This window comes from Phyllobates terribilis, unplaced genomic scaffold (genome assembly GCF_046119375.1).
Source record: "Phyllobates terribilis strain yellow unplaced genomic scaffold, ASM4611937v1 Scaffold_4__5_contigs__length_816908805, whole genome shotgun sequence".
NCBI classification, from domain to species: Eukaryota; Metazoa; Chordata; class Amphibia; order Anura; family Dendrobatidae; genus Phyllobates; species Phyllobates terribilis.
In genome coordinates this window covers 255,252,553-255,324,641 of record NW_027362764.1, presented here as the reverse complement: position 1 = coordinate 255,324,641, position 72,089 = coordinate 255,252,553, and positions in this window count along the sequence as shown.

Here is a 72,089-nt window from a genome sequence, read left to right as displayed (position 1 = left end):
GAGGAGGTCGACAGGATGGCGTATGCACAGCTGCAAACCTCTGAAGGACCCTGCATCTTGTTGTTCGGGGGACGTTGGAGGCACCAGCAGCTTCAAAAACTTGTCTGCTGCTATGACAAGGCTTTTCTGCCGCTGCTCTTTTAACCTGACGTAATTGCCTGTAGGAAAGAGTCCTCAATTTGCCCTTATCAGCACGCACACGTGTGTACTGTGAATCATCTACATACTTCTTGATTGCCAAGACACTTCATCCTGATCATCGCACAATGTTGATTGTAGTCATGCCTTGACCTAAACACTCCACAATTTGTTGCTTCTCAGCAGCCGACACATCCTTTTTCTTTCCCATTTTGGCAGAAAATGTAGGCTGCTTAATAATGTGGGACAGCCTTCTTAAGTAGTCTTGACTTTCATTGGACACACCTGCCAAACTAATTAGCACAGGTGTCTGCAATTGCTTACAGTGATATAAAGAGCCCTGACACACATCACCATCAATGAGTTTAACTGACAAACAAACAAATTCTTCCATTATCACTCCTAAACACTTTTTGCATAATAATTTGGAACACAGTGTACATGTGCTTTTCCACAAAACACCAGTGGTTCACGTAGTGAATCTTACAGTTCTAACTTGCCAACCGTGGTCTGTATGGAGTTGTTCAATAAAGGGCCCAAAATTAAGATAACATTGATGGGAGAGATCTCTATGAATAGGAATTCCTAAGTATTTGATACCCTGTGAGGGCCAGGCAAAGGGAAAGTTGGACTGGATGGAATCCTGTATGGATTTGGGGAGAGAGACATCGAGGGCAGACTTCGCTGCATTGATTTTAAAATTTGACCATGTAACAAAGTGATCTATTTCAGCCATAACAGCATGGATGGATATATGTGATTGAGTGATATATACTAGGACATCATCAGCAAATAGAGAGCACTTGTACTCGGTGCCTCCCACCTCAATCCACCTAATATTGGGGTTATGGCGAATTGATGAGAGCAGGTGCTCCGTCACTAGGATGTATAAGAGAGGGGACAGAGGACATCCCTGCCTTGTCCCATTGGTGATTCTGAAAGGTGATGAAAATGTTCTGAAGCACCCCCTGGGCCTTGGGACACCCGGAGCCGGACCCTTTTTGGTGGATGCTGGTGGTTGTAGTCTCCGTGGCGGCGACCCGGTTCCGTGGCTCAGGGCGGTCAAACCAGTGGCGGAACTATTTATGTGTTTTTGATGTTTAAATGTCCGACTACCACCCGTGGATTGCGGTCAGAGTGAACCACCGCTGCAGGGCAGACCGCTGAGGCTGGTGTTGTGGGTGCAGCAGAGCGTAGCATAACTCCCCACGGGAGGAGTATAGCCTCAGGGCAGTGTATGCGGAGGATGGGTGTGATGGTGCAGGGCAGCAGCAGTAACGACACGGAGTCAGTGATGCAGTCCATGGCCTTTTCTCACAGTTCTTATTATTCAGACCACGTCTGCAGGTAACGGCTGCCCACGTTGTACTGTGCTCACCAGGTGAGGGGCTCAGACAACTCCCAGATAACTTTGGAGCGCTTCACAGGACCCCCTTTGTGTGTCCTTTGTCTGGCCTTTCTTACCAACCCTTCTGTCCGGCTGCCTCAGGCCTCCTCTTGGTAAACTTGGCGCCAGTTTCCCTGACCCTATGTGGTGGCTTCCTAGCGGATGTAGCGAGGGGCTGCGCCACATAAAATGTCACAGCCTCCGGTTTCTAGCTGAGGGTCGTTTCCTGCGTCCACTAGTTTCGGGGACCGGTCTCCCCCTTTGGCCTGACCCCTCCATGCAGGTGGATTCGGGCGTGCGGTGGCGACTCGCCCGTCCGCACCCCTGGGATCCCTTTGTTCCTCGTTCCTGGAGCCTTCTCCGCTCCTCTTCCTTCCTTCTCCCTCTTCCAGGACTGGGCCTCTGTTACTAGGCCCGCCTCCGGAGCAGAGCTCATGCAGAGCCCCTGCTCCCTGTCACTTCTGCTCAGACTTCTCTGCACTGAACTAAGATGGTGCCCACCTTTTATACTCCCTTCTCAATGCACCCAGGAACTGCTTCCTCCCTGCTCCTGCACTACAGGGTTCCCCTTCCTCAGTGTTCCCTCCCCCCACTCCAGCCAGGGACAGGGACTGTCGTGCCCATCTCAGGGGCATATTGGTCGCCCTGCCCCATGGCAATGTGGTGTAATGCATGCAGGCGTCGGGTCCTGATCCACACTCCATCCTTACCTGAGAGTGAGATATCACACCTCTGGGTGAGGTGCAATACCTCTGTAGCAACCGAGCCCTCAGGGTGCTACAGTTCCATTTATCTTCAGCCTAGGTGACGTATTGCGATACAGGGCCGTGATTTTGGCTATAAAAGGGTCCCCTAGACCCCTACCCCAAGCTTTTTAAGAGAATCATATATGGCGTGCCAGGAGACTCTATGGAATGCTTTCTCAGCATCCAACGAGAGTATCTAATTACAAATTTTTAACTGCATCTAGCCCAGGAAATACTTTGTGCCTAGTAGCAGTGTCTGCTAGTCAGCGGATTATCCCGGCTGTTAAGCAAGCTACACCACCTGTAGTTTGGACACTTAATTTTTTCAAAGGAAATGCTTCGGGCCCACGGGATACTCAGTGAAGAGCATCAGGAGGCACCCCAAGACATAGGGGCTGGGACTGGCAGTAGGATGCCTTGCGGTGGACAGCCGAGCTCTATCCTTATAAAAGCTTTTTAACTGCAGCAGCTTTAGTGTACGCTACTGGAGCAGGAATTACGCGGCTGCTGGCATGAGACTTGCCCTCCAATAGATCCTTGTAAATGGATTTAAAGTGTATTCATTCAAATTAGAGAGACAATTTAAATTAAAAAGCTTAGAGCTGCCTCCACAACAGTGGGGCTCGCTCGACCCACCAGCGGACAGGCACCAGTATTGGGAGAGGGGGGCTGGCCGTCAGGGTTCACCGCGGCTCTGGCACAAACCCGGCGACACGGAGGTGGCACGGGCAGGAGCGGACTGGCCGTGTCGGATTCTCACTTTTTGGATTTTAGAAGGGCATGACATGCCTATATCTGTGTCTCCCCCTCCTTTTACTCCTCCACTTCTTTTCTTTTCGCATGACTATATGCACTTGTCACTTTTCCATGTGTTAGTTGTGTCTTCTGAGCAGTTTGTCAGCTTTTGGACACCTTTGAAGGTGTTTTCTATGTGTTTCTATGTGTTTTTGTTTGCCTGCCATTGGTTTTAACGGTGTTCGAAGGTGTTCGACGAACAGTTCGGCGAACACACGGGTGTTCGACGAACCGAACCGAACTCGAACACTACACGGGGGTGGCTCAACACTAGTTGGCTCTGAGGACGACGGGTGTGAGAACACACAGGCACAGGGTGATGATGACGAGGTTGGAGATCCCACTTACTGTCAACCCACAGTCAGCCAGTCGATGAGGTCAGCAGAGGAGGTGGAGGAGGATGTGACTAGCCCAGGGGATGGGGATGACTCGGTACCCGGGCCTTTGCCTGGCCTTTGGGATATTGCGGTGGTCGGCTCCCCGGCCCGTACAGTGGGGTCACTCTTTAAAAGGGTGGATAATTGTTAATTTTATAAGAGTTCGTGATGCCACCTGTGGTATCTGGTGAGAAGCACCAGCGCTGCAGCAGTCCACTGAGGCCGGTGATAAGGCAGCTCGATGGTATAGCTCCCCACAGGTGGAGCTAGGCCTCAGGGCAGCATATGCAGGGGGAATGCAGACAGGCGAGACCCAGCTGGGTCAGAGCAAGAATGGGAACGGACACGGTAGTCACTTCAGTACCTTTTACTGGTGGAAATTCAGGCACATCCCGGAGCACTGTAGGATGAAGGGTGCATATCAGGATCCTCCCCAATGAGCGGGTGTAGGGCCTCCTGTTTCTTGCCTCTGCATAGTAAGTTTCTGACCTGCCTGAAGCTAGGCCTAACTTTGTCTCTGTCCTGCGCTGGCTGACCTTGTGGTAGGGCCTTGTCATGGAGTTCACGCTCCCAGTATGCGGGGCCTAAGTGTCTCCTGGCTCTGTTACGTATCAGCACCTTAGAGATACTGGACCTTGTAGTTCTCCAGGGATTCCGGTTATGCCTTACTGGGTCATAGAGATCCCGGTAAGCTCAGATCCGGTGTCCGGTAAATGCTTCGGGGTGAGCTGGTTAAGCTCCTCTGCCCCCTATGTACTAACTCTCCACTCGCCTTCGGCCCTCACTAGGCTATACAAACTAAGGGCAGCTTGCCGCGCTTCACCAATCTTATGGCGCAGGCACACCTTAAGCTCTAACTGGACTCCCTGAATCTAGCTAACAGGAGCCTCGTGCTCCACTGCTGAACTATTAACTGAGTTCTCTAGACTAGACTGAGCTCCACTGCAGACTGACCTCTCTTAGGCTTCTCTACTGCAGGAACTCTTCAGAGGATCTGAACTGCCTAGCTCCACCTTCCCTATTTATATCCCTAACGGGCTCCCTCTGCTGGTCTGAAGTGGAAGGTGGAGATGTGGGAATGTTTATGGGGGCCTCTTGTGGAGGATTCCATCAATGCACTCTTCTAGGATCTGTGATACCAAGCGCAGCTGGGCGTCACAGATGCTATTGACGACGAGGTTAGGTTGCGCCTTCCTGGACAGAGACGGAGTACTGGAAGCACGTCAACCACAACTCTGCCTCTGACCACAAGTCGTAGTGGCTCTTCAGGTCGCATGGGCTCAAAGCCTTGCATAGCCTGGGCATTTTTTCAGATCGATAAGGATGACCCAACTCGTGTTATCTGTAATATTTGTCACCAAAAGCTAAGTAGAGGCCAAAAAATCCATAGTTTGAGTACTTCATGCATGAACCGTCACATGGATATGAAGCATAAGTTGCAGTGGGAAGCTCACTGTGCTACAATGCGGCCTAGCGGGCCGGGCCAACCACCGTCAGCCCCATCTCGTGCATCCGCGGCCTCTTCATCCTCTGTGACTGGGGGGACAGCAGTCACACATGTTTTTGGACGCAGACCTGCCACCTCTTTACCTGCAACAGCCAGTGTGATTGACAGGTCATCATTTCATATGGAAGTGGAAACACCAGCTGGTGTTGAACGCTCTCCGACATCGAGAGCACCACCTTTGGATCAAGGCAACCTAACTTTTCCGCCTGCATCTTCGTCACAGACCGGCAAGTTTGCCGGGGACACCCTACTCAACCCCGTCTAAGCACAACAGCCAGCCCTCGGTCCCTCAGATGTGGACAAGTAAAAGACCATTTCCTCCTAGCCATGACAAAGCTAAGAGGTTGAATTTCACCATCTGCAAGCTGTTGGCTACAGAAATGCTGCCTTTCCGCCTGGTGGACACAGAGGATTTTCGAGACCTTATGTCCATCGCAGTGCCCCAGTACCAGATGCCCAGTCGGCACTACTTCTCAAAGAAAGGTGTGCCTGCGCTCCACCAGCATGTCGCACACAACATCACCGCTTCTTTGAGAAACTCTGTGTGTGACAGGGTGCATTTCACCACAGACACTAGGGCGAGTAGGCATGGACAGGGGCGTTACATGTCGCTGACTGGGCACTGGCTAACTATCGTGACAGCAGGACATGGGGCTGCTGTCCATGTCTTGCCGTCCCCACGAGTTGTACGTCAATCCTCTTTATCTAGAAGTTCCTCCACTGCTTCTGCCTCCTCAACCTCCTCTCGGTTCTCCACCTGCACCCAAAGCCTGTCTGGTAATGCCACCCGCTTTCTAACTGTGCAGAAGGAATCCTGCACACCTCCTTACTATGCTGGCAGCAGGGCTCAACGGCATCAGGCGGTGTTTACTTTGAAATGTCTGGGAAATGTGAGTCACACAGCTGAAAAGTTGTGGTCAGCTCTGGAGACCCAGTTTCATGAATGGTTGCCTCCACTGGACCTGCAACCAGGGAAGGCCGTGTGCGACAATGCTGCAATCCTGGGTGCGGCCCTTAGCCGGGGCAATGTCACACACGTGCCTTGTATGGCTCACGTGTTGAACCTGGTTGTCCAGCAATTTTTAGCCCACTATCCCGGACTAGATGGCCTTCTGCAGAGGGCACGGTCGCTGTGTGCTCACTTCCGCCGTTCGCATCCCGCAGCTCAACGACTTACATCTCTACAGAAGTCGTTGGGCCTGCCAGTTCACCGGCTGAAATGCGATGTGCCGACACGGTGGAATTCAACTCTGCACATGTTGCAGCGACTGTGGCAGCACCAACAAGCCCTGGTGCAATACGTTCTGACGTATAGCCTGGGCCAACGAGATCCAGAGGTGGGGCAAATCACGCTGCAGGAGTGGTCTCAGATCAGGGACCTATGAAGTTGATGTGCCCCCTGGGCCGTGGGGTACCCGGAGCTGGGTCGTTAGACTCGGGGGGTTGTAGTCACTGTGGCGGCGACCCGGTCCGTGACCCAGGGCGGTCAATCCAAGGGTAATTTGTATATATGGGTTTTATAATGTCCGACTACGCCACCTGTGGAGTGCGGCCAAAGGGGCCGCCGCTGCGGGACAGTCCTCTGAAGCTGGTGGTTTTGCAGCAATGGTATTATTACTCCCCACAGGAAGAGTGTAGCTTCAGGGCAGTGTGGGTGGATGATGGTGGTTGTAGTGCAGGGAGTCAGTAATGAACACAGAGTCCGTGTGATGCAGTCCCAAGATCTTTACTCACAGTTGTTGCAGTCCAGATTACAGGTACCAGAGCAATCTCCCCCGTCGTGCTGTGCGTACTCAGTGAGGGGCTCAGTCCACCCCCAGATAGCTCCGGAGTACTTAGCAGGACCCCCTTCCATGTGTCCTTTCTCTGGCCTTCTCCCTGCACCTCACACCCAGTGACACATCAGTCCGGTATCCTCGGGCCTTGGCGGGCGACGTGTGTTCCGTCCCCTGGGTCCTATGTGGCTACCTTCTTAGTGAGACTGGTAAGTACTTTGGCCTGCAGTACATGAAATGCTGCAGCCTCCGGTTTCTAGTTGAGCCTTGCTGTTTCTCCGCTAGTTGAGTGACCGGTTCCCCTTATCTGGCCTGACCGCTTTACCTCCTGGTAGCAGCTGGCGTACGGGTGGCCTTCTGCACGGCCCGTACCCCTAGAGTCCCTTCGGATCCTGGAGCCTTCCTGCTCCCACTCCTCTCTTCTCTCCTTCAGTCCTGGGCCTCCCAGGCTAGGCCCGCCTCCGGAGCAGAGCTCATGCAGAGCCTCTGCTCCTGTCACTTCTCCTCTGACTGGCTTGCTCTTTCTAAGATGGCTTCCTATTTATACTCTCCCTGTCATGTGCTCCCCTAAGCTTCTTTCTCCTCCCACACCCACTACATAGGACCCTCCCACCACCTAGGGACCTGGGACTGTGCTCTCCCTTAGGAGCAATCTCGCCCTACCCCCACTGCGGGTATGTGTTGGATGCAGGTGTTAGGGTCCCAAGCCGTACTCCTTCCTTACCTGAGGGTGAGATACCACACCTCTGGGTGAGCTGCAGTACCTCTGTGGCGACTGAACCCTCAGGGGCGCCATACACCCTTCTGCACAGTTTTGAAATGGCGACGAAGATGTTTAGTGCTGACGACGATGCCATTATCAGCATGACTATTCTGGTGATTTACATGCTGGAGCACACGTTAAACAGAATTCAGAGTCAGGTGGTGGGACAAGAGGAGGTGGAGGAAGTAGGGGAGGAGTCGTATGCGGAAGGGATAACATCTCCAAGGTCCAGACGATCGGCAGCACCAAGGCGGCAGGCATGGGAGGGTGGGGGAGAGGGATTATCCAGGGCGCATGGTAGCAGCCAAACTGTTGAGGAAGGTGCAGGAGCCAAGGAAGAAGTGGAGGACGAACTGGCGATGGGCATGTAAGACTCATCAGATGAGGGAGACCTTGATCACATTTCTGCTGTGCTAGGTTGGGGGGAGAGGGTAGAGGAAGGAAGCATGATTCTTACCTCGCTACCAACACAACAAGGACTTGGTCCTCCTGGATGCGCAAAACACATGAGTGCCTTCTTGCTGCACTACCTGCAACATGACCCTCGGATTGTCAGAATTCTAAGTAATCCCGATTACTGGGTTGCCACACTCTTAGATCCCCGGTACAAAAGTAAATTTGCCAAAATAATTCCTGCCATAGAAAGGGATTCACGCATGCAGGAGTATCAGCAGAGGCTGTTGCAGAATCTTACATGTGCTTTTCCACAAAACATCAGTGGTGCACGTAGTGAATCTCACAGTTCTAACTTGCAAACCGTGGGACTGTCGAATCTTCATCGCTTAAACCGTAACAGTAACACAGTATCTGCTGGTAACAGCAATTTTGCGGAATCATTTCACCACCTTTTTAGACCATCCTTTGCAAGGCCACAGGAGACAAGAAGTCTGACACATAGTCAACGCCTAGAGAGGATGGTACAGGAGTATCTCCAAGTGAACATCGAAGCTATGACTGTGTCACTGGACCCTTGCTCATTTTGGGCTTCCAATCTGGAAAAGATAGCCGGAGCTCGCCACTCACGCCTTGGAGATCTTGTCATGCCCTGCAGCCAGCGTTCTCTCTGAACGTGTGTTCAGCGCTGCTGGTGGTGTGCTGCACGCGGCTGTCCACTGAGAATGTAGACAGACTCACGTTCATAAAGATGAACAAATCATGGATCCGCAAGGACTTTTCTACCCTGTGTCATCCTGGGGAGACTAAAAGCTTGAGGATTTGGTAAAATCACCTCACCAACCGTTTTAAGCAACTCTGGGGCAATTGATGCCACTTAAGTGGTGTCTGTGCCACAATTTTTGGAAAAAATGGAGACTCTTTTTGGCGTCCCCTTGCTGTGTTTTACGTGACGTTGGCATCGTCAATTCCAGGTGGGTTGGGTCGCTCCTCTCCCCTTTTAACTGTAAGAAACTACATACACTATGGCTTGGGGTAACACAGATGGTTGAGTCTGAAGAGCTGTTTACCCAGAGGTCTGCTCCAAAGCTTCAGTGTCTGCTAGTCAGCGTAGAATTTTTAACTGCATCTAGCCTAGGCAATACTTTGGGCGTAGTAGCCCAGCTGCGAAGCAAGCTGCACCACCTGTGTATCTAATAAGAATTTTTAAATACATCTAGCCTAGGCAGACTGTGGGGACCTCGAACCAAACCCAGACGCTCAGCCCCCTACCGCCCCCCTTTCCTTGACAATACAATAATGTAACTCTTACAACTGGATGGGTGAGGATCGGTCACAGCTTTATTAAAACTTTATACTCATTCCATTAGAAAGGCATTTTGTTTCTAAAATAATTCAGCTTGTTGCAGCATGCCCTGGGTCTCCACACCGGCAAATTGGCCAACAAGTGTAACTCTCCAACATGTCCTTTCTATTTCCAGGCCACGGAGGATCCTGCGTACTCCTATGCAGGACTCTGACCTCCATCCTTCACTCTTAACGCTTGTTCCACTCCGTCCTGGAGTCCTGACAGGAATATGTCCAGTCCAATATCCATTAAGTGAACACCGTCGGGCCGTATGAGGCCTGCTTTATCTCCTTCCAGTTGTCGGTGTTGTATCACTACACTGCCTCTGTTTCTTCTAAATTTTGCCATCTGAATATTTATTACCCGCCTTGTCCGTTCAATGGCCGTGATGTCTCGCGCACCTTGCCATACCGCTATCGATACAATCTCTGACCATACTATAGTTAGTTTTGTGAAAAATTCTCTGAAGCGCTCAGTGTCTAGTTTCATTATTGCCATTAGTTATGCGGTCTTGTGATGACCTAGGTCGTTTCCCCCGGCCTGTATAACTAAGATGACCGGACCTCTTGCCTCTCTCCCTACCTTGATTACCTCCATTAGTACCTGTGGCCATAGCAGGCCTCTAATACCTCTCCAGTTGAAATATGTGTTATGAAACTCTAATTTCCTCACGCCTGGGCGGACTTTCGCCCTTTTTTCTGCCCAATATATATACGAGTGGACTATCACCCACACTGTTGGCTTAGCGTCACCTGTAAAAGAAACAAACCACGTTAGGATACCAAGTCCGGTCTTATGTATCTCGCCAAACACGTGGATCACCATCTCCCTATCCTCTGAACTTCCGTTTCTGACAGTTCTGCTCTTGCTGCTTCTGTGGCCGCGCCTATGCGGAATGAGTGTGTCCCGTAATCTTTGGGGTGGTTCCCTGCCAATGTTATGCATTTATTAAATATGGCTTGGAACTGGTATCTTGATAATGGCGTTCCATCAATGTGTGATAGGAATAAATTACTTGGTGATCTGATGGTTATATATGTTTTTACTATTGTTACCCGACTCAGTGTACTGTTTGTGGGTTGTAGAAGTACCCAAGTGCCCCTGCCCGCTGGAACCGTTTTCGATTGGCGTATGCGTAGACGTATTGCATTATTGGCTATGACTACGTCCTGGTGTAATAAGCCTCCACTGGTGGTAATTTTGGATTGAGGGACTAATTCGCTTATGCATAGCGCCCCGAAGAAGGCGATCTCAAATGCAGTAGACAGTAGTGTTGCTTCAAATTGTGAGTGTCATGTTAATGGTGTTAGGGATATGATGTGAGAAATCAGTTTTAGTGACACGGGATGGGACGTCTACACTCCTGACTTGGCTGACCCCTTTTCCACCCTTTTATGGATTGTCTGATGATGAATCTCTTTGTCACATCTCCCCAAACCAGTAGTTGGAAGTGAAATGCTACTCCGTTCAGACACCGCTGCGCTGACGCCCCTGATATGCCCCTTATCATTAGCTGGTGGAGAAATTCTATGGTGACTTGTAATCTGGCTTGTTCACATTGGTCAACCCGTCTGCCTGCTACTAGTCGTGTCCACTCTTCCCATGCCTTACCGTATGCTTGACACGTCAACGGGGCAACTGACACTCTGATTAATGGCATCAACTATTCGCCACTAGATCCCATAGGGAGGGTGGGAAACTGTTGCCCGATGGGTGGGCGTTGGGGAGGAGCTCTGTGAAAATCTGCCAATTGTATTGTGATAAAGCATTAGCAGCAGCTTTAGACCTCTCAGCATCGTGGCTAGCGCGGACCCATACATTGTGTTTTAGGCACAGGAATGCTAGCCGGCGTAGTAGGCCTAGCACTGTTAGAGACGATGATGCCATCTTATTAGTGCAGTGCGCTAGGCTGGTGTTTTTTGTTATGAAGCGTATATTTTTGTTAGCCCCATATTTCTATTGCTACCACTATTGGGAAGGAAAATTATTTTCCGGGCTAGATGCAGCTAAAAATTATTATTAATTTCAAAGCTGGTGGAGCTTAGTATAGATGGCCTAATAGAATGAGTACCACACACTGCTAATATGCCCAAAATTAGTTTACAGGCAAGATGCAGCTAAAAATTATTATTAATTTCAAAGCTGGTGGAGCTTGGTATAGATGGCCTAATACAATGAGTACCACACACTGCTACAAACCCAAATATTTTTTCAGAGCTAGATGCAGATAAAATTATTTTGAATTTGCAACCTGGTGGAGGTTAGTATAGATGGACTAATAGAACAAGTCCCACACACTGCTACAAGCACAAGCCCAAATATTTTTTCAGAGCTAGATGCAGATAAAAATTATTTTGAATTTGCAACCTGGTGGAGGTTAGTATAGATGGACTAATAGAACAAGTCCCACACACTGCTACAAGCACAAGCCCAAATATTTATTCAGAGCTAGATACAGATAAAAATTATTTTGAATTTGCAACCTGGTGGAGGTTAGTATAGATGGACTAATAGAACAAGTCCCACACACTGCTACAAGCCCAAGCCCAAAAAAATTTTCAGAGCTAGATGCAGATAAAAATTATTTTGAATTTGCAACCTGGTGGAGGTTAGTATAGATGGACTAATAGAACAAGTTCCACACACTGCTACAAGCCCAAGCCCAAATATTTTTTCAGAGCTAGATGCAGATAAAAATTATTTTGAGTTTGCAACCTGGTGGAGGTTAGTATAGATGGACTAATAGAACAAGTCCCACACACTGCTACAAGCCCAAGCCCAAATATTTTTTCAGAGCTAGATGCAGATAAAATTATTTTGAATTTGCAACCTGGTGGAGGTTAGTATAGATGGACTAATAGAACAAGTCCCACGCACTGCTACAAGCACAAGCCCAAATATTTTTTCAGAGCTAGATACAGATAAAAATTATTTTGAATTTGCAACCTGGTGGAGGTTAGTATAGATGGACTAATAGAACAAGTCCCACACGCTGCTACAAGCACAAAAAATTTTTCAGAGCTAGATGCAGATAAAAATTATTTTGAATTTGCAACCTGGTGGAGGTTAGTATAGATGGACTAATAGAACAAGTCCCACACACTGCTACAAGCCCAAGCCCAAATATTTTTTCAGAGCTAGATGCAGATAAAAATTATTTTGAATTTGCAACCTGGTGGAGGTTAGTATAGGTGGACTAATAGAACAAGTCCCACACACTGCTACAAGCCCAAGCCCAAATATTTTTTCAGAGCTAGATGCAGATAAAAATTATTTTAAATTTGCAACCTGGTGGAGGTTAGTATAGATGGACTAATAGAACAAGTCCCACACACTGCTACAAGCACAAGCCCAAATATTTTTTCAGAGCTAGATGCAGATAAAAATTATTTTGAATTTGCAACCTGGTGGAGGTTAGTATAGATGGACTAATAGAACAAGTCCCACACACTGCTACAAGCCCAAGCCCAAATATTTTTTCAGAGCTAGATGCAGATAAAAATTATTTTGAATTTGCAACCTGGTGGAGGTTAGTATAGATGTACTAATAGAACAAGTCCCACACACTGCTACAAGCCGAAGTCCAAATATTTTTTCAGAGCTAGATGCAGATAAAAATTATTTTGAGTTTGCAACCTGGTGGAGGTTAGTATAGATGGACTAATAGAACAAGTCCCACACACTGCTACAAGCCCAAGCCCAAATATTTTTTCAGAGCTAGATGCAGATAAAAATTATTTTGAATTTGCAACCTGGTGGAGGTTAGTATAGATGGACTAATAGAACAAGTCCCACACACTGCTACAAGCACAAGCCCAAATATTTTTTCAGAGCTAGATGCAGATAAAAAATATTTTGAATTTGCAACCTGGTGGAGGTTAGTATAGATGGACTAATAGAACAAGTCCCACACACTGCTACAAGCCCAAGCCCAAATATTTTTTCAGAGCTAGATGCAGATAAAAATTATTTTGAATTTGCAACCTGGTGGAGGTTAGTATAGATGGACTAATAGAACAGGTCCCACACACTGCTACAAGCCCAAGCCCAAATATTTTTTCAGAGCTAGATGCAGATAAAAATTATTTTAAATTTGCAACCTGGTGGAGGTTAGTATAGATGGACTAATAGAACAAGTCCCACACACTGCTACAAGCCCAAGCCCAAATATTTTTTCAGAGCTAGATGCAGATAAAAATTATTTTAAATTTGCAACCTGGTGGAGGTTAGTATAGATGGACTAATAGAACAAGTCCCACACACTGCTACAAGCACAAGCCCAAATATTTTTTCAGAGCTAGATGCAGATAAAAATTATTTTGAATTTGCAACCTGGTGGAGGTTAGTATAGATGGACTAATAGAACAAGTCCCACACACTGCTACAAGCCCAAGCCCAAATATTTTTTCAGAGCTAGATGCAGATAAAAATTATTTTGAATTTGCAACCTGGTGGAGGTTAGTATAGATGGACTAATAGAACAAGTCCCACACACTGCTACAAGCCCAAGCCCAAATATTTTTTCAGAGCTAGATGCAGATAAAAATTATTTTGAATTTGCAACCTGGTGGAGGTTAGTATAGATGGACTAATAGAACAAGTCCCACACACTGCTACAAGCCCAAGCCCAAATATTTTTTCAGAGCTAGATGCAGATAAAAATTATTTTAAATTTGCAACCTGGTGGAGGTTAGTATAGATGGACTAATAGAACAAGTCCCACACACTGCTACAAGCCCAAGCCCAAATATTTTTTCAGAGCTAGATGCAGATAAAAATTATTTTGAATTTGCAACCTGGTGGAGGTTAGCATAGATGGACTAATAGAACAAGTCCCACACACTGCTACGAGCCCAAGCCCAAATATTTTTTCAGAGCTAGATGCAGATAAAAATTATTTTGAATTTGCAACCTGGTGGAGGTTAGTATAGATGGACTAATAGAACAAGTCCCACACACTGCTACAAGCCCAAGCCCAAATATTTTTTCAGAGCTAGATGCAGATAAAAATTATTTTGAATTTGCAACCTATTGGAGGTTAGTATAGATGGACTAATAGAATGATGCTTTGCCCAAAAGGTTTTACTTGGCTAAGTGCAGTAAAAAAAATTGTATTCTATACACAGATGGTGTAGCTTGCAACACAGATAGGCTACTCCACTGACTAACACACACTGCAAGAGGCAAAAAAGGATTTGCTTAGCTAGAATTAGCCAAATGCTGTGAAAAAAACTTGCACAGCACTGGCACAGACCTGCCTGGCAAAAAGTGATAGGAACTGATGTAACCTAGCCCTCAAAAGGACTGCAATTGGAATTAGTCCCTTCTCCCAACCTATCTATTTAAGAGCACGGACCTGCCTGATAAAAGTGATAGGAACTGATGTAACCTAGCCCTCAAAAGGACTGCACTTACAATTAGTCTTTACTCCCAACCTATCTATTTAAGAGCACAGACCTGCCTGATAAAAGTGATAGGAACTGATGTAACCTAGCCCTCAAAAAGGACTGCAATTACAATTAGTCTTTACTCCCAACCTATCTATTTAAGAGCACAAACCTGCCTGATAAAAGTCGTAGGAAATTATGTAACCTAGTCCTCAAAAGGACTGTAATCACAACTATTCCCTACTCCCAAGCTATCTGTAGATTTGTGCGAAAATTGGCTTGAAATTAAAACTGAAAGTATAGCGCTCACAGCAACAGTGATGCCGTCTAACACGCAGCTGCAGCAGTGAGAAAATGGTGGCTATGTGGAGAATGGCTGGGTCTTATAGGGCAAGGACATGTGACATACACTGCCAATGACACATGCCCTTGCTTGTGTGAAAAAAAACAGTTTGCTCCGTGTGTGGCTGCTGATAGGCTGACAGATTGCACCCCCCACTGTAAATGCGGGAAAGAGAAAAAAAATGGAGATCTTCATTATTTATGCAGAGATCCATCCCCTGCCCCTCCCCCCGCCCCGCTGTACACTCAAACTGAGTATTAACATTAATTTTCAGCATTACTGAGAAAAAATCCAGTTATGATTTTGGTGCATGAACAGTTATCGAACATAACCTCGAACTGCCGAATTTTTTTCAGATTGTTTGTGTTCGCTGAACGGCTCGAACACCGCCCAAAATAGCTCGAATTTGAGATTGGCGAACAGTTCGAGTCGAAGACCGCTCATCTCTACTCATGAGAGGTCGGCATTCAGGTAAAAGTGGTGGTAAATGATTCTGTAATATGTACTCTCTCATTGAATTGTTGCACCTCAGAATTGATGTAAGCAGTTTCAGTTTTATATAGAATTCCCAATCTGGAAACAACACAAAGTTATATTGTGGTACTGTGTTAGCCAAAAAAATCGATGTAAATACTTTTATGCCCAAAAATGACAAATGTAATCTCAGAGTGATACCTTTATTGGCTAACCAGAAAAAAAAATATATAGAAGCTTTCAGAGCACAGAGGCTCCTTCTTCAGGCATTATTACAAATGAATTCAAAAGATACATGGCACAACATTTGAGAGATGTTACATTTGTTCATGAGGTGTAAGGGGTGATGCCTCCCACTGATAAGTCAAGGAGATCAAATTAGGATTTTTTGTAGCAAATGGAGAAGAGACCATGGGAGATTTTTAATTATCTGGAGATGTGAATTGTGTCCATGTAGTGAGTCATAAACCCAGGTGTTAGACTGAGTCCTGTTGTTAAGGAATTGAACATCCTTATCAATTTGAATTCACAGATTTTTCTTTCCCTGTCGTCCGTGAAATGACCTTTCAGTATTAAGACTTTTAAATCTGTCATACAGTGTCCCATGCTAGAGAAATGTTTTCCCACAGATGTGTCCAGTACATTCTTATTTGTGTGTCTGTGTAAATTCATTCTCATTTGTAGTTTTTGCGTAGTTTCTCCAATATAGACACCTTGTACATTTCTGATATTGGGACATTAACGGAAAATATCTCAGGCTGGGTGGAGAGCATTTTGAATCCCCTGGTGAGACGCACACCCAGCTATATCTAGGGCACCACGGACATTCTCTGCAAATTGTCAGATAGTTCTACTTATGCGGTAAGTTGGTTATTAGAAGGTGTGTGCACTTTTTCAAATTCTAATCCCCGCTTTGTTTCTGTCATCGATGACTGCTTTCTAGTGTTGAGTGAGCATGCTCGACACTGCTCGGTACTCGCCCGAGCATCTCACTACTCGGGATATTCGGCGAGCACCGAGCATTTCTGGGTTACTCGGGCGGGAGCTCGGGTCTGCGCCCTGCATGTTTGGCACACTTTACAGACCAATGAACATGCAGGGATTGCCAGCCAGTCACTCTAATGCCGCAGCCATGTTGGTTGTGGGCATTACAGTGATCGGCTGGCCACACAGCGTCACCTCGAGTATTTAAAACCGGGCGCCGCCATCTTGGACACAGTCGCTCCGGATTAGACGGTGTATGGAGAGTGTTGCTGAGCTAGGGAGAGATTTATACTGCGAAATAGGTAGTGTAGGGTCTCTAAAGCCTGCAAAATCAAACAAACAGTTCTTCTCAGGACTAATATCCATCCCAGATATCAGGCAGGCAGGCAGGCTGTATAGGAGATGCAGTGGTTATACCAACAAACACTGCATTACAGTCCTGTGTGCTGCTTTTCAAATTGCTAGACTTAGCCCCAGGTCCCAGGGGCCAGGAAAAATCCTTTTTTTTTCATCTAAACCCTCTTCTTTTTTTTTTCCTCAGTCAGACTGTACAAATACCCGTCTTATTAACCTTTTGGTATTTTTTCCCTCCCCAAAAAAAAATTGAGTGTGTCTGTTCAGACACAAATATTTCTGTTTAAAAGAGTCTGGTGGAGACCAGATAACTAGATCTGTGGTTTTGCAGTTCCACGGTTCAAATCTCTGTATTATCCACTTTTTGCCTTTTTTCCATAAAAAAAAAAACATTTTGAGTGTCTCGTTGACTGTTCAGACACAAATATATCTATTTAAAAGAGTCTGGTGTAGGCCAGATAACTAGAATTATGGTTTTGCAGTTCCACGGTTCAAATTTCTGTATTATCCACTTTTTTGCCTTTTTCAATAAAAAAAACATTTTGAGTGTCTTGCTGACTGTTCAGACACAAATATATCTGTTTAAAAGAGTCTGTTGTAGGCCACATAACTAGAACTGTGGTTTTGCAGTTCCACGGTTCAAATCTCTGTATTATCCATTTTTTTGCCTTTTTTCAATAAAAAAAAACATTTTGAGTGTCTCGCTGACTGTTCAGAAACAAATATATCTGTTTAAAAGATTCTGGTGTAGGCCAGATAACTAGAACTGTGGTTTTGCAGTTCCATGGTTCAAATCTCTGTATTATCCACTTTTTTGCCTTTTTTCCATAAAAGAAACATTTTGAGTGTCTCGCTGACTGTTCAGACACAAAAATATCTGTTTAAAAGATTCTGGTGTAGGCCAGAGAGCTAGAACAGTGGTTTTCCTCTTCCACGGTTCAAATCAGGGTGTAATCCACCTTTTTGCATAAAAAAAAACTGTTTCAGTGTCTCGCTGACTGTTCAGATCCAAATATATCTGTTTAAAAGATTCTGGTGTAGGCCAGATAACTAGAACTGTGGTTTTCCTCTTCCACGGTTCAAATCTAGGTGTAATCCACCTTTTTGCATAAAAAAAAACATTTTGAGTGTCTCGCTGACTGTTCAGACACAAATATATCTGTTTGAAAGAGTCTGGTGTAGGACAGATTACTTGAACTGTGGTTTTGCAGTTCCACGGTTCAAATCTCTGTATTATCCACTTTTTTGCCTTTTTTCCATAAAAAAAAACATTTTGAGTGTCTCGCTGACTGTTCAGACACAAATATATCTGTTTAAAAGATTCTGGTGTAGGCCAGATAACTAGAACTGTGGTTTTCCTCTTCCACGGTTCAAATCTCTGTATTATCCACTTTTTTGCCTTTTTTTCAATAAAAAAAAACATTTTGAGTGTCTCGCTGACTGTTCAGACACAAATATATTTGTTTAAAAGATTCTGGTGTAGGCCAGATAAATAGAACTGTGGTTTTGCAGTTCCACTGTTCAAATCTCTGTATTATCCACTTTTTTGCCTTTTTTCCATAAAAAAAAAACATTTTGAGTGTCTCGCTGACAGTTCAGACACAAATATATCTGTTTAAAAGATTCTGGTGTAGGCCAGAGAACTAAAACAGTGGTTTTCCTCTTCCACGGTTCAAATCAGGGTGTAATCCACCTTTTTGCATAAAAAAAAGCTGTTTCAGTGTCTCGCTGACTGTTCAGACACAAATATATCTGTTTGAAAGAGTCTGGTGTAGGACAGATTACTAGAACTGTGGTTTTGAAGTTCCACGGTTCAAATCTCTGTATTATCCACTTTTTGGCCTTTTTCAATAAAAAAACATTTTGAGTGTCTTGCTGACTGTTCAGGCACAAATATATCTGTTTTAAAGATTCTGTTGTAGGCCAGACAACTAGAACTGTGGTTTGCCTCTTCCACGGTTCAAATCTGGGTGTAAACCGCTTTTTTGCATAAAAAAAAACATTTTGAATGTCTTGCTGACTGTTCAGACACAAATATATCTGTTTAAAAGATTCTGGTGTAGGCCAGATAACTAGAACTGTGGTTTTCCTCTTCCACGGTTCAAATCTCTGTATTATCCACTTTTTTGCCTTTTTTCAATAAAAAAAACATTTTGAGTGTCTCGCTGACTGTTCAGACACAAATATATCTGTTTAAAAGATTCTGGTGTAGGCCAGATAACTAGAACTGTGGTTTTGCAGTTCCACGGTTCAAATCTCTGCATTATCCACTTTTTTGCCTTTTTTCCATAAAAAAAAATATTTTGAGTGTCTCGCTGACTGCTCACACAAATATATCTGTTTAAAAGATTCTGGTGTAGGCCAGATAACTAGACCTGTGGTTTTCCTCTTCCACGGTTCAAATCTGGGTGTAATTCACCTTTTTGCATGAAAAAAAGCATTTTGAGTGTCTCGCTGACTGTTCACACACAAATATATCTGTTTAAAATAGTCTGGTGTAGGACAGATTACTAGAACTGTGGTTTTGCTGTTCCACGGTTCAAATCTTGGTGTAATCCACCTTTTTGCATAAAAAAAACATTTTGAGTGTCTCGCTGACTGTTCAGACACAAATATATCTGTTTGAAAGAGTCTGGTGTAGGACAGATTACTAGAACTGTGGTTTTGCAGTTCCACGGTTCAAATCTCTGTATTATCCACTTTTTTGCCTTTTTCAATAAAAAAACATTTTGAGTGTCTTGCTGACTGTTCAGGCACAAATATATCTGTTTTAAAGATTCTGTTGTAGGCCAGATAACTAGAACTGTGGTTTGCCTCTTCCACGGTTCAAATCAGGGTGTAAACCGCCTTTTTGCATAAAAAAAAACATTTTGAGTGTCTTGCTGACTGTTCAGACACAAATATATCTGTTTAAAAGATTCTGGTGTAGGCCAGATAACTAGAACTGTGGTTTTCCTCTTCCACGGTTCAAATCTCCGTATTATCCACTTTTTTGCCTTTTTTCAATAAAAAAAACATTTTGAGTGTCTCGCTGACTGTTCAGACACAAATATATCTGTTTAAAAGATTCTGGTGTAGGCCAGATAACTAGAACTGTGGTTTTGCAGTTCCATGGTTCAAATCTCTGCATTATCCACTTTTTTGCCTTTTTTCCATAAAAAAAAATATTTTGAGTGTCTCGCTGACTGCTCAGACACAAATATATCTGTTTAAAAGATTCTGGTGTAGGCCAGATAACTAGACCTGTGGTTTTCCTCTTCCACGGTTCAAATCTGGGTGTAATCCACCTTTTTGCATGAAAAAAAACATTTTGAGTGTCTCGCTGACTGTTCACACACAAATATATCTGTTTAAAATAGTCTGGTGTAGGACAGATTACTAGAACTGTGGTTTTGCTGTTCCACGGTACAAATCTCTGTATTATCCACTTTTTTGCCTTATTTCCATAAAAAAAAACATTTTGAGTGTCTCGCTGACTGTTCAGACACAAATATATCTGTTTAAAAGATTCTGTTGTAGGCCAGATAACTAGAACTGTGGTTTTCCTCTTCCACGGTTAAAATCTCTGTATTATCCACTTTTTTGCCTTTTTTCCATAAAAAAATCATTTTGAGTGTCTTGCTGACTGTTCAGGCACAAATATATCTGTTTAAAAGATTCTGGTGTAGGCAAGATAACTGGAACTGTGGTTTGCCTCTTCCACGGTTCAAATCTGGGTGTAATCCGCCTTTTTGCATTAAAAAAAACATTTTGAGTGTCTCGCTGACTGTTCAGACACAAATATATCTGTTTAAAAGAGTCTTGTGTAGGCCAGATAACTAGAACTGTGGTTTTCCTCTTCCATGGTTCAAATCTGGGTGTAATCCTCCTTTTTGCATAAAAAAAAACATTTTGAGTGTCTCGCTGACTGTTCAGACACAAATATATCTGTTTAAAAGAGTCTGGTGTAGGCCAGATAACTAGAACTGTGGTTTTGCAGTTCCACTGTTCAAATCTCTGTGTTATCCACTTTTTTGCCTTTTTTCAATAAAAAAAAACATTTTGAGTATCTCGCTGACTGTTCAGACACAAATATATCTGTTTAAAAGATTCTGGTTTAGGCCAGATAACTAGAACTATGGTTTTCCTCTTCCATGGTTCAAATCTGGGTGTAATCCACCTTTTTGCATAAAAAAAAAACATTTTGAGTGTCTCGCTGACTGTTCAGACTCAAATTTATCTGTTTAAAAGAGTCTGGTGTAGGCCAGAGAAATAGAACTGTGGTTTTCCTCTTCCACGGTTCAAATCTCCTTTTCATTACCCTTTTGTCATTGATAGTGCGAGTGTAAGCTATTTTACTTCATTTACAATGGGCAAGGCGTGTGGCAAGGGACGTGGAACTGGACGTTCTGGTGATGGTGCGTGCAGAGGACGGGGCCGTGGCCAAGATGAAAATGTGCCACAACCAACAGCCACATTTTCTCGCTCCCAGTTCTTGACCGAATTACTAGGGAAGCACACAACAGCACCACTACTGCGAACTGATCAGTGTGAACAGGTTATTAATTGGATAGCAGATAATACTTCCAGTCACCTGGGCACCACCACCTCCGGTCTTTCTTCCGCACGGTCAAGTGTTAGTAGCCGTGAGTCTCAACTGCATACTCCTCCTCACCCTGATGCTCCTTCCTCCCACCATGCCGAGTGTCGTCAGACAGCAACTGATTCCACAGTTGGACACTCTGAAGAGCTGTTCACTGGTCCATTTCCATATTTGGGCCCCTCGCCTGCTCCGCTTGAAGTGGTGGAAGAGGAGATCCCATGTAGCGATGGCCAAATATTTGAACAGCCATGGCCACAGGAAGGCGATGCTGGCAATTTGTCACAAGAGGTGGACGATGACGAGACACAATTGCCACGAAGTGAGGAGGAGGACCGTGGTGCGGAAGTGGAAGAGGAGGAGGTGGTGGATGATCTAGTAGCTGACCCAACATGGCAGGAGGACAGGCAGAGCGAGGCCAGCAGCACACAGGGGGAGGGAGGCAGAGTACCCCAACAGGCAGGTAGAAGCAGTGTGGTGGCCGCAGACAGAAGGCGGACAACCGTTCCCCGTAACACCAACACGAGGGACGTTGCCAGTACAACCGGTCGGTCTTGCAGAGTCTGGAATTTTTTAAAAGACTCTGCTGATAACCCCAAAAAGGTCTTTTGTACCACCTGCCAGGCCAGCATCAGCAGGGATGACAAAACTACCAGCCTGACCACCACCAGCATGATCAGGCCCATGTCAGCAAAGCACCCGACTTTGTGGGGCGAACCCCAGGGTCCATGACCAGTGTCAGCGGGTGTCACCACTGCTTATTCCGCTGTTGTGCGTGTAAGAGAACCCCCTGTTGTGCGTGCAAGGCAATCCCCTGTCCATACTGCATGCAAAGATGCCCCCTCCTCTCAATCTTCACTTGTTATGGCAGTTTCTCAAGAAACAGCATCAACGTCCACGTCCACGTCCCACCGCAGTGTTCAATTGTCCATATCCCAGACCTTTGAACGAAAGCACAAATTTGCAGCCAATGCCCCACAGGCCACAGTCCTAAATTCTCACATTTCACGACTGCTTGCGTTGGAAATGCTGCCTTTTAGGCTGGTGGAGACGGAATCCTTCCGCAATCTTATGGCGGTGGCCATCCCTTGGTACTCGGTCCCCAGCCGACACTATTTTGCCCGGTGTGCCATCCCCGCACTACACAAGCATGTGTCCTAAAACATCTGCCGTGCCCTCAACGATGCAGTTACTGAGAGAGTCCACCTGACAACGGACACGTGGACAAGTGCTTGTGGCCAGGGACGGTATATCTCCCTGACGGCACACTGGGTAAACATAGTGGAAGCCGGGACCCAGTCGGAACTTGGGAGGGAACACATCCTCCCCACACCGAGGATTGCGGGCCCTATGTCAGTCAGAGTTGCCCCCACACTGTACAGCTCCTGCGCATCATCCTCCTCCTCCTCTTCATGTTCAGCCTCCATCTCAGATATCACCACATCAGTTACAAGCTGGAAGCACTTCAGTACTGCCTCAGCCAAGCGGCAACAGACTGTGCTGAAACTCATAAGCTTAGGTGATAAACCTCACACTGCTTGTGAATTGTGGACAGCTGTGAAAGAGCAAGCAGATCTGTGGCTGAGACCGATGAACCTACATCCAGGCATGGTCGTGTGTGACAATGGCCGTAACCTGGTGGAGGCTCTGAGGCGAGGCGAGATCACACACGTACCATGCCTGGCTCATGTGCTTAACCTCGTGGTTCAGCGGTTTCTTAAATCGTACCCCGAGTTGCCTTATCTGCTCGTCAAAGTACGCCACCTGTCAGCTCATTTTCGGAAGTCGGCTACAGCTTCTGCCACCCTTGCTGTGTTGCAGCAGCGTTTGCAGCTTCCGGCACACCGACTGGTGGGTGATGTCCCCACACATTGGAACTCTACCCTCCACATGTTGCAAAGGATTTGTGAGCAGAAGAGAGCAGTTGTGGAGTACCAGCAGCAACAAGGCCGTCGATATTCAGGTCAGACTCCACACATAAGACCTCAGGAGTGGACCTGGATGTCTGACATATGTACCATCCAGACAAACTTTGAGGAGTCCACCAAGATGGTGAGTGGCGATGATGCCATCATTAGCGTCAGCATCCCACTTGTCTGCCTTTTGCAACGCTCTCTGCAGAGAATTAAAGAGGAGGCATTGCAGCCAGAGTATGATGAGATGGATCAAGAAGCCGTAGTGGGCGATTACACACAGCCCAGCCTCATCTCATCCCAAAGTGCATTGGGGGACAAGGAGGGAGAGGAGGAGGAGGAGGAAGAACAGGAGCTGGTATCATGCACTGTAGACGGTAGTACCTGTACAACTGTCATACCGTCGGTTCAGCGTGGGTGGCCTGAGGACAGGGGGGAGGAGGAGGAGGAGGAGTGCATGGTCAGTCGTCATCTTGGTGAGGACACGGAAGTCTTGCCCGTTACCAGTCTTGCACGCATGGCTGACTTTATATTACGCTGCCTTAACCGTGACCCTCGCGTTGTCAAAATGTTGGGTGACAGTCATTACTGCTTGGTGACACTTTTAGACCCCCGCTACAAGGAGAACTTTCACTCTCTTATTCCTGAGGTGGAGAGGTGTACAAAAATGGGACAGTACCAGAAGGCCCTTGCTGCAGAGCTGTTAAAAAAATTCCCATCTGAACACGCTAGAGGCAGAGGTCACAGTTCATTGCCCAACCAAGGCGTACAGGCGAGAGAGATGCAACTCCAATCCAGCAGAGGCAGGGGAACACTGTCAACGTTCTGGGATGGTTTTCTGAGACCCGCCCAGCTTACAGGCCCTGAGGCGCGGGGTACTCTCACAAGGAGTCGAAAGTTTCAAAAGATGGTGATGGAGTACCTTGCCAACCGTATCAGTGTCCTCTGTGATTCCTCTGTGCCTTTTAATTATTGGGTATCCAAGTTGGACACTTGGAATGAACTCACTCTGTATGCCTTGGAAGTCCTGGCCTGCCCTGCCGGTAGCATGTTATCGGAGCGTGTTTTTAGTGCCGGTGGGGGAATTATAACTGATAAGCGCACTCGCCTGTCAACTGACAATGCTGACAAGCTGACCTTTATCAAAATGAACAAGGGCTGGATTGGGCCAGACTTCTCATCACCACCAAATGACAGCAGAGTAACATAAAGTCAAATACACTGTGTTATTTCGGGAGGTGTATTCCCATGCACCGCTTCACACCCACACATGGGTATACGCTTCCTCATTTTGGCTGTTTTTTGCTCTTCTCCTTATCCTCAGCCTCCACCACCACTATACCACCAAGGTGACCGTGGTCCGTGTTGCCAGCATTGCAAGTTCCTCCGTCCTAATTTTTGGCAGCTTTTGCTTGGAAGGCATAGGCAAAGACTATGGGAGACCCACTCCCCAATAATGGGAATAATGTTTTTAATATGCTGCACTGCATGGCTCTTGTAAGGGGCATTAAAATCGTCTTGTTAAGCTGCTGTGAACTCCACGTCTCTTCCAAGGGGCATTAAAACCATCTTGTTAAACCACTCTGAACTCCACGTCTCTTCCAAGCGGCATTAAAATCATCTTGTTAAGCTACTGTCACCTCCACGTCTCTTCCAAGGGTCATTGATATTGTCTTTTTATTCCACTGCGACCTCCACCACTCTTCCAAGGGGCATTGATAATTGTCTTTTTATTCCACTGGGACCTCCACGTCTCTTCCAAGGGGCATTAAAACCGTCTTGTTAAACCACTCTGATCTCCACGTCTCTTCCAAGGGGCATTAAAACCGTCTTGTTAAACCACTCTGAACACCACGTCTCTTCCAAGGGGCCTTAAAACTGTCTTGTTATGCTACTGTGACCTCCACGTCTCTTCCAAGGGGCATTAAAACAGTCTTGTTAACCCACTCTGAACTCCACGTCTCTTCCAAGGGGCATTAAAACTGTCTTGTTAAGCTACTGTGACCTCCACGTCTCTTCCAAGGGGCATTAAAACCGTCTTGTTAAACCACTCTGACCTCCACGTCTCTTCCAAGGGGCATTAAAACCGTCTTGTTAAGCTACTGTGACCTCCACCTCTCTTCCAAGGGGCATTAAAACCGTCTTGTTAAACCACTCTGAACTCCACGTCTCTTCCAAGGGGCATTAAAACCGTCTTGTTAAACCACTCTGAACTCCACGTCTCTTCCAAGGGGCATTAAAACCGTCTTGTTAAGCTACTGTGACCTCCACGACTCTACCAAGGGGCATTAAAACCGTCTTGTTAAACCACTCTGAACTCCACTTCTCTTCCAAGGGGCATTAAAATCGTCTTGCTAAGCTACTGTGACCTCCACGTCTCTTCCAAGTGGCATTGATATTGTCTTTTTATTCCACTGCGACCTCCACCACTCTTCCAAGGGGCATTGATATTGTCTTTTTATTCCACTGCGACCTCCACCACTCTTCCAAGGGTCATTGATATTGTCTTTTTATTCCACTGCGACCTCCACCACTCTTCCAAGGGGCATTGATATTGTCTTTTTATTCCACTGTAACCTCCACCACTCTTCCAAGGGGCTTTGATATTGTCTTTTTATTCCACTGGGACCTCCACGTCTCTTCCAAGGGGCATTAAAACCATCTTGTTAAACCACTGTGAACTCCACATCGCTTCCAAGGGCCATTAAAACCATCTTGTTAAGCTACTGTGACCTCCACGTCTCTTCCAAGGGGCATTAAAAGCGTCTTGTTAAACCACTCTGAACTCCACAGCTCTTCCAAGGAGCATTGAAATCTTCTTTTTAATTACCTCTAACCTCCACAACTCTTCCAACGGGCATTGCATTTCCTCCTAATTTTAGTCCGCTTTTGCTTTTCAATGCATAGGTGAACACTAAGGGAGACCCACTCCCCAATAATGGGTAGAAGGTTTTTAGTACGCTGTAATCCACATCTGTTTCAAGGGGCATTGCAGTTCCTCATAATTTTTGGAAAGCCTTCCATTCATTGCTTAGGCCAACAGTGTACAGGAGACCCAGTTGCTATAAATGGAAAAAACGGTTTAGTTAAGGCCCTCTGACCTCCATGTCACTTCCAAGGGGCATTGGAGTGCCTCGAAATGTTTGGTAGGCATTGCCTTAACTGTATGCCCTATAACTGTGTAGCCAAACCGCTCCTTTTGGTACAGAAACATATCCTACAAGACATGTGTGGTTGACTGGCCTGATATTGATGTGAATGGTCCCTGTTCCTCCTGCTCTTTCTCCTTTGCCACCACCTCATCCATCATTCATCACCTGAAGCTTTGTTTTAACGGGAGTCATAGAACTGGGATAGTAGCAGGAAAACATCCAGTAATCCTCGGAGGAGGTAGGATATGCGCCAAAACGCTGACCACCTCAGGCCTAGCCGCTACTACATACATGCGCTTGCATTCCAATGAACAGAAAGCCAAGGAGATGGATGGCCTCATGATCATGAATAATTTACTCATTGTGTAGGAAGCCGACCACTGCTGCTGTCTACCTTCTGAACTTTGTGTTGAAGCCTGATTGACCCAGGACCCGCAATCCTCTCTGTCTGGAGGATGTGTTGCATCCCAGTGTCCAACTGTGTCCCGGCTTCCACAATATTAACCCAGTGTGAAGGTGTCAGTGAGATGGACCATCCCTGGCCACATTCACTTGTCCACGTGTTTGTGGTTAGGCTGTCCTTCCCACTAAATGCACTGCGGAGGGCACAGGTAATGTTTTGTTATGCGCGCTTGTGTATAAGGCGCACCGGGACAAATAGGGGCGGCTGGGGACCGTTTATGGACACCTGGCCACCTGCAGGCGGCTGGGGACCATGTGTGGGCACCCGGGCCGCGGGGCGGCTGGGGACCGAGTACGGATACCAGGCCGCCGACGCAGCCATGACGTGGTGGCCAGATTCTGCCTCCACATGCCTAAAAGGCCCAATTTCAAGTGCAAGCAAGCAAACAGTATGGTATTGCAGCCTGCGGGTGGGTGGGTGGCAGGCTGCATACTTGCGCTTGCATTGCAAGGAATGGGGGAGGTACAATTGAACACTGCCCTGGGACAAGGACTTGCACGGTGATAGTTGCAAGTCTGCATCTTCTGATGCGGCAAGGATCACTTCTGATGGGCACACTTTTAGGCAGTGACCTGGGTGTCAGAGATTCTTCCAGGGGTCTTCCCCATGCTGTTCCCATGTCTTTTCAGCACTGTATGCATGTGTCACAAAGCACATGGCCAGATAAGGTTGTAAAATGTTAAAATGACATTTCCCGGTGAATGCATTTGTCACGGTTGAAAGCAATACAAAAGTACAAAAACGCATAAAAAATGCTACTTGTGAACATAGCCCAAGGTGTGGAGGAGTATTTTTGTTTTTGGTTATTTATTTTACCTTATACACAAGTCTTTAATCCGGAAAGGATGTTCCTTAACATATTTCACAGGAAAGCAGTTTCAGTTTAGTTTTTGAACGTTTTATTGTGAGCCCGTAAAAGTGGCTTAATACCTCTGACCACATTGTTGACAGCAGTGACCTGGGGGTCAGAAATGCTTCCTGGGGCGATCCCCATGCTGTCTCCATGTTATTTGAGCACTGTCACTATCGTTTTGGGCACTTTTTAGGCTTTCTACAGACTGCCGGGGGTGCCGCCGCAAAAATGCTCGGGTCTCCCATAGACTAACATTGGGCTCGTTGCTCGGGTCGAGCACCCGAGTATCACGGTGAGCTCGGCCCGAGCTTCGAGCACCCGAGCATTTTAGTGCTCGCTCAACACTACTGCTTTCCTCCCATAAGCTGCTGTTAGGAGTTTGTTGTAGCCATCATCTCTCATGCAGTCCGGAGGCGGGAGATACTGCTGTTCCAGTGGCATGCTGGATTTTATTGGCGCAAACTGTGGATAGGCCACTCTTCTTAGAATGGGGGTAATGCTCACCGAAGATGAAATTGAGGCGAATATAATGGCTGCCGATGGTATCTTCTTTCTCTTTGATGAAATTGATGGTAATGTAGATATATTTAGTATGGCTAGGCAAGCTGCAAGGCAGGTCCAGGGACAGGAGCAATGCAAAGAGCATTACTGTTCTTCAATAGTCAGGTCATGCCCTCAATCCCTGTGTCCTTTAACGGTGAACCGGGACTCTCATCTCTGATGTGACCTGGGACATTAACACGCATGCGCATGCAAAATCACGGTACACGCCGTGACATCATGATGACTTAACCTTTTATGCGCTTACACAGAATCATCCCGGGCCTAATCAGAGCCAGTAAAGTGTGGAGGGGCCAGAGAGGTGAACGGTAAGGTGAGTATAAATATTTTTTTATTTTTTATTTATAAAGTTTATTATGCTCTAAGGTCTGGAATGACCCCAAACCCCAGATAGGGCATCAATGTGAAAGTAGTGAACAACTTCTTTAAGTTGTTCCATTATCTTGGATAACTAACACAGCCCTTCCATGGATGAAGGCTTGCGCAAATTCTTCTCACTTCATGTAATGCTGCGCCCGCCCATGACTGAATGTGAGAATCGCACCCCTATGACTAAACGAGCAGGTATGATTATAAGTACATAACATGTTATATCCTCATTATATTACCACTAATTTTAATGAAAAAAATGTGTTAGTGATGCTCATTGCATTACTACCAACGCTATGGGGGAAGTTTACATAGCAGATAAGACATGACAGGTTCCCTTTAATGACATTGGCTATATGTTTGGTGTCGACCTGCCTTAGAACAAATTTGGAGCCATTCAGACTTCTCCCTGATGGTATTACATGATGCATCTGCCTGTATTTCTCAGCATTGAGGACACCATTAATCCTGACCAAATCCCCAACTCCTTTTGCTGAAATGCAGCCCCAAACTTGGAAGGAGCCTCCAGCACCCAACACTGTTCCCTGTAGACACTCACTATTCTCCAGCCCTTCAATGAACAAATTGCCTTCAATTTGTTAATTGATATAATAATCTATTAATACCTTTTTTTTTAAAGCATTCTTAATTTGCAGTATTTTCCACACCTGCCTAAAAATTTACACAGCACTGAATGTCCTACAGTATAGTTGACTTAGATATTAGAAGCAAGCTCTACCAACAGAGATTTTAGAGAAATGACTACACTGAAATATAAAAAATCATTCCAGTATAAATCAATTCAATTGATTATTGCTTAATGTTTCATGTACTAAATAAAAAAATAAAGACAAACTATTTAAACACAATTTTTTTATATTTATGTTTGGTTTATACCTATGGTTATTTAAAAAATAATTATTAAAAAGAATTATTTACTTTATGTTTTCATTTAATAATTTACTTTTTATATGTTTTAATCTTGCTTACAACTAAGGCATGTATATTTATAATATTTGTGTATATTTTTATTTTTTTAATCTTTAATGCAATCATTTTATTTATTTTTTATTGATGTATTTTATTATATTTTTTCATTCAATGCAACGGTTTTATTTATTTTCATACTTATTTTTATTGCAAATGAAGTAATTCCTTCACAAGTTTCCTAATTAGTAAAAGTTACTGTAGGAGGTAAATGCTACATTAAAAATCCATTGCTGGGAACACGTTTTGCAGTGACTCAGTTTTATGATATCAGATTTGCCATATTTTTCCAAATCAGTTGAAATTCATTGGGAGCATGAACCTGAATTTCTGTAGTTTCTGTATTTTCATATTCATATTAACACCTTTACATGCTTCAAGATCATGTGATTTATTAAATGAAAACTTGGAGTCGTAAAATGTTTTATAATTGCCAGCGACACCAACAGGATGGGTATTCACTGGGCATGCTAAATGTAGATAAATTTACCCTGCTTTATATTTATATTGCATGAAATTATTGCAATTAAAATATGATTAATGTGTTGTGTGAGCATTGTATTAGAAAAATGTAGCCCCAACTGCTGTAAAGATATATTAATCTGGACAAAATATTATACATAAAACAGCCATACTATGATATTAGCAGGACAGTCACTTTCAGCTTCTAGCACATGAACTAAAGATGAGTTCAATAGGCAAAATTGGCAATACAAAACCCGATTTTTGGTTTATTTTATGTTATAAACTGCCCTGTAAGGGTTAAAAGTTATTCATGAAAATGGCCTGTGCTTTGTTTGGAATGCAAACCCTATCTAAAGATCAAGCAAAAAAAATAATGATTACTCTAATCCATCTCTAATTAGATTATTATAACCACTCGTGTATCATTAATTGACCCCTTCACGACTAGAGTTGAGTGAACTGGTTCGGAAAACATTCACCAATCTCAAAGTCGGCATGAACATTGCACATTTGAATTCGTGCTCGGACCCCCGAGCATTTTCCGCAAAATTTGGCCAAAGTTTGGTAAATTATCGCGTTTCTACTAATGCTTTTGATAGGACTTTAGCTAGGATAGTGGTGCTGTATAATGAGCAGAGGGGACGTGTTTGATGAGGGGAGGTGGTGGATAGAGGTCAGAGAAGCGGCGGATTGTTATTCTTAATTTTTTTTTCTTAACTTTAATATGTGGAGATTCCGGCATCCAATCCGGGTGTAGAAACTATCCACAACATCGAGACAGAAGGGCTTGTGTCATTGGCTGCTAAAATCACATGTCCCTCTCCATATAAAGAGCGGACATGTTGTTTTGGAGCCATTTTTTCAGTGTAAAAGCGCAAAGAGGCTGCTCCGGCTGCTGCTCCTGGATAGTCAGATAGTTATCTAAGCGGTTGATTGTCAGTCAGCTAATTCCGATAGATAGGATCCTGTGTGGCTGTTAAATCGACCTTCCAGCAGATCAATCCTTTCTGCATATAAATATTTTGTGCTGGTAATATTTTTGTCCAGCCAGGAGTCCACATTTGAAAATCGAAATTCTTTGTTCTAATAGTGATGTTCTAAGGCTATGTGCCCACAATGCAGAAATGCTCTGGATTTTTTCCTGAGCGTTTCTGCATCTCCCTGGCAGAAAAAAACGCATGCGGATTGTACATGTGGATTGTACATGCGTTTTCCTGCCAGGGAAATGAAGCGCTCTTCACTTGCATTTCCGCATGCGGGTGTCAAGCGCTTTCCAAGCGATTTTAGCATCACTTGGAAAGTGCTTGACAACTCGGTCACACTATATAAATCCATGCAAACGGCATGGATTTATATAGTGTGACCGGAGAGAATGTAAAAAAAAAAAAAATAAACCTATACTTACCTTCCGATGGCCCCTGCAGTCTTGCTGCGCTGCTGTGCTGGCTGCCGGAAGATCGCGGTACGCTGTACTGAAGGACCTGCCGTCATATGACTGTGACGTCACCGCAGGTCCTTCAGTCCTGCGCGATCTGTAGGCAAGCACAGGGAAGGAGTCCGGGGGCCGTCAGAAGGTGAATATAATCTTCACTTTTTATTTTAATCTTTTTTTTACAGCTTTAGGGTACCTGGGTTTGGAGGAGAGTATCCTGTCCTCCACACCCGGGTACCATCCACACATTAGAACGCGCCAATTACGCAAGTACAGATGCAGTCTTGTGGAATTGGCGCGTTCTAATGCAAGTCAATGGCGGCGAAAACGCAGCACTTCCGCAAAATAATTGGTAGTGCTGCGTTTTTTTCCGCAATGATAATCCGCAGCGGAAATTTCCACAGCATGTGCACAGCACATGCGGATTATCATTGGGGGACATGGCAGGCCTTCTACCATGCATTTTTTAAACGTTTCTGCAGCGTTTTTGCCGCTGCGGAAATGCTTAAAAAACGCATCGTTGGCACACAGCCTTAAACCAGGCCACATTTCTGCATATAAATATTTTGTGGTAATATTGTGCTCGAGCCAAGAGTCCACATTTCTGAATCTAATTTGTATGTGCTAGTAACGTGCTCCAAAAAGCAGGCCACATTTCAGTATATAAATATTTTGTGCTACTATTTTTGCTCCAGTCAGGAGTCCCCATTTCTGAATCTAAATTCTTTGTGCTAATAGCATGGTCCAGAAACCAGGCCACATTTCAGCTTTTAATTCTTTTGTGCTAATATTGTGTTCCACACATGAGTCCACATTTCAGAATCTTAATTGTTTGTGGTAATAGCGTGGTCCAGAAACCAGGCCACATTTCAGCATACAAAAATTTTCTGCTACTATTTTTGCTCCAGCCAGAAGTCCACATTTCAGAATCTAAATTGTTTGTGCTAATAATGTGCTCCAAAAACCAGGCCACATTTCAGTATATAAATATTTTGTGCTACTATTTTTGCTCCAGTCAGGAGTCCACATTTCTGAATCTAAATTCTTTGTGCTAATAGCGTGCTCCAGAAAGCAGGCCACATTTCAGTATATAAATATTTTGTTCTACTAGTTTTGCTCCAGCCAGGAGTCCACATTTCTGAATCTAAATTGTTTGTGCTAATAGCATGCTCCATAAAGCAGGCCACATTTCAGTATATAAATTTTTTGTGCTACTAGTTTTACTCCAGCCAGGAGTCCACATTTCAGGAACTAAATTCTTTGTGCTAATAGCGTGGTCCAGAACAAGGCCACATTTCAGTATATAAATATTTTGTGCTACCATTCTTGCTCCAGCCATGAGTCCACATTTCAGAATCTAAATTCTTTGTGCTAATAGCATGCTCCAGAAAGCAGGCCACATTTCAGTATATAAATATTTTGTGCTACTAGTTTTGCTCGAGCAAGGAGTCCACATTTCTTATTCCAAATTGTTTGTGCTAATAGCGTGCTCCATAAAGCAGGCCACATTTCAGTATATAATTTTTTGAGCTACTAGCTTTGCTCCAGGCAGGAGTCCACATTTCAGAATCAAAATTCTTTGTGCTAATAGCGTGGCCCAGAAACCAGGCCACATTTTAGCTTTTAATTCTTTTGTGCTAATATTGTGCTCCAGACAGGAGTCCACATTTCAGAATCTAAATTCTGTGTGTTAATTGCATGGTCCAGAAACCAGGCCACGTTTCAATGTATAATTCTTTTGTGCCAATATTGTGCTTCATCCAGGAGTCCACATTTCAGAATCTAAATTCTTTGTGCTAATATCGTGGTCCAGAAACTAGGCAACATTTCTGTATATAAATATTTTGTGCTACTATTTTTGCTCCAGCCAGAAGTCCACATTTCAGAATCTAAATTGTTTGTGCTAATAGTGTGATCCATAAAGCAGGCCACATTTCAGTATATAAGTATTTTGTGCTACTAGTTTTACTCCAGCCAGGAGTCCATGTTTCTGAATCTAAATTCTTTGTGCTAATAGTTTGGTCCAAAAATCAGGCCATTTCAGCATCTAAATTAATTGTGCTAATGTGTGGTCCAGCCAGCAGTCCATATTCCATCATTTAAATCCTTTGTGCTAATTGTGTGGTCCAGACACCTGTCCACATTTCAGCATGGGACAGGGCCTGGGACAGGGCTTGGACCAGCATTTCTAGCTTAAATATTGACCTGTAACAAGTGGATAAGTGACAGGTGTAGGTCTGGTGCTCTGAGAGCCCTGCCAAATTCAGGCAATACAAATGAAGGAGACCCAACTTGGAATCCAAACATTTCCAAATATTCAGGGCAGACACCACTAATGTGGCATCAATTTCCCAAGAGTAGAAATAGTATAATGGGGCTCTGACGCCCCTTCCACTACAGGCAACCCAGTAGATAGAGACCCAATTTGGAGTCTCCACATTGCATAAAATTGTTAGTAACATCAGCAGCAGTAGCAACAGCAGACACAGAAGCCAATGGTGTCACACACTGTAATAACACGAAATCAATGCAGCACACTAAAAATTACACCATCGCCTAGTCTGCCCAGTCTGCAACTGGGGTGCAAAAGTCATTGGAGATTCATGACTTGTTCATCTTGATGAAAGTTAGGCTTTGTACACTTTCAGGAGACAGCTGGAGGCGCTTATCCATCAGGACACCACCAGCAGCGCTGAAGACACGTTCTGAGAGAATGCTGGCTGCCAGGCATAACAAAACCTCCAAGGCGTGACAGGTGAGCTCAGGCCACTCTTCCATTTTTGAAGAGCAAAATGCAAAAGGGTCCAAATTCCCCCTGATGGCATTGATATTGAGCTTAAGATACTCCTGCACCATCTTCTCCATTCGTTCACTACGTGTCAGACTTGTACTCTGTTCTGCTGGTGCACGGGCTAGTCTAAAAAATGTATGAAACGGCTCACAGAAATTGCCTATTTTTTTTTATTTATTTTACTCACTTATATAGTGCCATTAATTCCACAGTGCTTTACAGACATTATCGGCACTGTCCCTATTGGGGCTCACAATCTAAATTTTCTATCAATATGTCTTTGGAGTGTGTGAGGAAACTGGAGTAAATGGAGGAAACCCACACAAACACGGGGAGAACATACAAACTCCTTGCAGATGTTGTCCTTGGTGGGGTTTGAACCCAGGACCCCAGCGCTGCAAGGCTGCAGTGCTAACTACTGAACCACCATGCTGCCTCTGCCACTTACACTATTGCTGCTGCTAATGTTTTTGCATTGACTACTCAATATTCTCGGGGTCGGAAGTCTATAACTGCGATGCACACTGTGTGCCTCACTGCTGTCTTGGGGAAACCCACTCTTAAGATTGTCTACAAGCGTGTTTCAATACTCCAGCATGCGCATGTCCCTTTCCAGGGGAGGAAGCATCTGGCAAAATTTACTCTTGTACTGTGGATCTAACAGAGTGGCAACCCAGTAGTCAGCACTATTTTTAATCCTAACAATATGAGCAACAATCATGTTGCAGAAAGTGCAATATGAAGGCGCTCATGTGTCGGGCGCTTCTATGAGGTCCAAGTCCATGGTCTGTTGATGGCGGGGTAACACTCAAGCTTGCTTCCTCCGTCCCCTCCCGCCAATCACGGACAACATAGAGAAAATCATTATCCTTTCTATCTCCTGACTGCGGCATATGACTCGCCGCGTGGGGAACCCGGAACCGGGCCTCTGGTGGGATGCTGGGGGTGGTAGTCTCAGTGTGGCAGCGACCCGTTCCGTGGCTCAGGGTGGTCAAACCAGTGGCAGTCTTAGTGTAATAACAAATGTCCAACTACGCCACCCGTGGATTGCGGTCAGTGGGGACCGCCGCTGCGCTGCAGACTGCTGAGGCTGATGTTGTAAGCGCAGCCAAGTATGGGATAACTCCCCACGGGAGAAGTATTGCCTCAGGGCAGCTAGTATGGATGATGGGAGTGATGGTGTGTGCGTCCCAGTACTGATGGTGCTGGTGCGGCGATGAAACACAGAGACGTGGGGTTGCAGTTTCCAATGCTTTACTCACAGTTGTTATTCGTGTCAATCCTGCAGGCGATGACTGCTCAAGCCGTGCTGCGTCCACCAGGCAGGGGACTCGACCAACTCCCAGGCAATTCCAGAGCGTGGCACAGGGCTCCCTTCTCTTCCCTTCTCTGGCCGTCCTCACCAGTGACCCACCTTTGTCCAGCTTCCTCGGGCCTTCTATTGGCGAAACCTAGCTCCGGTTTCCCTGACCCTATATGGTATGCTTTCCTGGTGGATGTAGTGAGGGGTCGCACCAAGATGTGGTCACAACCTCCGGTCTTTGGCTGAGGAATCTGTTGCCTCCACCAATTTGGGTCCCGGTACCCTGCTCTGCCAACCCTTCACCCGCAATCTCCTGGGCCTTTCGGGGTTCCCTCTGTCCTCGTGTCTCTGGGCCTTTCTTGATGTTCTTATTCCTTTCTTACTTTCCTTTCTGTTCCTTCTTGTCTCTCTCTCTCTCAGGCCCCAGCCTCCTGACAAGCCCTGCCTGGGGAGCAGAGCCCATGCAGCAGCTCTGTTCCTTGTCACTCCTCCTCAGACTGCACTCCTCTCTGAACTCACCCTGTCCTAAGATGGTGCCCACCTTTTATACCTCCCTCTAGCACCCGAGCTCAGGTGACTAGCAACCAATGGGCTCCTACCTATGCCCAGAGACCCACCCCTATCTGCTCCTACACCACTGGGTTTTCCTTCCCCTCCCCACTCCAGCCAGGGACAGAAGCTGTCATGCCTGCACTTCTGTGGGAGCACCGTTGAGCTGTCCCTCGGAAATGGGGTGTGTGTGGTGCATGCAGCCTAACGAGTCTTGGTCCACACTCCATCCTTACCTGGGAGTGGAATATCACACCTCTGGTTTGAGGTGCAATACCCCTGTAGCAGCCGAGCCCTCGGGGTGCTACACATACCCATCACCTCTTAATTCTCATCCTCCTCCATTTTTTCCTTGGCTCCTGCACAATCACTAACAGTTTGTCTGGTACCATGAGCCCCTCACAGTAATTCACCCTCTCTTGGCACCCGCCTGTGTGATGACAGTCTGGAACTTAAAGATATTGTTATCCTTTCCGCATCCTCCTCTGCTTCCTCCTCTTTCTCTGGGACCACCACCTCCTAGATAAAGTGTGCTCCAGCATATAGATGAATGGAATAGTTATGCTGATGATGGCATCATCAGTGCTAACCATCTTAGTAGTCATTTTGAAGCTGTGCAGAAGGGTGCAAGCGTGATTTGCACCATGTCCGTAATGCGTTGGCCCAGGCTATGAAAAATGACATGCTGCACCAGGGCTTGTCACTGTTGCCACAGTCGCTGCAACATGTACAGAGTTGAATTCCACCGTGTCGACACATTGCATATCAACCAGTTAACCAGTATGCCGAAAGATCTCTCAAGCAATGCAAGTCGATGACCCGCAAGGTGCAAACGGCGGAAGTGAGCACACAGTGATCGTGGTTTCTGCAGCAGCGCATCCAGGCCGGGATAGTGGCAGAGAAATTGCTGTACCACCAAGTTGAGGACGTGAGTCATGCAATGCACATGTGTGAAGTTGCCCTGGCGTAGGGCCACCGACCAAGTTCACACTGTTATCACACACGGCCTTCCCTGACTCCAGGTTCAGTGGAGACAGCCATTGCTCAAATTTGGCCTGGATAGCTGTCCACAACTCTTGAGCTGAGTGACTGCGATCTCCAAGGCATATTAATTAAAGTACTATTGCACTGTTGGAATGCGTGTCTCATTAAGGAAGAGGTTGAGGGTAGTGTTGAGCCACCCCCGTAGTGTTCGAGTTCGGTTCGGTTCGTCGAACACCCGTGTGTTCGCCGAACTGTTCGTCGAACTGTTCGTCGAACACCTTCGAACACCGTTAAAACCAATGGCAGGCAAACAAAAACACATAGAAACACATAGAAAACACCTTCAAAGGTGTCCAAAAGCTGACAAACTGCTCAGAAGACACAACTAACACATGGAAAAGTGACAAGTACATATAGTCATGCGAAAAGAAAAGAGGTGGAGGAGTAAAAGGAGGGGGAGACACAGATATAGGCATGTCATGCCCTTCTAAAATCCAAAAAGTGAGAAGCCGAGACGGCCAGTCCGCTCCTGCCCGTGCCACCTCCGTGTCGCCGGGTTTGTGCCAGAGCCGCGGTGAACCCTGACGGCCAGCCCCCCTCTCCCAATACTGGTGCCTGTCCGCTGGTGGGTCGAGAGAGCCCCCCTGTGGTGGAGGCAGCTCTAAGCTTTTTAATTTAAATTGTCCCTCTAATTTGAATGAATACACTTTAAATCCATTTACAAGGATCTATTGGAGGGCAAGTCTCATGCCAGCAGCCGCGTAATTCCAGCTCCAGTAGCGTCCACTAAAGCTGCTGCAGTTAAAAAGCTTTTATAAGGATCGAGCTCGGCTGTCCACCGCAAGGCATCCTAGTGCCAGTCCCAGCCCCTATGCCTTGGGGTGCCTCCTGATGCTCTTCACTAAGTATCCCGTGGTCCCGAAGCATTTCCTTTGAAAAAATTAAGTGTCCAAACTACAGGTGGTGTAGCTTGCTTAACAGCTGGGATAATCCGCTGACTAGCAGACACTGCTACTAGGCACAAAGTATTTCCTGGGCTAGATGCAGTTAAAAATTTGTAAGTAGATACTCTCGTTGGATGCTGAGAAAGCATTCCATAGAGTCTCCTGGCACGCTTATATGATTCTCTTAAAAAGCTTGGGGTAGGGGTCTAGGGGACCCTTTTATAGCCAAAATCACGGCCCTGTATCACAATACGTCACCTAGGCTGAAGATAAATGGAACTGTAGCACCGAGGGCTCGGTTGCTACAGACGTATTGCACCTCACCCAGAGGTGTGATATCTCACTCTCAGATAAGGATGGAGTGTGGATCAGGACCCGACACCTGCATGCATTACACCACATTGCCGTGGGGCAGGGCGACCAATATGCCCCTGAGATGGGCACGACAGTCCCTGTCCCTGGCTGGAGTGGGGGGAGGGAACACTGAGGAAGGGGAACCCTGCAGTGCAGGAGCAGGGAGGAAGCAGTTCCTGGGTGCATTGAGAAGGGAGTATAAAAGGTGGGCACCATCTTAGTTCAGTGCAGAGAAGTCTGAGCAGAAGTGGCAGGGAGCAGGGGCTCTGCATGAGCTCTGCTCCGGAGGCGGGCCTAGTAACAGAGGCCCAGGCCTGCAAGAGGGAGAAGGAAGGAAGAGGAGCGGAGAAGGCTCCAGGAACGAGGAATGAAGGGATCCCAGGGGTGCGGACGGGCGAGTCGCCACCGCACGCCCGAATCCACCTGTGTGGAGGGGTCAGGCCAAAGGGGGAGACCGGTCCCCGAACTAGTGGAGGCAGGAAACGACCCTCAGCTAGAAACCGGAGGCTCTGACATTTTATGTGGCGCAGCCCCTTGCTCCACCCGCTAGGAAGGCACCACATAGGGTCAGGGAAACTGGCGCCAAGTTTACCAAGAGGAGGCCCGAGGCAGCCGGACAGAAGTGTTGGTAAGAAAGGCCAGACAAAGGACACACAAAGGGGGTCCTGTGAAGCGCTCCAAAGTTATCTGGGAGTTGTCTGAGCCCCTCACCTGGTGAGCACAGTACGACGTGGGCAGCCGTTACCTGCAGACGTGGTCTGGATAATAAGAACTGTGAGTAAAGGCCCTGAACTGCATCACTGACTCCGTGTCGTTACTGCTGCTGCCCTGCACCATCACCCCCATCCTCCGCATACACTGCCCTGAGGCTATACTCCTCCCATGGGGAGTTATGCTACGCTCTGCTGCACCCACAACACCAGCCTTAGCGGTCTGCCCTGTAGCGGCGGTTCACTCTGACCGCAATCCACGGGTGGCGTAGTCGGACATTTAAACATCAAAACCACATAAATAGTTCCGCCACTGGTTTGACCGCCCTGAGCCACAGAACCGGATCGCCGCCACGAAGACTACAACCACCAGCATCCACCAAAAAGGGTCCGGCTCCGGGTGTCCCAAGGCCCAGGGGGTGCGTCAGAACATTTTCATCACCTTTCACAATCACCAATGGGACAAGGCAGGGATGTCCTCTGTCCCCTCTCTTATACATCCTAGTGACGGAGCACCTGCTCTCATCAATTCGCCATAACCCCAATATTAGGTGGATTGAGGTGGGAGGCACCGAGTACAAGTGCTCTCTATTTGCTGATGATGTCCTAGTATATATCACTCAATCACATATATCCATCCCTGCTGTTATGGCTGAAATAGATCACTTTGTTACATGGTAAAATTTTAAAATCAATGCAGCGAAGTCTGAGGCCCTCGATGTCTCCCTCCCTAAATCCATATAGGATTCCATCCAGTCCAACTTTCCCTTTGCCTGGCCCTCACAGGGTATCAAATACTTAGGAATTCCTATTCATAGAGACCTCTCCCATCTATGTTATCTTAATTTTGGGCCCTTTATTGAACAATTCCATACAGACCACGGTTGGCAAGTTAGAACTGTAAGATTCACTACGTGAACCACTGGTGTTTTGTGGAAAAGCACATGTACACCGCGTTCCAAATTATTATGCAAAAAGTGTTTAGGAGTGATAAGGGAAGAATTTGTTTGTTTGTCAGTTAAACTCATTGATGGTGATGTGTGTCAGGGCTCTTTATATCACTGTAAGCAATTGCAGACACCTGTGCTAATTAGTTTGGCAGGTGTGTCCAATGAAAGGCAAGACTACTTAAGAAGGCTCTCTCACATTATTAAGCAGCCTACATTTTCTGCCAAAATGGGAAAGAAAAAGGATGTGTCGGCTGCTGAGAAGCAACAAATTGTGGAGTGTTGAGGTCATGACTACAATCAACATTGTGCGATGATCAGGATGAAGTGTCTTGGCAATCAAGAAGTATGTAGCTGATTCACAGTACACACGTGTGCGTGCTGATAAGGGCAAATTGAGGACTCTTTCCTACAGGCAATTACGTCAGGTTGAAAGAGCAGCGGCAAAAAAGCCTTGTCATAGCAGCAGACAAGTTTTTGAAGCTGCTTGTGCCTCCAACGTCCCCCGAACAACAAGATGCAGGGTCCTTCAGAGGTTTGCAGCTGTGCATACGCCATCCTGTCGACCTCCTCTATCCACTTCACACAAGCAGAAACGGCTCCAGTGGGCCAAACATTACATGAAGACTGATTTCAAAACTGTTTTGTTCACGGATGAGTGCCGTGCAGCGCTCGATGGTCCAGATGAATGGAGTGGAGGATGGCTGGTTGATGGACACCCCACGCAAACACGGCTACAGCGCCAACAAGGAGGAGGTGGAGTAATGTTTTGGGCTGGAATCATGGGGAGAGAGATTGTCGGCCCCTTTAGGATCCCTGAAGGCGCTAAAGATGAACTCCATAATGTATGTGGATTTTCTCAAACAGCACTTCCTGCCATGGTTCAAGAAGAAGAACCGTGTATTTCACAGCAAGATCATTTTTCTGCATGATAATGCACCATCTCATGCTGCACATAAAACATCTGCATCTCTGGCTGATATGGGCATAAAAGGGGACAAACTTATGGTGTGACCCCCATGCTCCCCTGACCTCTACACCATTCAGAACCTTTGGAGCATCATTAAAAGGAGTGTCTATGATGGCGGGAGGCAGTTCACATCTAAGCAACAGCTCTGGGAGGGTATTCTGTCCTCATGCAAAACAATTGAAGCAGAAACCATCCAAAACCTGACAAATTCAATGGACGAGAGAGTTCAGAAGCTCCTTTCGAACAAGGGGTCCTATGTGAAAATGTAACATCACCTAGAATAAAGTTTTGAGTTGAAAACTGTTTGATTTCAGTTTCTAACAACCTGCTAATGCTTATAATTTCAAAAATGACCATTTTTTTGGTCTTTATTAAAATGAAAAGGTTGATCGAAAAGTTTGGGGGATCTAAGAGTGTGGCAACCCAGTAGTCATGATTACTTCGAATTCTGACAATATGAGGGTCATGCTGCAGGTAGTGCAGCAAGAAGGCACTTATGTGTCTTGCGCATCTCGGAGCCCCAAAATTATTTTCCGGGCTAGATGCAGCTAAAAATTATTTTTAATTTTAAATCTGGTGAAGCTTATTATAGATGGCCTAATAGGATCAGTGCTGCACACTGCTACAAAGCCCAAATTATTTTCCAGTCAAGATACAGATAAACATGATTAGTAATTTGAAAGCTTAAAACGGTTGGTAGGGTGATTTTAACCAATCATCAAGCTTTTACTCTCCCCAGGATGACACAGGGGTAGAAAAGTCGTTTCGGATCCATGATTTGTTCATCTTTATGAACGTGAGTCTGTCTACATTATCAGTGGAGAGCCGCGTGCGCTTATCTGTCAGCACACCACCAGCAGCGCTGAACACACGTTCAGACAGAACGCTGGCTGCGGGGCATGACAAGATCTCCAAGGCGTAAGTGGCTAGCTCCGGCCATTTATCCAGATTGGAAGCCCAAAAAGAGCAAGGGTCCAGTGACACAGTCGTGGCTTCAATGTTTACTTGGAGATACTCCTGTACCATCGTCTCTAGGCGTTGACTATGTGTCAGACTTCTTGTCTCCTGTGGCCTTGCAAAGGATGGGCTAAAAAAGTGGTGAAATGATTCCGCAAAATTGATGTTACCAGCAGATACTGTGGTTCTGTTACGGTTTGAGTGCTGAACACTTGACGGTCCCACGGTTGGCAAGTTGGAACTGTGAGATTCACTACGTGCACCACTGGTATTTTGTGGAAAAGCACATGTAAGATTCTGCAACAGTCTCTGCTGATACTCCTGCATGCGTGCATCCCTTTCTATGGCAGGAATAATTTCTGCAAATTTACTTTTGTACCGGGGATCTAACAGTGTGGCAACCCAGTAGTCAGGATTATTTCTAATTCTCACAATTCGAGGGTCATGTTGCAGGTAGTGCAGCAAGAAGGCACTCATGTGTGTTGCGCATCCAGGAGCACCAAGTCCCTGTTGTGTTGGTGGCGAGGTAACAATCATGCTTCCTTCCTCTGTCCTCTCCCCCCAACCTCGCACAACAGAAATGTGATCAAGGTCTCCCTCATCTGATGAGTCTTCCATCAGTTCGTCCTCCACTTCTTCCTGGGCTCCTGCACCTTCCTCACTAGTTTGGCTGCTACCATGCGCCCTGGTAAAATCATCTCCCCCACCCTCACATGCCTGCCGCCCTGGTGCTGCCGACCGTCTGGACCTTGCAGATGTTAGCCCTTCCGCATACAACTCCTCCTCCTCTACTTCCTCCACCTCCTCTTGTGCCACCACCTGACTCCGAATTCTGTTTAACATGTGCGCCAGCATGTAAATCACCGGAATAGTCATGCTGATAATGGCATCGTCAGCACTAAACATCTTCGTCGCCATTTCAAAACTGTGCAGAAGGGTGCATAGGTCCCTGATCTGAGACCACTCCTCCAGCGTGATTTGCCCCACCTCTGAATCTCGTTGGCCCAGGCTATACGTCAGAACGTATTGCACCAGGGCTTGTCGGTGCTGCCACAGTCGCTGCAACATGTGCAGAGTTGAATTCCACCGGGTAGGCACATCGCATTTTAGCCGGTGAAGTGGCAGGCCCAACGACTTCTGTAGAGATGTAAGTCGCTGAGCTGCGGGATGCGAACGGCGGAAGTGAGCACACAGCGACCGTGCCCTCTGCAGAAGGCCATCTAGTCTGGGATAGTGGGCTAAAAATTGCTGGACAACCAGGTTCAACACGTGAGCCATACAAGGCACGTGTGTGACATTGCCCCGGCGAAGGGCCGCACCCAGGTTTGCAGCATTGTCGCACACGGCCTTCCCTGGTTTCAGGTCCAGTGGAGACAACCATTCATGAAATTGGTTCTCCAGAGCTGACCACAACTCCTCAGCTGTGTGACTCACATTTCCCAGACATTTCAATGTAAAAACCGCCTGATGACGTTGAGCCCTACTGCCAGCATAGTAAGGAGGTGTGCAGGATCCCTTCTGCGCAGTTAGAAAGCTTGTGGCATGACCAGACAGGCTTTGGGTGCAGGTGGACTGCCGGTCTGTGAGGAAGATGCAGGCGGACATGTTAGGTTGCCTTGATCCAAAGGTGGTGCTATCGATGTCGGACAGCGCTCAAGACCAGCTGGTGTTACCACCTCCAAAGAAAATGATGACCTGCCAATCACGCTGGCTGTTGCGGGTAAAGAGGTGGCAGGTCTGCGCCCCAAAACAGGTGTGACTGCTGTCCCCCCAGTCACAGAGGATGAAGAGGCCGCGGATGCACAAGATATGGCAGACGGTGGTTGGCCCGGCCGGCTAGACCGCATTGTAGCACACTGAGCTTCCCACTGCAACTTATGCTTCATGTCCATGTGCCGGTTCATGCATGAAGTACTCAAACTATGTATTTTTTGGCCTCTACTTAGCTTTTGCTGACAAATGTTACAGATAACACGAGTTGGGTCATCTTTATCGATCTGAAAAAATGCCCAGGCTATGCAAGGCTTAGCACCCATGCGACCTGAAGAGCCACCACGACTTGTGGTGAGAGGCAGAGTTGTGTTTGAGGATGCAGTTGTTGACGTGCTTCCAGTACTACGTCTCTGTCCAGGAAGGCGCAACCTGACCTCGTCGTCACTAGCATCTTCCTCCACCTCCTCTGCTGACCTCATCTCTTGGCTGACTGTGGGTTGACAGTAAGTGGGATCTCCGACCTCATCATCATCACCCTGTGCGTTATCACACCCGTCGTCCTCAGAGCCAACCTGTTCCTGCCCTGACAAAAAACTAAAGTTGTCGCTCCATTCAGGTATTTGAGTCTTATCATCGTCTTCCTCATTGTCTCCACCAACAGGAGTTACAGTTTGGGAATGAGGGTCTACATTATGGTCAGAACCTTCTGCGTCTGGTCCTGGATCCGACTCATAAAGATTCTGGGCATCAGTGCAGATCATTTCCTCGTCTGGATTCACAGAAGCGCTGGAGTCGACCTATGATTCCCAGGCTATAGTATGAGTAAACAGCTCTGCAGACTCAACCATCTGTTCTACCTCATACTCAGACGGGCAGCTGGAGATTTGGGAGCTGTGAGGAAGCAAGTGCGATTTGGGTGACACCTTTGAGGACTGGAGTATTTGTGATGTTGAAGTTGATGTGGAGGAGAGCCCACTTAAAGGAGCACTTGATATCCGTTGAAGCACCTGCTGTTTTTGTGCCTCATCTGGAATTTGTAGCGATTGGCGTGGCCGTAAGAAAGGGATCTTATCACATTGTCCGCTAAAAGAAGTAGACATTTTAGTTTGGCTGGAAGATGGTCTTTCTTCTGCAGATGTTACTGTTGCTTTAACACCTACCCCACGGATACAACCTTTTTTCCCCTTCCCAACACGCCTATTCCCCTTTCCACCAGCAGCAGGCCTTTTTCCACTCATTTTGGTGGTTAACTAATTCACAACTCTGGAGTTGTTTGCACAAAAAAACAATGGATGGTAACCGAGCAGAGCTGAGTGGCCAAACTGTGGTATTAGGCCAAAACTATTGGCTGGGTTAGATGCAGAAAAAAATTATTTTTAATTTGCAACCTGATGGAGGTCAGTATAGATGGACTAATAGACCAAGTCCCACACACCGCTAGAAGCCCAAATATTTTTTCAGAGCTAGATGCAGAAAAAAATTATTTTTAATTTGCAACCTGATGGAGGTCAGTATAGATGGACTAATAGACCAAGTCCCACACACCGCTAGAAGCCCAAATATTTTTTCAGAGCTAGATGCAGAAAAAAATTATATTCAATTTGCAACCTGCTGGAGGTCAGTATAGAAGGACTAATAGAACAAGTCCCACACACTGCTAGAAGCCCAAATATTTTTTCAGAGCTAAATGAAGAAAAAAATTATTTTTAATTTGCAACCTGATGGAGGTCAGTATAGATGGACTAATAGACCAAGTCCCACACACTGCTAGAAGCCCAAATATTTTTTCAGAGCTAGATGCAGAAAAAAAATATTTTTAATTTGCAACCTGATGGAGGTCAGTATAGATGGACTAATAGACCAAGTCCCACACACTGCTAGAAGCCCAAATATTTTTTCAGAGCTAGATGCAGAAAAAAATTATTTTTAATTTGCAACCTGATGGAGGTCAGTATAGATGGACTAATAGACCAAGTCCCACACACTGCTAGAAGCCCAAATATTTTTTCAGAGCTAGATGCAGAAAAAAATTATTTTTAATTTGCAACCTGATGGAGGTCAGTATAGATGGACTAATAGACCAAGTCCCACACACCGCTAGAAGCCCAAATATTTTTTCAGAGCTAGATGCAGAAATTTTTTTTATTCAATTTGCAACCTGATGGAGGTCAGTATAGATGGACTAATAGACCAAGTCCCACACACTGCTAGAAGCCCAAATATTTTTTCAGAGCTAGATGCAGAAAAAAATTATTTTTAATTTGCAACCTGATGGAGGTCAGTATAGATGGACTAATAGACCAAGTCCCACACACTGCTAGAAGCCCAAATATTTTTTCAGAGCTAGATGCAGAAAAAAATTATTTTTAATTTGCAACCTGATGGAGGTCAGTATAGATGGACTAATAGAACAAGTCCCACACGCTGCTAGAAGCCCAAATATTTTTTCAGAGATAAATGAAGAAAAAAATTATTTTTATTTGCAACCTGATGGAGGTCAGTATAGATGGACTAATAGACCAAGTCCCACACACTGCTAGAAGCCCAAATATTTTTTCAGAGCTAGATGCAGAAAAAAATTATTTTTAATTTGCAACCTGATGGAGGTCAGTATAGATGGACTAATAGACCAAGTCCCACACACCGCTAGAAGCCCAAATATTTTTTCAGAGCTAGATGCAGAAAAAAATTATATTCAATTTGCAACCTGCTGGAGGTCAGTATAGAAGGACTAATAGAACAAGTCCCACACACTGCTAGAAGCCCAAATATTTTTTCAGAGCTAAATGAAGAAAAAAATTATTTTTAATTTGCAACCTGATGGAGGTCAGTATAGATGGACTAATAGACCAAGTCCCACACACTGCTAGAAGCCCAAATATTTTTTCAGAGCTAGATGCAGAAAAAAATTATATTCAGTTTGCAACCTGATGGAGGTCAGTATAGATGGACTAATAGAATGATGCTATGCCCAAAAGATTTTACTTCACTAGGTGCAGTAAAAAAATTGGTATTCTATACACAGGTGGTATATCTTGCAACACAGATAGGCTACTCCACTGACTAACACACTCTGCAATAGGCCAAAAAGGATTAGCTTTGCTAGATTCAGCCAAATGCTGTGAAAAAAACTTGCACAGCACTGGCACAGACCTGCCTGGCAAAAACTGATAGGAACTGATGTAACCTAGTCCTGAAAAGGACTCCAATTACAATTAGTCTTTACTCCCACAATCTATCTATTTAAGAGCACAGACCTGCCTGATAAAAGTCGTAGGAAATGCTGTAACCTAGTCCTTAAAAGGACTGCAATCACAACTATTCCCTACTCCCAAGCTATCTGTATATTTGTGCGAAAATTGGCTTGAAATTAACAAGGTATAGCGCACACAGCAACAGCGGTGCCGTCTAACACGCAGCTGCAGCAGTGAGAAAATGGTGGCGACGGGGAAAATGGCTTGGTCTTATAGGGCAACGACATGTGACATACACTGCCAATCACACATGCCCTTGCTTGTGTGAAAAAAAGCACTTCGCTCCGTGGGCTTCTAGCTGTGTGTGGGACTTGTTGTATTAGTCCATCTATACTGACCTCCATCAGGTTGCAAACTGAATATATTTTTTTCTGCATCTACCTCTGAAAAAATATTGGGCTTCTAGCTGTGTGTGGGACTTGTTGCATTAGTCCATCTATACTGACCTCCATCAGGTTGCAAACTGAATATATTTTTTTCTGCATCTACCTCTGAAAAAAAATTGGGCTTCTAGCTGTGTGTGGGACTTGTTGTATTAGTCCATCTATACTGACCTCCATCAGGTTGCAAACTGAATATATTTTTTTCTGCATCTACCTCTGAAAAAATATTGGGCTTCTAGCTGTGTGTGGGTCTTGTTCTATTAATCCATCTATACTGACCTCCATCAGGTTGCAAACTGAATATAATTTTTTTCTGCATCTAGCTCTGAAAAAATATTTGGCCTTCTAGTAGTGTGTCGGACTTTCTCTATTAGTCCATCTATACTGACCTCCATCAGGTTGCAAATTAAAAATAATTTTTATCTGCATCTACAGTACCTCTGAAAAAATATTTGGCCTTCTAGCAGTGTGTCGGACTTTCTCTATTAGTCCATCTATACTGACCTCCATCAGGTTGCAAATTCAAAATAATTTTTATCTGCATCTACAGTACCTCTGAAAAAATATTTGGGCTTCTAGCTGTGTGTGGGACTTGTTGTATTAGTCCATCTATACTGACCTCCATCAGGTTGCAAACTGAATATATTTTTTTCTGCATCTACCTCTGAAAAAATATTGGGCTTCTAGCTGTGTGTGGGTCTTGTTCTATTAATCCATCTATACAGACCTCCATCAGGTTGCAAACTGAATATAATTTTTTTCTGCATCTAGCTCTGAAAAAATATTTGGCCTTCTAGCAGTGTGTCGGACTTTCTCTATTAGTCCATCTATACTGACCTCCATCAGGTTGCAAATTCAAAATAATTTTTATCTGCATCTACAGTACCTCTGAAAAAATATTTGGACTTCTAGCTGTGTGTGGGACTTGTTGTATTAGCCAATCTATACTGACCTCCATCAGGTTGCAAACTGAATATATTTTTTTCTGCATCTACCTCTGAAAAAATATTGGGCTTCTAGCTGTGTGTGGGACTTGTTGTATTAGTCCATCTATACTGACCTCCATCAGGTTGCAAACTGAATATATTTTTTTCTGCATCTACCTCTGAAAAAATATTGGGCTTCTAGCTGTGTGTGGGACTTGTTGTATTAGTACATCTATACTGACCTCCATCAGGTTGCAAACTGAATATAATTTTTTTCTGCATCTAGCTCTGAAAAAATATTTGGCCTTCTAGTAGTGTGTCGGACTTTCTCTATTAGTCCATCTATACTGACCTCCATCAGGTTGCAAATTAAAAATAATTTTTATCTGCATCTACAGTACCTCTGAAAAAATATTTGGCCTTCTAGCAGTGTGTCGGACTTTCTCTATTAGTCCATCTATACTGACCTCCATCAGGTTGCAAATTCAAAATAATTTTTATCTGCATCTACAGTACCTCTGAAAAAATATTTGGGCTTCTAGCTGTGTGTGGGACTTGTTGTATTAGTCCATCTATACTGACCTCCATCAGGTTGCAAACTGAATATATTTTTTTCTGCATCTACCTCTGAAAAAATATTGGGCTTCTAGCTCTGTGTGGGTCTTGTTCTATTAATCCATCTATACAGACCTCCATCAGGTTGCAAACTGAATATAATTTTTTTCTGCATCTAGCTCTGAAAAAATATTTGGCCTTCTAGCAGTGTGTCGGACTTTCTCTATTAGTCCATCTATACTGACCTCCATCAGGTTGCAAATTCAAAATAATTTTTATCTGCATCTACAGTACCTCTGAAAAAATATTTGGGCTTCTAGCTGTGTGTGGGACTTGTTGTATTAGTCCATCTATACTGACCTCCGTCAGGTTGCAAACTGAATATATTTTTTTCTGCATCTACCTCTGAAAAAATATTGGGCTTCTAGCTGTGTGTGGGACTTGTTGTATTAGTCCATCTATACTGACCTCCATCAGGTTGCAAACTGAATATATTTTTTTCTGCATCTACCTCTGAAAAAATATTGGGCTTCTAGCTGTGTGTGGGACTTGTTGTATTAGTCCATCTATACTGACCTCCATCAGGTTGCAAACTGAATATAATTTTTTTCTGCATCTAGCTCTGAAAAAATATTTGGCCTTCTAGCAGTGTGTCGGACTTTCTCTATTAGTCCATCTATACTGACCTCCATCAGGTTGCAAATTCAAAATAATTTTTATCTGCATCTACAGTACCTCTGAAAAAATATTTGGGCTTCTAGCTGTGTGTGGGACTTGTTGTATTAGTCCATCTATACTGACCTCCATCAGGTTGCAAACTGAATATATTTTTTTCTGCATCTACCTCTGAAAAAATATTGGGCTTCTAGCTGTGTGTGGGACTTGTTGCATTAGTCCATCTATACTGACCTCCATCAGGTTGCAAATTAAAAATAATTTTTTTCTGCATCTAACCCAGCCAATAGTTTTGGCCTAATACCACAGTTTGGCCACTCAGCTCTGCTCGGTTACCATCCATTGTTTTTTTGTGCAAACAACTCCAGAGTTGTGAATTAGTTAACCACCAAAATGAGTGGAAAAAGGCCTGCTGCTGGTGGAAAGGGGAATAGGCGTGTTGGGAAGGGGAAAAAAGGTTGTGTCCGTGGGGTAGGTGTTAAAGCAACAGTAACATCTGCAGAAGAAAGACCATCTTCCAGCCAAACTAAAATGTCTACTTCTTTTAGCGGACAATGTGATAAGATCCCTTTCTTACGGCCACGCCAATCGCTACAAATTCCAGATGAGGCACAAAAACAGCAGGTGCTTCAACGGATATCAAGTGCTCCTTTAAGTGGGCTCTCCTCCACATCAACTTCAACATCACAAATACTCCAGTCCTCAAAGGTGTCACCCAAATCGCACTTGCTTCCTCACAGCTCCCAAATCTCCAGCTGCCCGTCTGAGTATGAGGTAGAACAGATGGTTGAGTCTGCAGAGCTGTTTACTCATACTATAGCCTGGGAATCAGAGGTCGACTCCAGAGCTTCTGTGAATCCAGACGAGGAAATGATCTGCACTGATGCCCAGAATCTTTATGAGTCGGATCCAGGACCAGACGCAGAAGGTTCTGACCATAATGTAGACCCTCATTCCCAAACTGTAACTCCTGTTGGTGGAGACAATGAGGAAGACGATGATAAGACTCAAATACCTGATTGGAGCGACAACTTTAGTTTTTTGTCAGGGCAGGAACAGGTTGGCTCTGAGGACGACGGGTGTGATAACACACAGGGTGATGATGATGAGGTTGGAGATCCCACTTACTGTCAACCCACAGTCAGCCAAGAGATGAGGTCAGCAGAGGAGGTGGAGGAAGATGCTAGTGACGACGAGGTCAGGTTGCGCCTTCCTGGACAGAGACGTAGTACTGGAAGCACGTCAACAACTGCATCCTCAAACACAACTCTGCCTCTCACCACAAGTCGTGGTGGCTCTTCAGGTCGCATGGGTGCTAAGCCTTGCATAGCCTGGGCATTTTTTCAGATCGATAAAGATGACCCAACTCGTGTTATCTGTAACATTTGTCAGCAAAAGCTAAGTAGAGGCCAAAAAATACATAGTTTGAGTACTTCATGCATGAACCGGCACATGGACATGAAGCATAAGTTGCAGTGGGAAGCTCAGTGTGCTACAATGCGGCCTAGCCGGCCGGGCCAACCACCGTCTGCCATATCTTGTGCATCCGCGGCCTCTTCATCCTCTGTGACTGGGGGGACAGCAGTCACACCTGTTTTGGGGCGCAGACCTGCCACCTCTTTACCCGCAACAGCCAGCGTGATTGGCAGGTCATCATTTTCTTTGGAGGTGGTAACACCAGCTGGTGTTGAGCGCTGTCCGACATCGATAGCACGACCTTTGGATCAAGGCAACCTAACATGTCCGCCTGCATCTTCCTCACAGACCGGCAGTTTGCCGGGGACACCCTTATCAACCCCGTCTAAGCACAATAGCCAGCCCTCGGTCCCTCAGATGTGGACAAGTAAAAGACCATTTCCTCCTAGCCATGAGAAAGCTAAGAGGTTGAATTTCACCATCTGCAAGCTCTTGGCTACAGAAATGCTGCCTTTCCGCCTGGTGGACACAGAGGATTTTCGAGACCTTATGTCCGTCGCAGTGCCCCAGTACCAGATGCCCAGTCGGCACTACTTCTCAAAGAAAGGTGTGCCTGGGCTCCACCAGCATGTCGCACACAACATCACCGCTTCTTTGAGAAACTCTGTGTGACAGGGTGCATTTCACCACAGACACTTGGACGAGTAGGCATGGACAGGGGCGTTACATGTCGCTGACTGGGCACTGGGTAACTATGGTGACAGCAGGACAAGGGGCTGCTGTCCAAGTCTTGCCGTCCCCACGAGTTGTGCGTCAATCCTCTTTATGTCAAAGTTCCTCCACTGCTTCTGCCTCCTCAACCTCCTCTCAGTCTTCCACCTGCACCCAAAGCCTGTCTGGTCATGCCACAAGCTTTCTAACTGCGCAGAAGGGATCCTGCACACCTCCTTACTATGCTGGCAGTAGGGCTCAACGTCATCAGGCGGTTTTTACTTTGAAATGTCTGGGAAATGTGAGTCACACAGCTGAGGAGTTGTGGTCAGCTCTGGAGAACCAATTTCATGAATGGTTGTCTCCACTGGACCTGAAACCAGGGAAGGCAGTGTGCGACAATGCTGCAAACCTGGGTGCGGCCCTTCGCCGGGGCAATGTCACACACGTGCCTTGTATGGCTCACGTGTTGAACCTGGTTGTCCAGCAATTTTTAGCCCACTATCCCAGACTAGATGGCCTTCTGCAGAGGGCACGGTCGCTGTGTGCTCACTTCCGCCGTTCGCATCCCGCAGCTCAGCGACTTACATCTCTACAGAAGTCGTTGGGCCTGCCACTTCACCGGCTAAAATGCGATGTGCCTACCCGGTGGAATTCAACTCTGCACATGTTGCAGCGACTGTGGCAGCACCGACAAGCCCTGGTGCAATACGTTCTGACGTATAGCCTGGGCCAACGAGATTCAGAGGTGGGGCAAATCACGCTGGAGGAGTGGTCTCAGATCAGGGACCTATGCACCCTTCTGCACAGTTTTGAAATGGCGACGAAGATGTTTAGTGCTGACGATGCCATTATCAGCATGACTATTCCGGTGATTTACATGCTGGAGCACATGTTAAACAGAATTCGGAGTCAGGTGTTGGCACAAGAGGAGGTGGAGAAAGTAGAGGAGGAGGAGTTGTATGCGGAAGGGCTAACATCTGCAAGGTCCAGACGGTCGGCAGCACCAAGGCGGCAGGCATGTGAGGGTGGGGGAGATGGTTTTACCAGGGCGCATGGTAGCAGCCAAACTAGTGAGGAAGGTGCAGGAGCCCAGGAAGAAGTGGAGGAGGAACTGATGGAAGACTCATCAGATGAGGGAGACCTTGATCACATTTCTGTTGTGCGAGGTTGGGGGGAGAGGACAGAGGAAGGAAGCATGATTGTTACCTCGCCACCAACACAACAGGGACTTGGTGCTCCTGGATGCGCAACACACATGAGTGCCTTCTTGCTGCACTACCTGCAACATGACCCTCGAATTGTGAGAATTAGAAATAATCCTGACTACTGGGTTGCCACACTGTTAGATCCCCGGTACAAAAGTAAATTTGCAGAAATTATTCCTGCCATAGAAAGGGATGCACGCATGCAGGAGTATCAGCAGAGACTGTTGCAGAATCTTACATGTGCTTTTCCACAAAATACCAGTGGTGCACGTAGTGAATCTCACAGTTCCAACTTGCCAACCGTGGGACCGTCAAGTGTTCAGCACTCAAACCGTAACAGAACCACAGTATCTGCTGGTAACATCAATTTTGCGGAATCATTTCACCACTTTTTTAGCCCATCCTTTGCAAGGCCACAGGAGACAAGAAGTCTGACACATAGTCAACGCCTAGAGACGATGGTACAGGAGTATCTCCAAGTAAACATTGAAGCCACGACTGTGTCACTGGACCCTTGCTCTTTTTGGGCTTCCAATCTGGATAAATGGCCGGAGCTAGCCACTTACGCCTTGGAGATCTTGTCATGCCCCGCAGCCAGCGTTCTGTCTGAACGTGTGTTCAGCGCTGCTGGTGGTGTGCTGACAGATAAGCGCACGCGGCTCTCCACTGATAATGTAGACAGACTCACGTTCATAAAGATGAACAAATCATGGATCCGAAACGACTTTTCTACCCCTGTGTCATCCTGGGGAGAGTAAAAGCTTGATGATTGGTTAAAATCACCCTACCAACCGTTTTAAGCTTTCAAATTACTAATCATGTTTATCTGTATCTTGACTGGAAAATAATTTGGGCTTTGTAGCAGTGTGCAGCACTGATCCTATTAGGCCATCTATAATAAGCTCCACCAGATTTAAAATTAAAAATAATTTTTAGCTGCATCTAGCCCGGAAAATAATTTTGGGGCTCCGAGATGCGCAAGACACATAAGTGCCTTCTTGCTGCACTACCTGCAGCATGACCCTCATATTGTCAGAATTCGAAGTAATCATGACTACTGGGTTGCCACACTCTTAGATCCCCCAAACTTTTCGATCAACCTTTTCATTTTAATAAAGACCAAAAAAATGGTCATTTTTGAAATTATAAGCATTAGCAGGTTGTTAGAAACTGAAATCAAACAGTTTTCAACTCAAAACTTTATTGTAGGTGATGTTACATTTTCACATAGGACCCCTTGTTCGAAAGGAGCTTCTGAACTCTCTCGTCCATTGAATTTGTCAAGTTTTGGATGGTTTCTGCTTCAATTGTTTTGCATGAGGACAGAATACCCTCCCAGAGCTGTTGCTTAGATGTGAACTGCCTCCCGCCATCATAGACACTCCTTTTAATGATGCTCCAAAGGTTCTGAATGGGGTAGAGGTCAGGGGAGCATGGGGGTCACACCATAAGTTTGTCCCCTTTTATGCCCATATCAACCAGAGATGCAGATGTTTTATGTGCAGCATGAGATGGTGCATTATCATGCAGAAAAATGATCTTGCTGTGAAATACACGGTTCTTCTTCTTGAACCATGGCAGGAAGTGCTGTTTGAGAAAATCCACATACATTATGGAGTTCATCTTTAGCGCCTTCAGGGATCCTAAAGGGGCCGACAATCTCTCTCCCCATGATTCCAGCCCAAAACATTACTCCACCTCCTCCTTGTTGGCGCTGTAGCCGTGTTTGCGTGGGGTGTCCATCAACCAGCCATCCTCCACTCCATCCATCTGGACCATCGAGCGCTGCACGGCACTCATCCGTGAACAAAACAGTTTTGAAATCAGTCTTCATGTAATGTTTGGCCCACTGGAGCCGTTTCTGCTTGTGTGAAGTGGATAGAGGAGGTCGACAGGATGGCGTATGCACAGCTGCAAACCTCTGAAGGACCCTGCATCTTGTTGTTCGGGGGACGTTGGAGGCACCAGCAGCTTCAAAAACTTGTCTGCTGCTATGACAAGGCTTTCTTGCCGCTGCTCTTTTAACCTGACGTAATTGCCTGTAGGAAAGAGTCCTCAATTTGCCCTTATCAGCACGCACACGTGTGTACTGTGAATCAGCTACATACTTCTTGATTGCCAAGACACTTCATCCTGATCATCGCACAATGTTGATTGTAGTCATGCCTTGACCTAAACACTCCACAATTTGTTGCTTCTCAGCAGCCGACTTTCCCATTTTGGCAGAAAATGTAGGCTGCTTAATAATGTGAGAGAGCCTTCTTAAGTAGTCTTGCCTTTCATTGGACACACCTGCCAAACTAATTAGCACAGGTGTCTGCAATTGCTTACAGTGATATAAAGAGCCCTGACACACATCACCATCAATGAGTTTAACTGACAAACAAACAAATTCTTCCCTTATCACTCCTAAACACTTTTTGCATAATAATTTGGAACGCAGTGTACATGTGCTTTTCCACAAAACACCAGTGGTTCACGTAGTGAATCTTACAGTTCTAACTTGCCAACCGTGGTCTGTATGGAATTGTTCAATAAAGGGCCCAAAATTAAGATAACATAGATGGGAGAGGTCTCTATGAATAGGAATTCCTAAGTATTTGATACCCTGTGAGGGCCAGGCAAAGGGAAAGTTGGACTGGATGGAATCCTATATGGATTTGGGGAGGGAGACATCGAGGGCCTCAGACTTCGCTGCATTGATTTTAAAATTTTACCATGTAACAAAGTGATCTATTTCAGCCATAACAGCAGGGATGGATATATGTGATTGAGTGATATATACTAGGACATCATCAGCAAATAGAGAGCACTTGTACTCGGTGCCTCCCACCTCAATCCACCTAATATTGGGGTTATGGCGAATTGATGAGAGCAGGTGCTCCGTCACTAGGATGTATAAGAGAGGGGACAGAGGACATCCCTGCCTTGTCCCATTGGTGATTGTGAAAGGTGATGAAAATGTTCTGACGCACCCCCTGGGCCTTGGGACACCCGGAGCCGGACCCTTTTTGGTGGATGCTGGTGGTTGTAGTCTTCGTGGCGGCGGCCCGGTTCCGTGGCTCAGGGCGGTCAAACCAGTGGCGGAACTATTTATGTGGTTTTGATGTTTAAATGTCCGACTACGCCACCCGTGGATTGCGGTCAGAGTGAACTGCCGCTACAGGGCAGACCGCTGAGGCTGGTGTTGTGGGTGCAGCAGAGCGTAGCATAACTCCCCACGGGAGGAGTATAGCCTCAGGGCAGTGTATGCGGAGGATGGGGGTGATGGTGCAGGGCAGCAGCAGTAACGACACGGAGTCAGTGATGCAGTCCAGGGCCTTTACTCACAGTTCTTATTATCCAGACCACGTCTGCAGGTAACGGCTGCCCACGTCGTACTGTGCTCACCAGGTGAGGGGCTCAGACAACTCCCAGATAACTTTGGAGCACTTCACAGGAACCCCTTTGTGTGTCCTTTGTCTGGCCTTTCTTACCAACACTTCTGTCCAGCTGCCTCGGGCCTCCTCTTGGTAAACTTGGCGCCAGTTTCCCTGACCCTATGTGGTGCCTTCCTAGCGGGTGTAGCGAGGGGCTGCGCCACATAAAATGTCAGAGCCTCCGGTTTCTAGCTGAGGGTCGTTTCCTGCCTCCACTAGTTCGGGGACCGGTCTCCCCCTTTGGCCTGACCCCTCCACGCAGGTGGATTCGGGCGTGCGGTGGCGACTCGCCCGTCCGCACCCCTGGGATCCCTTCATTCCTCGTTCCTGGAGCCTTCTCCGCTCCTCTTCCTTCCTTCTCCCTCTTCCAGGCCTGGGCCTCTGTTACTAGGCCCGCCTCCGGAGCAGAGCTCATGCAGAGCCCCTGCTCCCTGCCACTTCTGCTCAGACTTCTCTGCACTGAACTAAGATGGTGCCCACCTTTTATACTCCCTTCTCAATGCACCCAGGAACTGCTTCCTCCCTGCTCCTGCACTACAGGGTTCCCCTTCCTCAGTGTTCCCTCCCCCCACTCCAGCCAGGGACAGGGACTGTCGTGCCCATCTCAGGGGCATATTGGTCGCCCTGCCCCACGGCAATGTGGTGTAATGCATGCAGGTGTCGGGTCCTGATCCACACTCCATCCTTACCTGAGAGTGAGATATCACACCTCTGGGTGAGGTGCAATACGTCTGTAGCAACCGAGCCCTCAGGGTGCTACAGTTCCATTTATCTTCAGCCTAGGTGACGTATTGCGATACAGGGCCGTGATTTTGGCTATTAAAGGGTCCCCTAGACCCCTACCCCAAGCTTTTTAAGAGAATCATATATGGCGTGCCAGGAGACTCTATGGAATGCTTTCTCAGCATCCAACGAGAGTATCTAATTACAAATTTTTAACTGCATCTAGCCCAGGAAATACTTTGTGCCTAGTAGCAGTGTCTGCTAGTCAGCGGATTATCCCGGCTGTTAAGCAAGCTACACCACCTGTAGTTTAGACACTTAATTTTTTCAAAGGAAATGCTTTGGGACCATGGGATACTTAGTGAAGAGCATCAGGAGGCACCCCAAGGCATAGGGGCTGGGGCTGGCAGTAGGATGACTTGCGGTGGACAGCCGAGCTCGATCCTTATAAAAGCTTTTTAACTGCAGCAGCTTTAGTGGACGCTACTGGAGCTGGAATTACCGCGGCTGCTGGCATGAGACTTGCCCTCCAATAGATCCTTGTAAATGGATTTAAAGTGTATTCATTCAAATTAGAGAGACAATTTAAATTAAAAAGCTTAGAGCTGCCTCCACCACAGGGGGGCTCGCTCGACCCACCAGCGGACAGGCACCAGTATTGGGAGAGGGGGGCTGGCCGTCAGGGTTCACCGCGGCTCTGGCACAAACCCGGCGACACGGAGGTGGCACGGGCAGGAGCGGACTGGCCGTGTCGGCTTCTCACTTTTTGGATTTTAGAAGGGCATGACATGCCTATATCTGTGTCTCCCCCTCCTTTTACTCCTCCACCTCTTTTATTTTCGCATGACTATATGTACTTGTCACTTTTCCATGTGTTAGTTATGTCTTCTGAGCAGTTTGTCAGCTTTTGGACACCTTTGAAGGTGTTTTCTATGTGTTTCTATGTGTTTTTGTTTGCCTGCCATTGGTTTTAACGGTGTTCGAAGGTGTTCGACGAACAGTTCGACGAACACACGGGTGTTCGACGAACCGAACCGAACTCGAACACTACGGGGGTGGCTCAACACTACTAACCACCAAATCCAAGCAACATTACTTTGTCCTCTTCCTGGAGGACCTGTCATCTGCCTTCAACACAGTGGACCATTCCCTCTTACTTCAGACTCTCTCATGTCTTGGCATCACAGACTTGGCCCTATCTTGGATCTCCTCATATTTAACAGACCGGGTATTCAGTGTCTCCCACTCACACACCACCTCCTCATCTCGCCCCCTATCTCTCAGTGTCCCCCAAGGTTCAGTTCTAGGACCCCTGTTTTTCTCCATCTACACCTTTGGCCTGGGAAAGTTCATAGAGTCTCACGTAGTGATGAGCAAGCATGCTCGCTACTGCTCGGTGCTCGCCCAAGCATCTCACTGCTCGAGATGCTTGGCGCTCGCCGAGTATTTCTGGGGTTGCTCGGCGGAAGCTCGGGTCCCCTCCTTGCATGTTTGGTGCTCTTTAGAGCGCCAATGAACATGCAGGGATTGTCTGCCACACACTGTAATGCCGCAGCCATGTTGGTTGTGGCATTACAGTGATTGGCTGGCCGCACAGCATCATCAGGTCTATATCAGACCTGGCACCGCCATGCTCGTCACAGTCACTCCGAAATCAGACAATGTAGGGAGAGCTGCTGCTGAGCTAGGGAGAGATTTGCTTGTTTCTAGTTAGTGTATGTATACCAGACTATATTAGAGACACATATCCATCTCAACTAACAGTCCTTCTGGCAATTAATCCAGCTGCAGAGATATCAGTTCTAGGCAGGCAGGCAGGATATATAGCAGACTGCAGGGTACATATCAAGAGGGTCCATTCCAGTTCTGTCTGCTGGTGCTTTTACAGATATTTGTAGTAATAGTCCCAGGTATAAGGGACCAGGAATATTTTTTTTTATCTTAATCCTGATTATTTGCTTAAAAAGCAATCCAGAGAACACTGTTTTTCTGCGCCATTTGCTTGTTGGCACTGCAGAATACAGCCAGGTTCTTTCCATATTACAGTGCTAAAAATCCAGCTATTTAAAACTGTGGTTTGTCCATCACACGGATCGCATATAATTGCGCTGAAAATATTGCCATTTCTGGCCTCCATTGAAATTTTGTTGCAGTGTGTCAGTGAACTTTTTGACCCAAGGTCGGCGCTGTTAAAAATAGTTACCTAAAAGCCAGCCATTAAAAACTGTGGTTTGTCCATCACACAGATCACGTATAATTGCGCTGAAAATATTGCCATTTCTGGCCTCCATTGAAACTTTATTGCAGTGTGTCAGCGAACTTATTGACACGAGGTCGGCGCTGTTAAAAATAGTTACCTACAGGCCAGCTATTTAAAACTGTGGTTTGTCCATCACACAGATCACATATAAGTTCGCTCCAAATTCAGCCATTTGTAGTGAACGTGGAAGATATTGTCCTCCATTTAAAATGGGCAAGGCGCGTGGCAAGGGACGGGGAACTGGACGTGATGGTGATGGTGCATGCAGAGGCCGAGGCCATGGGCAAGCTGAAATTGTGCCACAAACAAACACCCACATCTTCTTGCTTGACCTTCCTGTCCCAATTAATAGGGGACCACAGAACACCACTATTGAACATAGAGCAGTGTGAAAAGGTTATTGGTTGGATAGCAGATAATGCTTCCAGTCACTTAGCCAACCACCACCACCACCACCCTGTCTTCCACACGGTCAAGTCTCAGTAGACGTGAGTCTGGACCGCTTATTCCTCACCCTGATCCTCCTTCCTCCCACCATGCTGAGTGCCCAGAAACAACTGATCCCACACTTGGACACTCCAAAGAGCTGTTCACTTTTCCATTTATAGATTCGGGCCTCTCGCCCGGTCCACTTGAAGCAGGGCAAGAGGAGATGGCATGTAGCGATGCCCAAATATTTGAGCAGCCACGGTCATACGAAGGCGACGGTGGGAAAGTGTCACAAGAGATGGACGATGATGAGACACAATTGCCAGAAAGTCAGGAGGAGGACCAGGGTGCGGAAGTGGAAGTGGAGGTGGTGGATGATATAGTAACTGACCCAACCTGGCAGGAGGACATGCAGAGCGAGGACAGCAGCACACGGGGGGGGGGGCAGAGCACCCCAACAGTCAGGAAGAAGCAGTGTGGTGGCTGCAACAGAAGGCGGGCAACCATTCCCCGTAACACCAACACAACGGAAGTTGCCAGTACAACTGTTAGGTCTTCCCAAGTTTGGTTGTTTTTTAAAGACTCTGCTGATAACCCCAAAAAGGCCAAAGCACCACCTGCCGGGCCAGCATTAGCAGGGTTAGCAAAACTACCAGCCTGACCACCACCAGCATAATCAGACACATGGCAGCAAAGCACCCGACTTTTTGGACCAAACTCCAGGGTCCAGGAACAGTGTCTGGGGGTGACACCACTGCTTCTTCCGCTGCTGTGCGTCAGACATCTGTACCATCCTCCAAAACTTTGAGGACTCCACCAAGATAGTGAGCAGCGATGATGCCATAATTAGCGTCACCATCCCGCTTCTCTGCCTTCTAAAACGCTCTCTGCTCACAATCAAAGATGATGCATGAACACGATGAGATGGAGCAATGAACCATACAGGGTGATTACACACAATCCAGCCTCATCTCATCCCAACGTGGATTGGGTGACAATGAGGAAGAGGAGGAAGAAGAACAGGAGCTAGTTTCATGCGCTATAGACAGTACTACCTGCACAACTGTCATACCATCTGTTCAGCGTGGATGGCCTGAGGACAGGGAGGATGAGGAGGAGGAGAGCATGGGCAGTCGTCCTCTAGGTGAGGACATGGAAGTCTTGCCTCTTTGCAGTCTGGCACGCATGGCTGAGTTTATGTTACTCTGCCTTTCCCGTGACCCTCGCGTTCTCAAAATTTTGGGTGACAGTCATTACTGGTTGGTGACACTTCTAGACCCGCACTACTAGGAGAATTTTCTATCTCTTATTTCTGAGGTGGACAGGTCTACAAAAATGGGGCGGTACCAGAAGGAACTTGATGCAGAACTATTAAAAAAATTCCCAACTGAAAACGTTGGAGGCAGAGGTCACAGTTCGTTGGACAACCAAGGAGTACAGGCAAGAGAGACACAACTCCAATCCAGCAGAGGCAGGGGAACACTGTCAAAGTTCTGGGAGAGTTTTCTCAGCCCCTCCTATCGCCCAGGCCCTGAGGTGTGGGATACTCTCACAAGGAGTGCAAAGTTTGGGAAGATGCTGAGGGAGTACCTTGCCGACCGTACCAACGTCCTCTGTAATTCCTCTGTGCCTCATAATTATTGGGTATCCAAACGGACACGTGGAATGAACTGGCTCTCTACGCCTTGGAGGTCCTGGGCTGCCCTGCTGCTAGCGTTTTATCAGAGCGGGTTTTTAGTGCCGCTGGTGGAATTCTAACTGATAAGCGCATCTGCCTGTCAACTGAAAATGCTGACAGGCTGACTCTTATAAAAATGAACAAGGGCTGGATAGGGCCAGACTTCTCAACACCACCGAATGATAGCAGAATATTTTTTATACAGTATGATCATGTATACCCCCCAGGGGTAAATATTTGTCAGCCCATATACTTAGTGCATGGGCATTACAAGGATTGGAGACTGACTCCTTTCTAAGGGGAACATTTTTTCATGAGGCCCTCTACGTCTCTTCCAAGGGGCATTGGAGTGCCTCCCAATTTTTGGCAGCCCTTGCATTCACTGCATAGGCCAACATTGTGGGAGACCCACTTCCTAATAATGGGAACATTTTTTCATAAGGCTCTCTACAACTCTTCCAAGGGGCATTGGAGTGGGTCCCAATTTTTGGCAACCCTTGCATTCACTGCATAGGCAAACACAATGGGAGACCCACTTCCTAATGATGGGAACATTGTTTTCAGGAGGCCCTCTTATCTCCATGTCTCTTCCAAGAGGCATTGGAATGCTTTCCTATTTTTGGCAACCCTTGCATGCACTCCATAGGCAAACACTATGGGAGACCCACTTCCTAATAATGGGAAAAAAAATTCAGGAGGCCCTCCTCTACGTCTCTTCCAAGGGGCATTGGAGTAGGTCCAAATTTTTGGCAGCCCTTGCATTCACTGCATGGCAAACAGTATGGGAGACCCACTTCCTAATAATGGGAACATTGTTTTCACGAGGCCCTCCTCTACGTCTCTTCAAAGGGGTATTGGGGTGCGTCCAAATTTTGGGCAGCCCTGCCACTCACTGCATATGCAATAACAGTATAGGAGACCCACTCTTTAGTAATGGGAACAACAAAGCATAGCCGGCTGATGGCTCTCTAAGAATAGCGAGGGCCGACTGCTGGCCCTTTAAGAATAGTGAAGGCCACCTGATGTCCCTATAAAAATAGGCTTTGTGACTTTCAGAGTTTCTCCTTCAGGATGTGTCTGATCATGTCTCACACACCACATGGCCAGATAAGGTTGTAAAATGTTTAAATGACATTTCCCAGTGAATGCATTTGTCACGGTTGAAAGCAATGCAAAAGTGCAAATACTCATCAAAAACGCTATGTGTGAGCGTAGCCCAATGTGTGGAGGAGTATTTTTGTTTTTGATTATTTATTTTTCCTTATATACAAGTCATTACCCTGGAAAGGATGTTCCTTAACATATTTCCCAGCAAAATTCATTTTGGTTTCGTTTTTGTATGTTTTATTGTGAGTCCGTAAAAGTGGCGTAATACATCTGACAACGTTGTTGACAGCAGTGACTTGGGAGTCACAAATGCTTCCAGGGGTCTTCCCCATGCTGTTCCCATGTCTTTTGAGCACTGTTCCCATCGATTTAGGCAATTTTTAGGCCTCTGCAGATTGCCAAGGGGGCCGCCTGAAAAATGCTCGAGTTTCCCACAGACTTACATCAAGCACCCGAGCATTCCAATTTGCTCGACCTGAGCATCGAGCACCCGAGCATTTTAGTGCTCATCCATCACTAGTCTCACAGCTTTCAGTATCACCTCTATGCTGATGACACACAGATCTACCTCTCTGGACTTGATATCACCTCCTTACTAACCAGAATCCCACAATGTCTGTCCGCTATTTCATCTTTCTTCTCTGATAGATTTCTAAAGCTTAACATGGATAAAACCGAATTCATCATCTTTCCACCGTCTCATTAAACCCCCCCAACTGACCTATCCATCAAAATTAATGGCTGCACACTCTCCCCAGTCCCGCAAGCTTGACTCTGATCTCTAGATCAAACCTGAGATCCAAGCCCTTTCCACTTCCTGCCGACTCCAACTCAAAAATGTCTCCCGGATACACACATTCCTCAACCATGTTTCTGCAAAAACACTAGTGCTGTTAACCAGTTAAATCCCGCTCTCAATCACTGACAGCGGGATTTAACATGCACTGACAGGAAGCGCGTCATTAATCCCGGCCAACAGTGCTCCACGATCACGTGACAGCCACAATCACGTGACATCACGTTGTTATGACAGGCAGGGGGTCTGCTGATAACCTCCGTGCCTGTCAGTATGATACTCCAGGGAACCCTTCCCCGTGGCTGGCGTTCATAAGAGATCATGATTTCTACTATACATAGAAGTGCTGAAGCCCTGATATGGATAGTAGAGGGGATTAGGCGATTGCAGCTTCAAGTCTCCTAAGGAAAATTTTAAATAAATTAAAAAATATATATACAGTGGGGAAAAAAAGTACTTAGTCAGCAACCAATTGTGCAAGTTCTCCCACTTAAAAAAATGAGAGAGGCCTATAATTGACATCATAGGTAGACCTCAACTATGAGAGACAAAATGAGAAAACAAATCCTGCAAATCACATTGTCTGATTTGGGAGGAAATTTTTTTCAAATTTTGGTGGAAAATAAGTGTTTGGTCAATTACAAACAAGCAAGATTTCTGGCTCTCACAGACCAGTAACTTCTTCTTTAAGAGCTCTGTCCTCCACTTATTACCTGTAGTACTGGCACCTGTTTGGACTTGTTATCAGTATAAAAGACACCTGTCCGCAACCTCAAACAGTCACACTCCAAATTCCACTATAGTGAAGACCAAAGAACTGTCAAAGGACACCAGAAAAAAAAATTGTAGCCCTGCACCAGACTGGGAAGACTGAATCTGCAATAGGCAAGAGGCTTGGTGTGAAGAAATCAACTGTGGGAGCAATAATTAGAAAATGGAAGACATACAAGACCACTGATAATCTCCCTCGATCTGGGGCTCCACACAAGATCTCACCCCATCGGGTCAAATTGATCTCAAGAACAGTGAGCAAAAATCCCAGAACTACACGGGGGGACCTAGTGAATGACCTGCAGAGAGCTGGGACCAACGTTACACAGGCTACCATCAGTAACATACTACGCCGCCAGGGATTCAGATCCTGCAGTGCCAGACGTGTCCCCCTGCTTAAGCCATTACATGTCCGGGCCCATCTGAAGTTTGTTAGAGAGCATTTGGATGATCCAGAAGAGTATTGGGAAAATGTCATATGGTCCAATGAAACCAAAGTAGAACTGTTTGTTAGAAACACAACTCATCGTGTTTGGAGGAGAAAGAATGCTGAGTTGCATCCAAAGAACACCATACCTACTGTGAAGCATGGGGGTGGCAACATCATGCTTTGGGGCTGTTTCTCTGCCAAGGGACCAGGATGACTGATCCGTGTACATGAAAGAATTAATGGGGCCATATATCGTGAGATTTTGAGGGCAAATGTGACACCCCAGGGGTCTGGTTGCCACAGTAATAGAGATATTACGTCTGAGAGCAGGTGGGAGGTCTCTTGGTCAGGAATCCTATGCATGCCACACCTCCTGCCCAGTCCTGGGAGGAGAAGGACTTCCCCTATATAAAACTGGGGCTGAGGCACGGTTAGAAGAGAAGAGAAGAGAAGAGAAGAGTAGAGAGAAGAAGAGGAGCAGCATAGGAAAGAAAGATCAGGAGCTCTGTGGGAGCAGGCTAAAAGGAATCAGGGGCTGGCAGCTGAAGAGTAGAGATGAGCGGTGTTCGACTAGAACTGTTCGCCAATCTCAAATTCGAGCTGTTTTGGGCGGTGTTCGAGTTGTTCGACGAACCCGAACGATTTGCAAAAAATTCGGCTGTTCGAGGTTATGTTCGATAACTGTTCGTGCACCAAAAGCGTGTCCTGCATGTCTGGCGCTATTTAGAGCACCAATCATGCAGGGATTGTCTGCCACTCACTGTAATGCCACAGCCATGGTGGTTGTGGCATTACAGTGATTGCCCAAATCGATGGGAACAGTGCCAACAGTGAAACATGAAAAGCCGGCAATTCAGCAGCGGCATACACCTGTACCCGACAATTTAGAACCGAAAGAATAGAGCTTCACACATAGATTAGATAGATATAAACATGTCAGCCACATATATACGAAGTACAGTGAAAGTGCTGCTTACTGTACTTGTCATTTAGCGTAAAGGATTTATCAAAAAAAATAATAGTGTTTTCATGCACTGTCTCTTTAAAAAAGCCGGCCGGCAATTCCGCATCTGTACCCGACAATTTATAACAGACAGAATAGAGCTTCACACATAGATTAGATAGATAGAAACATGTCAGCCACATATATACGAAGTACAGTGACAGTGTTGCTTACTGTACTTGTCATTTAGCGTAAAGGATTTATCAAAAAAAATAATAGTGTTTTCATGCACCATCTCTTTAAAAAAGCCGGCCGGCAATTCAGCAGCGGTACCCGACAATTTATAACAGACAGAATAGAGCTTCACACATAGATTAGATAGATAGAAACATGTCAGTCACATATATATGAAGTACAGTGATAGTGTTGGTTACTGTACTTGTCATTTAGTATTAAAATAAAGGATTTATTATTAAAAAAATTGGCGTGGGGTTCCCCTTAATTTTAGGCTCTAGCGGAGGTTAAGCAGACGGCTGGGGCAGATGTTTGAGACCTGGGAAGGGGGTAATACCCACGGAGCTTCCCAGGCTACTAATATCAGCCCCCAGCTGAATACATAGCCTTTACTAGCTATTAAAATGGGGGACCCCCCCAAAAAAATGACGTGGGGTCCCCCCTAATTTAATAGCTAGCAAAGGCTAGGCAGACAGCTGGGGGCTGATATTAATAGCCCAGGAAGGGAGCCATCAATATTGGCCCCCTCCCAGGCTAGAAACACCAGCCGTCAGCCGCCCCAGAAATGGCGCATTCATAGGATGCGCCAATTCTGGCACTTAGCCTCGCTCTTCCACGCTGCCCTGGTGCGGTGGCAGGGGGTAATAGGGTTGGGGTTGATGTCAGCTTATAATGCCAGCTGACATCAAGCCCAGGTTAGTAATGGAGAGGCGTCTATAAGACACCCCCATTACTAACCCCATAGTCAAAGTTAAAAAAAACACAAACACCCAGAATAAAGTCCTTTAATTGAAATAAAGACACAATCCTTTATTGTTCTAAATTAAACCATACTTACCGTCACGCCCATTCCAGCTGAAGCCAACGATCTCCTGCAATAAAAGAAAAATAATAAAGCAACCTCATCCTTACCTTTCCATGGTTCCCACGACAGCTTCAGCTCTGCTACATCGAGATGACAGGCTGGACCGCAACAGAACGCTGCCATCCAGCCTGTCATCCCGCAGACACGGAGAAGCGCAGGCTTGCTTGCACTGCTCAGCGTCTCTCTGTGACGACATCCAGATGAGCCGAGTTCATGTCCAATGAACTCGGCTCACCTCATGCACGTCACTGACAGCGTGGGAAAATTCTCACGCTGAAGCGGTGAGTGCAGGAGAATTCTCCCACGCTGTCAGTGACGTGCATAAGGTGAGCTCATGTCCAATGAACTCAGCTCACCATCTGCACATCACTGACAGCGTGGGAGAATTCTCCTGCACTCAGCGCTTCAGCGTGAGAATTCTCCCACGCTGAAGCGCTGAGTGCAGGAGAATTTTCCCACGCTGTCAGTGACGTGCATAAGGTGAGCTCATGTCCAATGAACTCAGCTCACCTCCTGCACGTCACTGACAGCGTGGGAGAATTCTCCTGCACTCAGCGCTTCAGTGTGAGAATTCTCCCACGCTGAAGCGCTGAGTGCAGGAGAATTTTCCCACGCTGTCAGTGACGTGCATGAGGTGAGCCGAGTTCATTGGACATTAACTCGGCTCATCTGGATGCCCTCACAGAGAGACACCGTGGAGCGCAAGCAAGCCTGCGCTTCTCAGTGTCTGCGGGATGACAGGCTGGATGGCAGCGTTCTGCTGCGGTCCAGCCTGTCATCTCGATGTAGCAGAGCTGAAGCTGTCATGGGAACCATGGAAAGGTAAGGATGATGTTGCTTTATTATTTTTCTTTTATTTCAGGAGATCGTTGGCTTCAGCTGGAATGGGCGTGATGGTAAGTATGGTTTAATTTAGAACAATAAAGAATTGTGTGTTTATTTCAATTAAAGGACTTTTTTCTGGGTGTTGTGTTTTTTTTAAATACTTTACTAGAAATTCATGGTGGTCATGTCTAATATTGGCGTGACCCCATGAATTTCGGGCTTAGGGCCAGCTGATAATGCCAAGCTGGCCCTAACCCCTTTATTACCCAGTGAGCCACCGCATCAGGGCCCTGGATGAGTTGAGTACAGCGCCAGAAGATGGCGCTTCTATGAACGCGCCATTTTCCGGGGTGGCTGCGGACTGCAATTTGCAGCGGGGGTGGCCCAGAAAGCTTGGGCCTCCCTGCGCTGCGGATTCCAGCCCCCAGCTGCCTAGTTGTACCTGGCTGGACACAAAAACAGGGCGAAGCCCCACGTCAATTTTCTTTAAATTATTTCATGAAATAATTAAGAAAAAAAGGGCTTCCCTATATTGTTGTGTCCGGCCAGGTACAAATAGGCAGCTGGTGGATGGGGGCAGCCCGTTCCTGCCTGCTGCACCTGACTGGACACAAATATAGTGCGAAGCCCCACGTCAATTTTTTTTAAATTATTTCATGAATTTCCTGAAATAATTTAAAAAAATTGAAGTGGGGCTTCGCACTATATTTGTGTCCAGCCAGGTACAGCAGGCAGGAACGGGCTGCCCCCATCCACCAGCTGCCTATTTGTACCTGGCCGGACACAACAATATAGGGAAGCCCTTTTTTTCTTAATTATTTCATGAATTTCATGAAATAATTAAAAAAAATTGAAGTGGGGCTTCGCACTATATTTGTGTCCAGCCAGGTACAGCAGGCAGGAACGGGCTGCCCCCAACCACCAGCTGCCTATTTGTACCTGGCCGGACACAACAATATAGGGAAGGCCTTTTTTTCTTAATTATTTCATGAATTTCATGAAATAATTAAAAAGAAAGTACGTGGGGCTTCGCCCTATTTTTGTGTCCAGCCAGGTACAACTAGGCAGCTGGGGGCTGGAATCTGCAGCGCAGGGAGGCCCAAGCTTTCTGGGCCCCCCACCCCGCTACAAATTGCAGTCCGCAGCCACCCCGGAAAATGGCGCGTTCATAGAAGCGCCATCTTCTGGCGCTGTACCCAACTCATCCAGGGCCCTGGTGCGGTGGCTCACTGGGTAATAAAGGGGTTAGGGCCAGCTTGGTATTATCAGCTGGCCCCAAGCCCAAAATTCATGGGGTCACGCCAGTATTAGACATGACCGCCATGAATTTCTAGTAAAGTATTTAAAAAAAACACAACACCCAGAATAAAGTCCTTTAATTGAAATAAAGACACAATTCTTTATTGTTCTAAATTAAACCATACTTACCATCACACCCATTCCAGCTGAAGCCAACGATCTCCTGCAATAAAAGAAAAATAATAAACCAACCTCATCCTTACCTTTCCATGGCTCCCACGACAGCTTCAGCTCTGCTACATCGAGATGACTGGCTGGACCGCAGCAGAACGCTGCCATCCAGTCTGTCATCCCGCAGACACTGAGAAGCGCAGGCATGCTTGCGCTCCTCACTGTCTCGCTGTGACGGCATCCAGATGAGCCGAGGTCATGTCCAATGAACTCGGCTCACCTCATGCACGTCACTGACAGCGTGGGAAAATTCTCACGCTGAAGTGCTGAGTGCAGGAGAATTCTCCCACGCTGTCAGTGATGTGCATGAGGTGAGCTCATGTCCAATGAACTCAGCTCACCTCCTGCACGTCACTGACAGCGTGGGAAAATTCTCCTGCAATCAGCGCTTCAGCGTGAGAATTTTCCCACGCTGTCAGTGACGTGCATGAGGTGAGCCGAGTTCATTGGACATGAACTCGGCTCATCTGGATGTCGTCACAGAGAGACGCTGAGCAGCGCAAGCAAGCCTGCGCTTCTCAGTGTCTGCGGGATGACAGGCTGGATGGCAGCGTTCTGCTGCGGTCCAGCCTGTCATCTCGATGTAGCAGAGCTGAAGCTGTCGTGGGAACCATGGAAAGGTAAGGATGAGGTTGCTTTATTATTTTTCTTTTATTGCAGGAGATCGTTGGCTTCAGCTGGAATGGGCGTGATGGTAAGTATGGTTTAATTTAGAACAATAAAGGATTGTGTCTTTATTTCAATTAAAGGACTTTATTCTGGGTGTTGTGTTTTTTTTAAATACTTTACTAGTACAGATGCTGAATTGCCGGCCGGCTTTTTTAAAGAGACGGTGCATGAAAACACTAATATTTTTTTTAATAAATCCTTTACACTAAATGACAAGTGCAGTAACCAACACTGTCACTGTGCTTCTTATATGTGTGACTGACATGTTTCTATCTATCTAATCTATGTGTGATGCTCTATTCCTTCTTGTCTAAATTGTCGGGTACCGGTGTATGCCGCTGCTGAATTTGCCGGCCGGCTTTTTTAAAGAGAGTGTCTTCTGAGCAGTTTGTCAGCTTTTGGACACATTTGCAGGTGTTTTCTATGTGTTTCTATGTGTTTTTGTTTGCCTGCCATTGGTTTTAACGGTGTTCGACGGTGTTCTAAGGTGTTCGACGAACAGTTCGACGAACAGTTCCTCGAACATCCCGGTGTTCGACGAACCGAACCGAACCCGAACACTACGGGGGTGGCTCAACACTACTGAAGAGCTCGCCCTGATTGAAGAGTTACTACCGGACCCGGAGTCCGAGGCTGTGGGGATTAACCCAGACCCAGCAGCAGAAACCGCCCGGCAGGGGATTTCAGGTCCTCTGGCCAAGAAACCCGAAGGCACGGTCACACGCGTGGGACCAGCACCGCCGTCGTGGAGCGGAAGCCACTAGAAGGCCCCGAGTCACCGGCCATACGGGTGAGCACCACACGGTACACTCAGGGACGTGGGCTACTTTTACCCGCCTCTAGCAAGGTAGCCAGAAGAGTACGATTAGTTGGGGAGGCCTACAACTCCGCCTGGCCAAGGGGGATCCCATCTGCTCAAGGACTGACCAGGCCCCGACCGCTAGCCAGTACTCCGGGAGGGTCTATCTTTGTCACCAGTAAAGACCCTGAACTACAGCGCATCGTCTCTGAGTGGTTCCTGCTACCCCCATCATCCACGTCGGCTGCCCTGAGGCCATACCCCTCCCGTTGGGGGTTATACCATCTACGCTGCACTATCCTACCACCGGCCTCAGCGGTCTGCCCTGCAGCGGCAGCTCCATAGCTGCATTCAACGGGTGGCGTAGTCGTCCTACATCTACTGCTAATACTCAGCCACACAGTTTGACTCCCTGGGCACGGACCGGGTCACCGCCACGAGACTACTACCCCTATCAGATCCGGCTCCGGGTAGGCTCCCGCGTGCGCAACGCTACTCAGCACAGGCCCAGGGGCGCGTCAACTTTTGGCGTAGTCGGCAGGATTTCGTGCCCGCAACCACCGGGTACTGCGTGCCTGAAAAAGACTGTTCAAACTTACCAGTGGTGAAGATTCCCGCCATCCGGCGCCATCTTCAGCCTTCTTCCCGCCATCGGTGAAGATTCCCACCATCCGGCGCCATCTTCAGCCTTCTTCTCGCCATCGGTGAAGATTCCCGCCATCAGGCGCCATTTTCAGCCTTCTTCCCGCCTTCCGTGGAGTTTTCCCGCTGTTGGACGCCATCTTGAAGACGCCGCGCGGGAAGAAGAGGGGCGTGGACTCCAAAAGCGCACGAGAACTGAAGCCCCGCCTCACGTCCAGACGTCGCGTAAGGTCCTGGAAGGAGCCCAGCAGACGCTGACGTCACAGGAGCGCGAAACGGAAGGTCCTCAACCCTGACGATCCACTGCGGAGCCGCGGCCTACGGAAGAGGATCATCGCAAGGTAGGCCACGGTCCACTAGGGGGGAGGAAGATGTTGGATACGGAGGAGAGCTTCACTGCCTCAACCCCCGCCAGCGCCACCGCTGCTGCAGTCATGCCTTTCACCATGCCCTATATCCCGGGAGCAGCCTGGCTACCCCAGTACTCAGGGGAGTCACATACCCTGAATGACTTTAAAGAAAAGCTGGATAGCCTCTTCCAGGTGTACCCCCTCACAGAGGAGCAAAAAGTGAGCATCCTGGTGGCCCAACTAACCGGGGCAGCCCAAAGGGAGGTAAAGTCCTGGCCACCTGGGAGGAAGACTGTCGCGGGGATACTAACCCGGCTGAGGGACACCTTTGATACCCGCACCTCAGCCGAGATTAAGCTTAGATTCTATGGGTGCAAGCAGCGAGCACATGAGAGTATAAGGGACTATGCACTAAACCTACAAGAGGCCCTGAGAGCCATTAAGCAGACCGACCCTGACGGCGTGGGAAACGAGGACAGGCTGTTGACCGAACAATTTATAGAGGGACTATATTGCAATGCCCACCGAACCCAGTTGCGGGCAATGGCCTTACAGGATCCTCATCTGGACTTTGCACAGTTCAAGGACAGAGCCATCCGGGTGCTCCGAGAACCGGCACCGGGTGGCGTTGTGACCCACAGGCGCCCAGCTATCACTTACCACCAGGAGGCGGCGCCCTTGTCGGCAGGGCCTGTGGGGGCTGATGCGCAGGCTTTGAACAATGACCCGGCTCCAGACCTGCACCATCAGGTCCAAGAGCTAGCTAAAAGGGTTGCTGCGCTAA